This window comes from Calliopsis andreniformis, chromosome 1 (genome assembly GCF_051401765.1).
Source record: "Calliopsis andreniformis isolate RMS-2024a chromosome 1, iyCalAndr_principal, whole genome shotgun sequence".
NCBI classification, from domain to species: Eukaryota; Metazoa; Arthropoda; class Insecta; order Hymenoptera; family Andrenidae; genus Calliopsis; species Calliopsis andreniformis.
This window is the reverse complement of record NC_135062.1, coordinates 4246665-4307612: the sequence shown is the minus strand read 5'-3', so window position 1 is coordinate 4307612 and position 60948 is coordinate 4246665. Positions and strand designations below refer to the sequence as shown.

The 60948-nt window shown below is 33.0% G+C and overlaps 2 protein-coding genes across 3 annotated transcripts; one reads left to right on the top strand and one right to left on the bottom strand.

The window, feature by feature from the left end:
• Nucleotides 1-238: 238 nt before the first annotated feature.
• Ddc (aromatic-L-amino-acid decarboxylase) lies at nucleotides 239-26533 on the top strand. Of its 2 annotated transcripts, none has more exons than XM_076375131.1 (11): nucleotides 239-366; nucleotides 10125-10214; nucleotides 14802-14922; nucleotides 15264-15377; nucleotides 15693-15812; nucleotides 15949-16078; nucleotides 18917-19065; nucleotides 22083-22194; nucleotides 23184-23392; nucleotides 23671-23871; nucleotides 25126-26533. In XM_076375131.1, exons 2-11 carry the CDS (start codon nucleotides 10135-10137, stop codon nucleotides 25330-25332), a joined length of 1443 nt encoding a protein of 480 aa, XP_076231246.1. In that variant the 5' UTR covers nucleotides 239-366; nucleotides 10125-10134; the 3' UTR covers nucleotides 25333-26533. The 2 variants fall into 2 exon arrangements, with proteins under 2 accessions (XP_076231246.1, XP_076231239.1); XM_076375124.1 differs by lacking the exon at nucleotides 239-366 and adding an exon at nucleotides 5539-5629.
• An 8138-nt stretch (nucleotides 26534-34671) lies between these two features.
• On the bottom strand, nucleotides 34672-50845 carry LOC143182685 (spermine oxidase). The gene is made up of 6 exons (XM_076383878.1): nucleotides 50520-50845; nucleotides 44340-44690; nucleotides 41262-41453; nucleotides 36594-36919; nucleotides 35353-35631; nucleotides 34672-34844 (listed from the first exon to the last, which is right to left on the bottom strand). Exons 1-6 carry the CDS (start codon nucleotides 50753-50755, stop codon nucleotides 34672-34674), a joined length of 1557 nt encoding a protein of 518 aa, XP_076239993.1. The 5' UTR covers nucleotides 50756-50845.
• Between the last annotated feature and the right edge of the window lie 10103 nt (nucleotides 50846-60948).

Sequence of the window (60948 nt, the reverse complement as noted above, 5' to 3'; positions counted from 1 at the left end):
CCGGACATGAATAGGACTCAGGAGTGGCTTATCGATCTCCGACTTTACGTCAAGATAAATCGAAGCGGCGATTCAGTGACGAGGGGAGAGGATCTACCTGCGCAGGTCGTAATCACGATCAGTCGAAAGGGTCCACTCGGAGGAGCCGACAAGTGCCGACTATCGGCCAGGAGTGGGGCGGTACATAAAGCACGCGGATGTAGACAGGAGATGGCAAATTTGACGCGGACGTTCGCGGATCGCGGATCAACCAAGTACGCTCGCCGCTCGCCTTGTTGATCCATCACACCCGCCAACCGGATCCACGTGGATATTCACACCTGTCACTCTACCACGTCGTTTGCTGTCAAAACTCGTCGAAGCTAGGTACGTTACACTTTAGTTACGAACTGTTCATCGTGGTGTAACAATTTCGCAAAAATAATTGATATGTAATTGGTTTGGTCCGTGAACAGGTGTTTAGTAACTCGATTTAACTGTGGCTAATATGCATACGTAACTCCCAAGAAAGTGATCGATAAAAAACATGTCGGAAGTGAAACTTCAATTTAGGAGTCTAATTGAAAGGTGTAAATTTGATGTACTTTGAAAAATTCCATCTGATTCTGTTCACTTTGTTGATGGATTACCAGTTTCAGTGACTCCCAGGAAAAGTTTACTGATAATTCTCGATTAGGAATCAGTATAATTGCTCATCTATTATTAGAATGATATAACGTAACAATTAGTTTCAAAGAAATGAAACAGTATCTATAATAATAATTCAAAGACAGTAAATCGTTTAGTTGTGCCATTGTTATAAAAATATAAAAGTATTGCATGATTAATAATTGTGTATTTGCATCAATTTAAGAAATTGTCTAAACGCTGAAAATTATGTAATTTTATTAATAAAATGGTATTACATGTTTGTTTCATTTACGTAAGAAATTATGAATTTATAATTGAATTAGATTATCCATATGTTTAATTACCACTATTTAATGTTTTCTTAAAATAGAATAAGTGATTTATAGAACAGCATTTTACATTTGTGTGATTGTGTACAGTTTTACTCCAAAAACAAACCTAATATGATTAAATTACTTTTACTGTGGTTATTTCAATTGAATCACGAAAATCCAAGTACTCACATACATACAACCCATGTATTTGTATTACATAAAATTATATAGTAATAGTTATGTATGGTAGTTTGTATTGTATTTAGTTGATCAGCGATTTTAGATTGCAAATTCAAGGGCTGACTTTTCGTTATTAGGTATGTTATCATAAAGTTAAGAAAAATTGAAAGAATCCGTTAATTACAATTCTTATTAGACTGTGTCTTTGTCTAAGTAACAGTTTTTCTGCAAAAATATTTGTAATTCTGATTGTCTCACTCACACAGAGTAATTAATATTGAAGCACATTGCTTCATGCCTTCTCATTAAAAAATAGTGCACATTCCAATCTATGTGTAGTCATAATAATTAGTATCATGTAATTGATAGGAAGAATTTCTTTGTTTGGAATGATAAAGTATAGTTATAAATGATATATTCAGAAATATTTCAAACTCAAGGTGTTTCAGTAATTTACTAACAAAATTTAAGGCATACCAATAGCTCAAAGAATAATAGTAAAAATTAGTTTTGTTTACTATTGTATATACTCTAATTTTGACTAAAACCGTGTACACTACACAATCCACATCATTAAAACATAAATAATTATTACAAGGTCTGTCGCTATTCAATCAATGTATAGAATAAATATAGAAACATACAAGCATCATCAGCATTTACAATACTCCTACATTCACAGAAAACTTATACACAGAACTCATAAAAACGTGAACTTCGATATACATATGTATGTCGACAACATTACGATTAAACAGATACATTGCTGAAATAGACATCGTAGTATCTTATGCTCATGTTAATAGCAATGCGTTCTTTCACTTTTATTTTGCTACTGCACTAATTTTACCTTATATTATTCATAGTACTAGTATTGCACTAACTTTTCATTCTATTGTTAATTTTAATTCAGTCACAATTAGCTTAAGGTATGATGCAATATTTACGTATTTCAATTTACAAATAAAATACAATAGTTGTACGTCGTATAGTTAAATTTCAGCAAACTAAAACAAGCTAAAAAGGTACACTTCTTGTTAATTTTTTAATGACAATCCTATAATTTACAGAAGGATTCTAAGTAATATAAGATAGGATGCGTTAACAGAATTAGTAACATAGTTAGGTTTAATTAAAGATTTATCCTTTTATAGGTACACTCAATAGGTTTTTAATAACTACATTAGTAATAATATGTCCTAACAATAAACTAAGTAACCGTGATTAGAAAACTTCACGTGCGAGAAAAAGACTTTATATTGTGGTCAAAATCTAAAAATAATTACCAAATTCATTTACTTTTTCAAATCTAATAAGCTTGATGAAAAACGCAGTACAAACGATATAAAAATTCAGAGTAATTAGAAATTGAAAGGTGGAAGAGTTGAGTAATTCTTGTTGTGTAACTTCTGAAAAGAGAGGCAAGAACTTGATTCCTATACAAGAACATAATAACTGCGACCTTGTTGGATTAACAGATGTTAAAGAAACGATAACCGGTCATGATCGATGTAGACCAAATATTGCAAAGATATTGTGAAATGCTCCAGAATGCAGAAAGAAAATTCAGTTTGGAAATTTCTCTCTCATGCGTAAGAAACATAATTAGTTGCTTGAGTCCAATTTTTATAACTTTTAAATAAAACTGAATTATTCAATATTCAATAATACTAAAGAATGCGAAAGATAGGAATGCTCACATTCTGATAAGAAATGAGCGTTAATACCATTCAGTTATCTTTACTTATAAAACTGATAAAAAGAATGCTCAAATTGTGAATAATGAAAGAAATGTTTTGACTAAACAAGAGAAAAGTAGGTATATTTCAAATGTATAGTATATAAAATGAGGTAACTTACGCAAAACAAACAATACCTATCTAATTTTATATGCTGTTTTGATACAAGAAGGCAGAATATATTTATTGGACATTAATTTCTCTAGCAAATAACAAAAAATTTAAAAAAAGTAAAGAAAGAAAAAAGTATTTCTGATACAATATTTGAAAGTTTCAGATCTTTTAATTTAATCATGTACCATTATTTCAATGTAAACAATATTTATTTTATATCCATAAGTACACATTTGGTTCGCTCTCTCACTTCTATATAATAAATCTGTTTTCGAAATTGTTTGAATAATGAAGAAATCTCTTCGTGCGTTCTTACAAAGTGTGTCAAATAAAACGTTACAAGTTGTTTTCTCAGAATCTAGTAAAGGTATAGACTTCATTCTTTTTTTAAAAATAAATGGATAGAAGGAGTGATCTTTTAGTGTCTAACAAATTGTTTTTAGGTGGCTGTTGGGAGAAAAAAGGGAACTCCCAACATATTTTTAAATGGAACATGGTATTAGTTTTTTGCTATTTAGATAACTCTAATACAATTAAATAACGTTTACTTGAACCTTTTTTTATTATTGTGCATAGTTACAGAATTAAAGCAAAAAATTTGTCTCGGAGAAAAGCTTCGGAACTATGCAAAGAAGAGGAAAGAACAAAAAATATTAGAATACTGTTATTTTATTAAATATTCACAATCATGTTCTTGATCTTCCAAAAACATATTAAGTTTTTTACAAATACACTCCCGAACATTCGATAATATTAAAGTAGTAAGTGATGCACAAGTAGTACATATCCTTGGGTTCATATCTTTTTTAGTTTTTCATTAGTGTAATGACAATAGCCATTAAAAATTAAAAGGTTAAGAAATTTAAACTTTGCTTTAAATTGTTTGTACAAGCCTTAATAAGTACTTGGAAGTTCAGGGACATCATTTTGAATATTTAATAAAGTAACACTATCATAAGAGTTTTCATTCTTCCATTTCTTTTGCGTTTTCTCACAGTCTTTCTTTGGAACTAATTTTTCTTTATAATTCCGTAATTATGCACGGTTAAAAAGAAAATGGTAAATGTTATTCAGTTTAATTACAGTTATCTCAATAACAAAAAATTAATATCACCTTCCCTTTAAAAAAATGTTGGCGTCTCCCCTTTCCCTCTCAGTATAGCTTTGTTAAATTCTAAGAAAACAACTTATAACACTTTATTTCCCTATACATACATGTGTCATCGGTTGCAACATTTCACATCTTTTCTAAGAGCGGTGATAATTTCCAGTTATTTACGCAATTCTGGATTTTTCCGAAGATGTGTTTTTTTAAATCGAGTACAAATTATTTTCTCGTGAAAGTAACGTACGTTTACATCTTTGAAAGATTAATTTCAACCTTTCAGAGATTTAATGACCTCCAATGGTTAATGTACATACTTCGACAAGAAGTCCACTGATTGCATTTCTGGTTTGAAGAGTGTATGATATCATACATATGCTTAAGGAAAACTCCGATGGGGATTCCCTAATTCCTTTGAAGCTCAAAGATTTCAGTTAAATCCTTAATTATGTCCTTCCTTCGCATAATGTAGTTCAATTTAGCCGAAAAGAAAGTGTTACGTATTAACTACATATGTAGTTAATAATATATAGTTAATACATATGTACTTAATACGTAAACTTACTTACTGTAATCAGTAAGAAATATTTAGAAATTAAAACTGGTATTATGCAATTTTACTAGAAAATTAAATGGGTTAAATTGATTAATATTAGACATTTTGGAAAAATATAATATTTGGTAAAATATATTTCTGGTAAAATTGTATAATACTAGTTTTAATTTCTAAAATGTTTCTTACTGATTATATAAATTCTTATAACTTAAGCTTATCATATAGCTTATTATAAAATATTGATGTAATTAACAATATTACATGAACCTTCTGTAACTGATTATATTAGATGATTGCGTTTCTCAATCATTAATAAATACGCTATTTGACGAAGTTATGCAAGATGTTTTTCCATATGTTACAAACTTTTTCATAAAATCTGATAGAAATGTTGACGAAATGTTCTCCCTAATACGAACGTCTGTCTCTTCCTATATCAAGTTAAAAATTTGCAAGCGGTTAAATTAGTCAACGGTGTACTAATGTATCCAAAACTGAATAGCTTCTATTTTTTAAATCTTAGAATGTATCATAAATTGTACAATAATTTATTTAATTTTAAAATAGTTTTGTTCTGAGTGTCTGACAAAAAATGCACATGAAAAATGGAATTGAACGTCCACAGAACGATGGATAGTCTATGAACAACCGTGACAGAGAAAGGAGTTGAACGAAATCTGCTTCACAAAAATGAGTCATGGTCATTACTCCTTTGCGAGTCGACTTGTCTCCACTTGCGATGGAAACTGTAGATCATTATGTATAGATCAAATCTCATTCTCCTTCTCTTTCTTTCTGGCTACCCAACAAGGAGACACGTGTCACTATCTCCCTCCTCGAGTCTCAAGACCCACATTGAGAAGGTTGGTCTTGCCAATTGTTGCAGTGTTATACTACATGAAACGTTGCCAACAACTTCAACGTCGCACCTCTAGTCAAGATTTCGATCGATTTCGAAAAGTTTCAACGATATTTTATTGTTTTCATTGGTGTGAGTTGTTGCTATTATAGATACCTACAACGAATTGACTACATATTAAGTAGTGTAGTGACAATTCATACTATTTTATAAAAATAAGTGCTCTTTAACATAAAGATATGAATTTAGAAAAAGCTGTGGTAAAAGTTTCAACATTACTTAATAAGTATTCGTGTTTGTTTGAATTAATATAGTATATTTCTCAATTTTTTTATCAAAGTCCTTATTGAGTTGAAAAATCTTCTCAATAAAAAAACTTTGACAAAACGCACGACATGTGAATAAGTGCAGCGATAATTTGAAACTAATAAATTACAATATTGCAAAGAAGTAAGGATTTATAAATTAAAACACGTCTATCGGAATAATATTTTTAAAATCAACAATCAAAATTGTAACAAAAAAGAATCCAAAATTACAAAGGCTTCAATACTTACCACTGGTAAATTAATAAAAATTTACAAAAATTACAACTAAACAATTGACAAATTTGTATATATTTATTTAATATAATGTTTCTATAAAATTGTTTTCAAATTGGAAAAGCATGTAGAGAAGTGTTTTTATTACTGGTAAACAAAAATAAAATACTCATTCGCCTCTTAATACTATACAACTTTTGCTTGAAACATTTGTTTACATCTTTAATACTTAGAGAAATAATCGCGTGTAGACATTTAAATTGAACATACTGTATGTATATTATTTTAATGTTTACAATCGATATTGAGAAAATATTCTACATTTTTCAAAAATCTTTTCTTAACTACACTTTTCACACAATAAATTAGTAAAGTTCAGGAATTTATCTCTATCAAATTGAGAAATATCGTAGATGATTCAACTTGTTTTTTGTTTTTATAAACTATTTTTTGTTAAGTATCCTTTACACTGAAACTCTCTAATTCTACAGTTTTTTAGTTTATACTGTATAAAGCTAATAAGGTTGTATCTGAAAAAAATGTGGATTCATATGGTTACAATAGATAGGAGTGTTGGGCTTTTACTTTAAATAATATTCTGTAAGTGCGTGTCAAGCACGGTCAAAAACCACTATATTTATTGTGTAATTGTATTATAACAAAATTAAACAAAACATAAGAAACAATATATATGATACTATTCGACAGAGTTTGATTTTTCTACATCAAGCCAAAGTACGCGCACAACTCATACAGTGTGAAAACCCTCACTGACACACTGAAATCTCATACTCATACCAACGTAACGTAATATAATCTCATACTCATATCAACGTAACCTTTTCTGTTGCCAACTTATAAAATTATATTTCTAACAAGCAGTGCCTGATTTTACACGCACTTTCAGATATAACGTATTATTGGCCCAACTAATCATAACTACTAACTGAATCGATGTATTCTACTAATGCAATAATATACGTATGTACGTACTTCTAGGCAGAGAAATTAAATTAAATATATACATAAAAAGATTGAGCCGGATGAAAGAATTTCATTGTCCTTTTCAGTTATATCAGTTATGATATGATATAATCATACAGTCAAGCAATAGAAAGTCTAGTAGATGATTTAAAGAACGATATTCTGAAAGTTGGTTAAACTTTGCATTCGGAAGAAATAAGTTAATTATTTATTAATTAGTCATTATTAAATTAAGCTAGACGGCTGATGTATACAATTAGGTACAAATATCATTCAAGTGTATTCTACGCTTCTACCTATCAATGTAAAATTTTATTATTTATTTAAAATTATGCCGAATATATTACAAGCAGTCTGATAAATTGTAGTTACGCTTAAAATATATGCACTACAAGCTTATAGGAATACTTTTTAACAAATGCCTTAGTCTGTTACCTATTAGTACTATCAGTACGTTTTCTCTAATTACTATCAACCTTCGCTGCTTTGGTCATTGATAAATACATGATTCTTAAAAATACTTATAATTAAACTAACAAACTTGTAAGTATATGTTTACTTTGTTTACTAATTAATTTTTCTATATTATCTTTAAATAATGTTATCAGAAGACAGTTTCTTAATGCTTTCAATCTTGAACTTAAACGCTTAATAGATGATACCTACGGAACTATTCTAATCTTACTTGTCATTTAGATTCAGTGACTGAAAAATAGTCTTCGCGCAGGTTGAATTGGCTTATTAATCCTGCTATTGAATCCATACCACTTTAAGTGTCAAACCTATGTTCTTATTCCCTGTACAGTCGGTCACATAAGTATTCGTCCACTTTATTTAGCCAGCATATATACAGGAAAAAGAAAGAAACGGTACACGTAATATTTAAATAGAAAATACAGAAAATAAACTTTATCAGTACAAAATATAATGACATCTTTCGAAATTTATAATTCCAATATATAGTGAAAAATTAAATAAAATATTACAATACAGCGAAAAATTTGAGCGCAAAAGTATTCATCCACAAATGTTTATGTTACATAAAACATGAAACAACTTAATATGTCCAGTTCACCTGGTGTTTGTTGACTAACATAACAGTTGACATCAAACCCTTGAGAAGGAAGTATACAAAATGGCTCATAATAGATATGAAATATCGCTGTTTCAACGAGAAATTATTGTAAAATTTTGGAAAGAAGGGAAATTAGAAAGAGAAAATTAATGGACATACCACGCACTACAATACAATACAATGCATGATCCACATATCTTCGCAAAAGTTCTGTTCCCGTTAGAAAAAACAGTAAGTCTAGATACTATCCGACGTGTACTTCATAGAGCCAATTTAAAGAGTCGCAGTAGTCGTAAGAAGCCATTGATTAATGCAATCAATCGGAAGAAGAGATTACAGTTTGTACGTTTCGCAGTCAAAGGATTTTTGTGTTTTCGATATCCCTAAGACAAAAGTTTCGAGAAAACCAAATACGAAGTACCAAAAAGAAGATTTAATAACAACTGTGAAACATGGGGGAGCATCACTCATGGTATTAGGTCGTATGTCGGCGGCTGGGTTGGAGATTATCACATTATGGTTGGTATTATGGATCGTTGAATATATTTAAATATATTAAAGGAGCATTTATCACAAAGTGCTGAGAAACTAGGAATAAGAAGTAACTTCATGTTCCAACAGGATAATGATCCGAAGTATAAAGAATGGATCCTACATATTACGCCATGTTATTTAGAAATACCACCCCAGATGCTAGACGTAAACCCAATTGAACATTCATGGGCAGAAATTTAAAAAAATTGAAACGATTTATACAAAAATGGGAAGCCATACAGTCAGAGTTCACAACAAAATTAGTAAAATCAATGCCCAAACGTCTATAAGCCATAATTACATCTAAGGGATACTCTACTAGATATTAAACATAGTAATTTTAGCCTTATGTAACAACAATTTGATTAGTTTATATGTGAAAGAATAATATTGCGTTCTGATATTCGCTAAATAAGGATATTTTGTTTAATTTTTTCGCTATGTGCAGCAATTACGAATTTCAAAGAATGTTATCTTATTTTTTACTAATAAAGCTTATTTGCTGTATTTTTACTTAAATTTTACGTGCACCTTTTCCTTCTTTTTCCTATTATATAATATATATAATACTATAGTATTTAGTATCTAGTTATAGATCTTTTCTACATACTCGATAAGCTTTCGTGACATTATATATAAAAATTTTAATAAAGGTGGTAGTATTTTATTGAAAAAGTAATACGAATTTGATTAAAATTCATCTACATTGATACGTTATGATACGTAAAAATGCGTATTTTAAAAATACATTTCAATATTACATTATAAGGATAAGATATTTCTAAAAAAAAGTGAAATACTTTCTTATTATCGAGCAGAAATTTTACTCGCAAAGCTGTAAAATTCAAAATCCTATCTATCAAAAATATTCTAGAAATTATAAATTGTTAAATAGTAAATAGTTTTCAAACAGTTTTTTAAAAGTATGTTTTTTAATTTAAAATTACTCTATTTTAATAACTGAATACGTAGCGAAAACGTCAGGAACAATTTGCTCTAAACTCTAGACTCTACATACATTTTTACGTACATATGTTTAATCTTACATGTTTTAGTGTATCTGAGGATCACTAACATGTCCTGGATTTCATAACTATATGAGTAGGTTAAAATATTTAAATCCTATGTAAAATGGTAGCGCATAAAAAATTTCAAACCTTGGAATATTAAAATATCTCGAAATATTTAGCCTAACTTAATTTCAATCGCAAGGTACAGTGCGCAACGGTTAAAAGTACTAGAGTGTTTTTATAATTGGGAAACACAGTAGGTATACTTACATACATAGAAAGATAGCTGATTATATTGCAAAGGACTCATAAGAAAATTTCTTTCTATTTATAATCTCATTGGTTATCGATCGCAATTTATCAAGATAAAAGAAAAATCATGAGATTTTTGCTGAAATGATTGCAAAAAACGTTAACCGTACCATACTACATGGATATGTATGAATTTTGAATATTAACTAAGAGGTATTGAAATGTTGCAGAAAACGGAGAATGGATCCCGACACTTTCAAGGATTTTGCCAAGGAGATGGCGGAATACATTACCAATTATCTGGAGAATATCAGGGACAGGTACATATTTTTTTTACTTTCTATTGTGATAAGTATCATGTTTTATTGTCCTTCGCTACTTGTACCCTTCTTTTCTCATATATGTAGGTACTTCTACACCAAAGCTTTTAATTAATTAAGAGTATAAAACGTGTTGATACACAAGGTGTCGATTTTAGCTAAATACAGTGAAATATTTTTTAAGAAAATAATATCGTAAAAAAGAAATATTTGTACAAAAATATTTGGTATGGAGGAGGGTGTTTTATGGTATAAATATTTTTTTCTGAACATGAAGTAGTGGAGTAGATTTAAAGCACAAGTTCATTTTTTTAAATGTAATGCTACTTTTTTATACATAAAATAATAGTATTTGTACAGACGAATTCAAAAACCAGTACACTAAGTCATTTAATTTCCTGGAAGGTCATCAAATCAGCAAATCCCGGAGTCAGATCATTACATATCCCTCACCTTCGGCTTCAAAGCAGACTGGACTTTTAGAACAATTCTTTTCCTCTGAAGAAGTTCCTATCAAGACAGAGTTAGTAAGTAACGGGTGGGGTAACCTTAGCACATCGAAGGTGACGTGTGTGTGATAATTCGACTGTCAGTTTATTGCGATTTTACACCCTTCCATGAAACGAAATGATTTAATCAATTTAATGCATTAAGCTATTGCCTTAACACGTATTATCATATTATAAATAAAAAACAGCATTCCATTTAAAAAAAGTTAACTTAAACTTTAAATCTGTACTTCAAAGCCAGACTAATCCAAGCCCATGTTTCCAAAATTAAGTTTTGTACAGGCTCTTTCTTTCTTTTCATTTTATTAGAACAATAGGAAGTTAGTTAAGTTACATTATAAGTGAAGGCAATTTAATAGTATAAACTACTTGAAATAATACTGTTAAGCAATGGATAATGGCATTCGTTTTTCGACTCTTCTAAAAAATACAAAAAAACTTGGTTATTTTGGGTTACTTGGGTTACTCTGGCTCTGAAATACAACAATTTTCTTGCCTATTTCATGTACAGAAAAAATATTTATATTGTTATGAATATTTTTCATTGTAAGACCACTTTCTTAAAAAATACTTTACCGTCAGTTAAAATAGACATCTTGTAGATAGTATTTTATTTAAATGTGAAGAAATTTGTATACACAATTTTATAAGATTACAGAGTATGGGCATTTGATCAATCCATTAATGTAGTTATTTACAGACTGAACTACCAATATTCATTAATTATTATTAAATTATCCAGTTTTCTACCATTATAACTTATTTGAATTACTTTTAGACCCGTAGCAATTAGTAGAAGCGGATTTAGTTATAGGCTCAATAGGCTATAGTCTAGAGTCTAGAATCTAGAGCATCAGATTTTAGCAAAGTGCGATTTGTGGGAAAACTTTCGTACGGTTATTTTCGACTTCAAGGCGTATAAAAAATATATGTACACCCCAGCTTAAACGAATCTAGTCGCATCGATACTCTCTATCTCTATTTCACAAAAGAATCATTAAATAAGAGGGAGAGAGATAGAAAATGTCGATGTGACCAGAATCGTTTGAGTTGGCCGTACAAATAAAAGTTAAGAGTGATTAATTGCATTGGCATTATCAAATGTAAAATACGAAGTTTTAAAAAGATTTTAATTCTTTCATCAATAAATGTGCAAAATTTCAGCGTAGGTCTAACAAGATTTAAAATGATAAATAACAAATATACAGAAATTTAAAATAAGATGTAATGAATTTTTCAGAAGAAACATTCTCCTCCTATTTTATGATCCGCTTCTTCCCTACCCCTTTCTTTCGTTGTAGGTCGGTACAAATTTTAATCCGCTCCTGGCAATTAGAGACACATGTTTGACGTAACAGTTGTACAATGCAAAATTGTCATGATGTAGCCAGCACTACCTTACTAGACAAAATGATTTCGAAAATATAATTATCACGTCTACTTTTTCAAGTGAAATAATTGCTTCTTATAAGTCTTCTATGAAATGGTAAATTACATAAAAGAATGGTAATGAGATGCATCCATTTTGGAGACAATGATTTCCAATTTCCAATATTTAGACGTATAGTACAAATAATATTTAAAGTAATGCCTCGGCTGTTTCATTTGTTTTGCAACGATGTACTCAATCTAATATTAAGGAGATACGGTAGTCACGTGACTTGTTGAGATTGACAGGTCGGTATCTGCTATTACAGTTTTCGTTACAAAGATAGTACTACTTATAGATACACGGCTGTCTAACGATGGCAAGATGGAATCACTCTATGATTCCAAATTGGCAACACGACATACAAAATTTGCCCCTCCACTACACATAATAGTATACAAGCCATGTGCATATGAGCTCGGCGCTTCGAACAGCTGTGGAAAACCGTCAGAGAAGGCAGATATAGCTCTTACTCTCTCGCTCTTGAAACGCTGAGATTCAATTGTTCAAGTTATCAGCAAGCGACGCAAGCCACGCACAATCTTTTCAATTGCCCAAATATTTTATTTTTCGTTTGTGATTTTTGTTTATAAATACATACCTAATAAATATGTTTGAACTTTTCTTTACAGTAAATACATACATATTGCGTATTAACATATGCGTATGCATATGCATGTATTTATAGAGAATTAAAATAATATGAGAAAACAAATGCAGTAGATCACATACATACGAAAACTTTGTGCGTGTTATGACGTTGTATTTAATATTATATTATTTGAAAAATACTTTCTAATACAACATGTATCAATATTTATAAAATACTGTTACATGCAATTTAAATATTAAGAAAAAGTTCTCTCATACTGGAAATCGAACCTGGGACATATTATTTATAATAAAACTGTCATTCACAGTTACCCAACCACTTGTTTAGAGGATATTATAAACTTCTAAACATACCATAAGTTGTAGCAGGGCTTTATACAATACAATTTTAAAATACAATTCTTTTTATAAGGAATTTAGCTTTCGCGAAAATGGAATTTAGAGCTTCATCTATGTGTACCTGACCATCTCTAGGCTTCATATATGTAATATGTATATCGGTCTCAACGTCGTTATTTTCGGTTAATTTTTACATGTAAACTCACGCTTTTAACGGTTGTATCACGCGTGAAACAAACTATATATGACTCAAATTTACATCACTTTCAAAATCACCGGTACATATAGATTGATTTGAATTGTTAACGAGAAATGCACATTGACACAAGATATTCCACAAAATGTCATCATTTAACTTCTAGATTCATCGTACAAAATTTCATACAATCCTCCGAGGATCACACCACAGAGTCTCCTTCGAATTGTAAGTTGGAAAGTGAAAATATTTGAACTTTCGAAAAGATTCCGTACAGCTCTTATCCGCGACGTGAACATTTCAGTTTCAAGAACGAGAGAGTAAGGTTCACTTTACATTCACCTCCTTTTTTGACTTTCTGGAGCTGTTCGTAGTAGCCCGAAGCGCCAAGCTTATGTATACCCGACTCATGTGGCAGTATGTGTAGTGGAGGGGAGAAAGGGTTCATTTAAAAGAGAAAAGTTCAATGCAGTGCGGTCTGGACTTGATTTCGTTCAAAACAGTTTCTAAATTACATACAAATACTTAAATTTCGCAACTGTGAATGATCGATTTTTACTCTATTTTATAATGTTCGTGTTACTAAATATTCAGCTCAAAATCTTTACATGTAAGGACGAAAGGTTGATTCCCGTAATCTCATGTTTTTGCCTAATTTTGTGGGTAGTTGTCGCTGTTCTATGTCTGATCGTACCTCCTTAATTTCTTTTAAAGAAAGTAGAATCTATAATTCTTCTATATATTTAATTTGGTCTTGAAATCACCACTATGGATAAATGAAACGTTTGGGATACTACTCCAAAACTTAGATGTGGCGAATACCGTTAGTCTTGTCTGTGCCCTAATATATTTTTTTCTTAGAATTTTTCACTGTATTGTATATGTTACTATAAAAATTAACCGCTCTGCTTTAAAAGCTTAAAAATTTGTGAAAGAATCTCTTTTTTTTTACTATTTTTATTTTAGTTAAATTTCTTTATATTATTATTATTTATACAATGTGTCTGAAAATATTAGATCCAAACTTGTATTACATGTTAATGGGGTCGAGTAGGCAAATAAACTTATGTCTGGGAATGCTTTATTAAAAAGTTATACGCGTTCAAATATTTATGGGCAAAATCGTTCTTATAACTCGTTATTCAGTCTTGCGGATAAATATAAATAATTCAAAATGCATTAACTATTCGTAATACAAAGAGAATATTCGAAAGAGTTCGACTACCATTAATTCGACGAATAGAAGTTTGCATTCTTGTAAAAGGAAGAAATTTCGAACATTTATTATGACTACTGTAATTATTGATAAAAATCTTTGAACATATTTTGGACATAAGTTTATATGAACTTTTTTTTACCTACTTGACCTTATAAATACGTAGTATAAGTTTATCCCTGATCCTTCTGTACACCCTGTATGATGTGTTGATCCTTTTTGAAGAAAACACTCGATCTTAGGTGTATTAAAAAATGTTCAATGCTGACTGAATCAAAATTTATAGGCGAGTGTTGCCAACAGTGGAACCGGGTTACTTGAAACCACTTTTGCCATCTGAAGCTCCACAAACTCCAGAAAGTTGGAAAGATATTATGGCGGATATTGAACGAGTAATAATGCCAGGTGTAAGTATAAAACTCAAAATACTAAGCAGTACCTTTTGTTTTCAATGTTAACAAAAAATATAAATACTAGAGAAAATAATAGCGTTTTTCGAAATGAAATTAAACACAAAGCATCTTTATTTGGGACTTATTTTAATCAGCAGATACCATAGTCTTCATTGATTCAACAATTTTTGTTGAGAACTTCTATTATGATCTATAAAAACATTAATCTTTTGGATGACCATATGCACAATACCTTAAACATAAAATATTATGACAATATGAAAAGAAACAGTAGTTTTTATTATTTAATTTGTTTAGCAATTATATTATACTGCAATTCATAAATTTTTCTTTAGGTCACTCATTGGCACAGTCCAAAGTTTCACGCATATTTTCCTACAGCCCAGTCATATCCAGCAATCGTGGCCGATATGCTTAGTGGTGCTATTGCGTGCATTGGATTTACGTGGGTAAGAATAGATTATTAATTATAACGTAAATACATTAATATAAGTGTACAATATACAATTAAAACACACAATATCGAATAGTTCATAGTATCTATATTTTCTTCCTTTATACCGAAGAGTTCATAGTATCTTTACATTTTCTTCTTTAAGATATAATATCACAAATTCGGTAGCTAATTTATAGCTACGGTCGTATGTTATTCAATAGATTGAATCAATATAATTATAATTACAAATTAAACTGAATGACAATAAATTAAATATCTCCTATTACTGGATTAATATTCAAAACTATTGTACCGTTGTTGCATATAGATTGCAAGTCCTGCCTGCACTGAACTAGAAGTAGTAATGCTGGACTGGTTGGGTAAAATGATAGACCTGCCAAAAGAATTTTTAGCTTGCAGTGGTGGAAAAGGAGGTGGTGTGATTCAGGTGATTTTCTTCTACGTGTAAATAGAATAGAGATGTAACAATATCAATATAAAAATTGTTAAATTAATAGCTTCTTTTAATTAATAATTTGAAAGTAATTAGCTGTGAGTAAGCAACGTTTGATTTCATTGTATAGGGAACTGCGAGTGAAGCCACTTTAGTTGCGCTCCTAGGTGCCAAGGCTAAGAAAATAAGGCAAGTGAAAGAACAGCATCCTGAATGGACGGATAATGAAATTGTGGGAAAACTAGTCGCTTACAGCTCCTGTAAGTAAATTTGTATAAATGCAATTTCAAAAGTATCAAAGTATGATCTTAGATTTAGACAAACAATATAGGAACTTAGTTTATAATACAATTTGATTCACTCATTTCTCCATTTAGCATTAACGTTTATTTCATTATCCTTTTCGTTAACTTTTGCAACTCCTGAGTATATTCTACTCAATTACTTTTATTTTAACATTTTTAACCGTAAAACAAACTATATGTGAGGGTATATGAGGGTTCTGAAAAGACAAAGATTTCTTGGTTACTTGTTAGTCAAGAAAATTAATATTTTTCGAACTGTAGCGCATGAAAACTACAGAAATTATGATAAATAAGATTAACAAGTAGGGGAGACTGGTCAAAAGTAACATGCTAAATAATTCAAAATCTATTGTAACTTTTATTGCAAATTTTGGATATGTGACGCAATGTTACAATTAGAATAGACGTATCCACGTATGTCCTAATAATATACATACGCAATAAATTAGTATAGTGAATAAAATACTGACTGTCAGTTAGGACTTTTAAGTACGTGGTTAGTGAAAATTTATAATCTAAGTTCCAGAGCATGGTCAGGGACAATTGTAATATCAATACCTCAATACGTAAAAAGATCGCAAAATCAAACATGAATATAACGTATATAGTACAAGGATTAGGCACATGAGAAATGTACAAAACGCCACGTTTCGTACATTTGCCATAAGTGCGAAATAGAATAATTTACCTAATTAGATAAATATCATGCAGTTTTTAAAAAATTTGATTTATATTTCTCTTTTTTTTATATGAATATTTTACTTTTCTTTATTTATTATTACAATTTAGTTTAATAACTGCTTTCATTTTTAAAAACTAAATTTGTGTTACTATCGATATAAAGTCATATTATAACCGTCTCAGAGCAAAGGGTCAATTGTAACATTTTATCTGATTCCCATTTTTTCATTGATAACTTTGATATTACTTGTTATAAAGCAAAATCCCTTTGACTCAGTAATGTCACATAGCTATTTAGGAGTATGACATACACTTTTGCTGCAAGTGTAATAGTTTTTGCATAATCGTAGTCCAAGGTCAAATTGGTACTTTTGACTTCAGTTTCTTCTATCAAAATGGCTTATTTCACATATCTGAGATACTGGTAAATTTTACTAGCATTGTACTATACATAGTATGAGTAGAACAACCAAAAAGATAGGAAAGAAAAGAGTGATTCTTAATATTAAATACATTCATAATTAACAGACATAAGGTTAACTGCAACTTTGTTGTTTTTGATTTTCGTCTTGCTTTGATGTTCAAAATTGCCTGTATTTTGTCCATTTATAGCTGGACACTTTATATAAATACCGAAAAAGAGATTTCTATGCTACATTACAATATTATACAATTCAAAATATTTAATTTTTGTAATAAGTTTAAATCAAAACGAGCTCATAATAAGAAACACGTTTTTAAAATTAATTTTTCTCTTTTCAAGAACACAAACGAAAGGGCATAAAGCTAAAGTCATTCGGTCTAAATACAATTTGAACATAATACAATGTTTTCATATAAGACACAATATATCTACAAAATCTAAATATATTGAGATTACCTGCTTACGAAGGTATTACCAATACATAATAATGGACAAAGAAGTATACGATTAGACACTTAAACAAGATTAACGATAACGTAGGCAGGTACTCTTTAATATTTGACAAAGGTGTACGGGTCGGGGACGAAATGACAGGGCGAGTATGGGGTTGCAGCACTTCATCAACCAGCACTTTGTTACCATGGCAACGCGTAATAACCACTCGAGTTATTCCAACCCAACCACCTCCATGCTCCTGTTCTCAACTCTCACAGCTAGTTCATTCTCGTGTTACCATTTTTGTCTGCTGACCACGTTCAAATCACAAAATGCTCTACCGATACGCAAAAGGAATTCATAATTTTTTTTCAATGAAGCTAATCGTCCTTATATATCTATTAGAGAAATTAAAGGAAAAGGAGCTCACTCTCCTCGTGAGAGAATGATACTTTTTTATTGAGATTTCACATTCATTGATAATCATTCTCTTGGTGTGTTTGTCTGTAGCCGATAGCTATTGTTCTTTAGAAACACGGAATTAAAGTGAGGTGTACTTTCTTGAGATTAAAGTACCTAATGGATTAACGCTTGATATAACGCGGATCTTTTACATTTTCTATTGAATGTATATAGATATTTAAGAACAATGTTTCTCATAGTGGGCATTATCAGCTCGTCAGAAATGATTAAATTTTCTAAGAAAACGTGAAGTATTTAACAAGATAGAACTTAAATAAGATATTTTATATATGTATACTTGAAATGATTATTATTTGATTGTGCTTTATTTAATAATAAAAAGTACATTTCCAAAATATTTTTATAAAGAATTAATTATAAAAATTATTAGTCGAGTATGCATGCAACTAATAACTAATATTACGAGTTTCATTAGAGACTGCTAGTGTAACTGATTTGATAATACAATTCTACAATATTATAGTTTATTAGAATATTAAAGTTTATTTACTACTAGGATATTACTGCATATTGCCAACCCGCCTCGATCACAGCAGCGGTCTATAGTCAATTCATAACATCAATTATTAATTAGGTGCATGCTTATTCAACTAATTTTCAAATGTACTTTTCTTGAAAATGAAGCCTCCAATATAATTTCGATACTCCTGACTTTAGTCTTATTTTGAGTTATAGAACCTGCTCGACCATATTTGTACAATGAATTACGTGGCACCCTGTATTTATAATACTTATGACTTAATTCATTTTTTCATTTATATGTTGTTCAGGTCAAGCTCACAGTTCTGTTGAACGAGCTGGACTTCTTGGAGGTGTGAAATTCCGATTGCTGGAAGTAGATGCGAAATATAAGCTTCGTGGTGATACACTAGCAGAAGCTATCCGCAAAGATACGGAACAAGGGCTAATACCGTTTTACGTAAGTTTCAAATTCAAGTGATTTTCGTTATATCGTAATCTCCTCAATTAAGACAAGATTAACTAAGATATTCTGTTAATGATTATTACGGCTAGTATGCAGCATACCTTCTAAAATAACTACTATGTTTCTTTCGTGCAATAAATCTACTAAAAATGCAAAACAGAGTTTTTCACTAGAAATTTTGTTTTTAAAGAAAACGTACTGTATTTTGCTATTTCTCTACTACTATTTAAGGGCCTAAGATCAGATATGTCAAAGCGGCGACATTACCGACAAAATTAGACAAAAACATGATATTAGAAGATTTTCAGCTGAGAAAGAGCTCATTCGGTAGAGGAATCTTCAGTAATATGAGTGTTCAAAGTAAAACAAAAATCGACAATTCATAACCATGAAATCAAAGAAGCATTTTTAAGTAATTTAGAGATTGTTTTGTCCGTAATCATGATCAGAGCGCTCCTTCCTCTATCGAATGAGGACTTTCCCAGCTCATAATCTTCTAATATATTCTGTACTACTAGACACGGCATGTATATAGTGCGTGTATAGAAAATCCACGAACTTGGCTAAGCAAACAACTGCCCAAGTGTGACGTCACATTGAGCAAAAGATAATCACGACATTCAGACGCTTATGGTGCGTCTACATTACTCGTTTGCTCACGAGCAAAGCCGCTCGCAAGCCTGTCTGGGCCAGCTCTAGAGCGCGTATCTTCCTCTCACGTAAAATGATGAGGAAGAAAATGAAGGAAAACCAATAATGTGACGAATCGAGGGACTGTCCTAGCATCGCCTTCCTCATTTCGTATTCTGGGTCTATTCGCAAATTTCATAAGTGCCTGTGACTCCGAATTAAAATCACGAACGGGACTTGTGAGCAGGACGGTAGTATCTCAGCCGACGGGCGGTTTAGACCACTAAAAGTTAACTTTTTAAACACAAACATATTTACTTTTTGTACTCCTCTTACCCCTCTATCTCTCCGCCGACATTTTCTGAGCTTCCATTACTACAAATATGACCTTTTTCCCAAAGCAGTGATGATTTTCAGTTAATTATGGAACGCAAATCAATTATGCTAAATGTAAAAGGCTTGCATGTATGAACGGTTTAACTACTTAATGTAAAGACATTGTTTTACAGCCATACTTAATTCTGATGTGGGTTCAGCAAGTAGGTTGCTGTGCTACCTCCTAAAAGCAATAGGCACTGTAGGATAGGTCGGAACTGAGTCCGACTTAACTTAAAAGAATTAAGTTGAACAGAGCATTTTAGCTGTGCAGAGTTGTGTCATCTTAAGTATAGTTGAAAAGCACCGAATCTTACATTGTGTCTCAAATGTCATTTGAGACTTGGCAAACACCTTTATGTACTTTTTATTTACCTTTATGTACCTTTATGGTACTTTTTTTCATTCTCGACTTTTTCATATACTTGGCGTAATTTTTTATTTTTTTGAGACGGCGTCAGATAATTTCTCTGAAGCAAAGATAAAGCATCTACGTGACGTCACATATGAGCAAGATGCATAAGCTATGCTAGTACGATTGTATACTACCTATGCAGTTTCAAAAGAGCAATATACCAATGTTTCAAACATGTAATACTATTTTAATGTTCGACTTTACGACGTTGTTAATTTTTGTAAAAAATAGTATGTTTTTAGGTATATATTTTAGTCATTAATTTTCACTTTACTTTTACAGTTTTATATAGTGCTCATTATAATATATTTTGGAGATTATAATTTTGCAATATTAATTTGAATTCGGTATTGAGATAGTGATAATATTCTGTAAAAGGTGTCTAATTAATTATTTTCTTAAAACTTATTTTACCTTAAACAAGTAATAAAAATATGAATAATACACAAATTTTTGGAAGAAAATTATTTATTTATAATTGTAGACACTTTCCACGTTATGTTTGCCTCATTCGATTTCTGAAGTTCCTATACACGCACTATACACAGGCCGTGTCTATAATCATACATAGTCTAAGATCCTGTATACTCGGCTATGCAAAAGCCCATTTAATGTTCGTTCTATCCTGTATACTTGTCAGTGCATGTGACTACTCTAGCCCCTAGACCTAGCCCCTTAATTTACAGAGGAATTCCTCTGTATTCATACAGAAACATTACTTTTCAAAACTCTTTCATTGCAAGCTTAAAATATGTCAAAACTTTTAAAGTAAATCATTTGATCTACTCTTTGGCATGTTAATTTTATAGTTTCAGTTCAATTTTGCTATTATTTCGAGAATAGAAAACGTGAAATGAAATTTTAAGTTTTAATAGAATGTTGGTAACTCGGAATATTAAATATGAATATAATTTGAAATAGTTACTGCTGCTGTTTCTGCTTTTAATATTATTTCTTTACCAATCACAAAGAAGCGAACTACTAATAGAACTCGAAACACTGTAAAATCTTCAATAATTGTAAGTTTCTCTTACAGAGACAAGCTTGAAGTAGCTCTGTATAAAGTATACTAAGAAGAATAAAAAATAAATGAAAATCAAGCAAAATAAGCAAAAAAATGAAAAAATTTTAAAACCAGAAAAAGGGGAAGGAATAATATCTCAGATAGTGAATACTCAGATTCGAACACTGATTATGATACCTCCATTCCAACTTATGTGCACCTTAGGCAAAACGGAACTTTTGGTCATATTTAAGTTAAACTAAAATTTCAGACACTTTTTGTTTTTTAGCGCTATTGGAAGTTTAGAATATATATGTTTATTATTTTCACTATGATATTGTATAATCTTATTTGTTTTTATCCACTGCGTTCATTTCTTATTCGATTTAAATAAACTGATATTTCAAATATGCTGCACTTCCTCTAACTGAAAAAAATCATTTTACATTCTCTTTCATACAAAATTAAGATTCTTGTAAATGAAATTTAATGAAGTTAAATTGTAGTTATCTTGGTTTTAATGCAGACTATTTTTAGTAAAAATTTTACACGAGCTAAAAAATTTACAAATCTTTTTTATTTCATAAGGCTGTCGCGACTTTGGGAACCACCTGCTCCTGTGCATTCGATTGTCTCGATGAAATGGGTGTTGTTGCAAATCGTGAAAATGTTTGGTTGCATGTCGACGCAGCTTACGCTGGTGAGTTGACGAGATTATGTTAATCTTGTATACAGTGAATCACGAGAAATGGGACCCCTAAATAACTCCCTTACTTGTCACTGTATCAAAAAACTTCTCAGGACAAAGTTGTACTGTTCAAAGAGTTGCATATACGTATAGTGATGAGAATAACATTTTTTCAAAATCTTTCTTTAAGCTATTTCAAAGTCATCAGCGTTTTTAAAATAGTACTATGTATTTTTTATTCCATTACATTAAAGCTAATGTCAAGACCTAGTGTACTATGATCCTAAAGATGATCCTAAATTGATCTTGAACTGAGAAATTGAGGTTTAATCAATGGAACTGTCAATTTGGGAAATTATTGTATTTGAATTAAATTAAATGTTTAAAATTGTGATCATCAACGTTAATACTATGAATAATTTCTGATATAATATTCACACAAGATATAGTTATTTATGCTTTTATGTTCTCTGGGGTGATTGATTCATCGCGATAGACATCACTTTTCAATTTTTTCCACAGGAAGGAATCAAGTGAAATGAAATTTCATGAGCAACCTGACCATGGTATTGGCTTGTTACATTTAGTTCAACAATTTACACAAATATACATTGTGAAAAAATTCTGTTCCAGCATGGGAAAAATATGTAGAAAAGCTACATTTCTCATGTTAATACCCCTGATGATTTAATTTGAAGTCACTTCGAGGTCATAATTAACTTCAACTACAACGTAAAGTAATAAAAACTACATAGTGTCGTTAAAAAGAAAACATTGATGATCTTGAAATCCTATAAATAAATGACCTTCAAAAAATGTTGTTTTTATCACTGCATGAGATTTTTCAAATATAACTTTTAAATGTAACGATAATGTAACTTTTTTCTGAAACGTTTTTTGATACAGCGACAAATACCGAAGACATTTAGAGGTCTTGTTTCTCGTAACTCATCTCATATAAAATATTACTGATTCAACCATCGTTTACTGAATATTTTTAGGATCCTCTTTCATTTGCCCCGAATTTCGGTACTTAATGAAAGGTATTGAATTAGCGGATTCCTTCAACTTCAACCCTCACAAATGGATGTTGGTTAACTTCGACTGTTCAACGATGTGGTTGAAAGATCCAACCTACGTTATCAACGCTTTCAATGTTGATCCATTGTATTTGAAGCACGATATGCAAGGTTCTGCTCCAGATTATAGGGTAATATTTTACTTCATATAATAGACAAGTATACGTATAATATTATGAATAACATAAACACATGATCTCATTAATTACTTGTTCATTGTATCATCTAATTTTTATCAACAATTTACATACCTATGTTTAAATAAAACAAGAAAGAGTAGAAATACATTTCTATACATTCATTATTAATAGTAGACTTCCTTTTTCATGCAAATTTGAAATTTATTTATTCAACTAGTTAAAAAATACGCATATTGAAACTGAAATAAAACAAGTGTTCTTTGTTACAGCATTGGCAAATTCCACTTGGACGCAGATTTAGAGCACTAAAGCTCTGGTTCGTCTTGCGAACCTATGGTGTAGAAAATCTTCAAAAATTTATTAGAAATCACGTAGCCCAAGCCCATGAGTTTGAGTCCTTGTTGCTTTCGGACCCTCGCTTTGAAATCGTTGCCGAAGTAGTACTTGGACTTGTTTGTTTCCGTCTGAAGGTATGTCTACTTAACATTCCAATTTCGTACTGAATATAATTACTCGATACATTTTGTTATATATCAATCTTACAGAATAATACAACTTTTAAATCAAAGGTGATTTTAATATTATAGCGTGTTTCCGAATATGTAGAACATTTTTGTAGGATAAGTTTCACATATCCTGACAATGGAAAAAGTTCATGTGAACATATGTCCGAAAGTGCTTAGTATTTTAATTGTACGCTATTTTGTGTTATGGTAAACGTTGGCTCATTTCTTGCCTACACGGTGTGCTATTTTCTTTAAGGTCCTACTAGGTCCAGGGATATTTCGGTGCCTTGACTAAGTGGCACGAAACAATAGATCTTAAAGAAAGTATCACACCATATGGAATATAAAACTTCTTATAACTTAAAAACTAAGCGTTTCCGGACATACAGTGAGTAAATAAAGTCTGCGTATAAACACACTCAACTTCAGAAAGAACGTGAAAAATGTTTAAAAAAATGACAGGGCATTCAAACCGAATTTCATTTTTAATATTTCAGTATGAAATCTTTTCCACGTTATTTAAAAAGGTTCAAGCTATCCCTTTATGAGAAAGCAAAATTTTCGACTTTCTAAAAATGCCAAAGCAACCCCTTAATCGTAGATAAATATCAATAGTATTTTCAATTAGAATGTATGCTTTCCCATTCGATGAAATATCTCTCTACACGCATTGCAAGTCGCTAGAGGCTCACTTAGGCCCAGAAATGCCTAGATCTTTAAAAGCTCGAGGCCTCGTCGAAGCCCGGCCACTGACCTTAAAGGGGATGGGTCACTGTTATATCGACATTTTACGAAATATAAAACCGCGTAAAACTAATAAACTAAGCGTTTCCGAGAATATTGCATATGAAGTTTTCGGTTTATTTTCTTGTCTTCTACCTACATCTCCGACTTCTCCCACGAATTTAGAAACACACTGTATATACATATGAACTTTTTCCATTGTTTACGTATGTAGAATCTACCTTGCAAAAATATTCATTTTCTGATACGCCCTATATACATGTATCACGAGCAATATCTTACACAAAATTATTTATACTTTTTAATAATATTATAATGTTATCTAATTGCAAAATACAATACAAGAAAGCGTATACAGATGTATGTATAAATAGAATGTAAATCAAAGAAAACTGATACGTTTTAGCGTTACATTTTTCAATATAAATATAAATCTTTGAGACATAGATTAACGATATGTATACTTATCTACAGGGTTCAAACGACCTAAATGAAACACTATTGAAGAAAATCAACGGTGCTGGAAACATTCATCTAGTGCCATCAAAAATAAACGACGTATACTTCTTGCGATTCGCAATTTGCTCACGATTCAGTGAGAGCAAAGACATTCAGAGTTCCTGGAAAGAGATAAAGCTTAGAGCTGACGAAGTCCTCGAAGAGCAGTCAGTTTCTAAGTGATGGCGGGCTCAGATAGCCCGTGGTTGCAGATCTTTGGCTCCTGCAACCTGTAATCAATCCTAACTTCTAGTTGTTTCTTGTTCTATCTAATTAACCTAAAAAAAATCGTGAACGATTAAAAAATTGGGATCTACCTTATGTATTTCAGAAATTTAAATTGTGAAAATGGAACATTTCATTCTTTGAAGTCTCCGATAAGGTTATTTATGAAATGGAAACTAAAGATTAGTTCTTTCATATATGTACCTATGTTTCGGTTAAAAATGATATAATATATCATTATATCGTATAGTGAAATAATATAGTAATTCTTAATATATATATTAATAAATAATGAAAATATTATTTATGTCTATACATTTTTTATACGAAAATAGTGTAAATGATACGACTTCAACAGACTTATTTTATTATAGAAATCAAGGATTAAGTAATCAAAGGCTACTTATTTCAGTTGACGAAATGATATTAACAACCATTCCAAATAAAAAAGTTAACCAATCAGAGATGCTTGCAAAAGTATAATTATTCTGAGAATACAATGGTCGGATCCCAGACATATAATATGCCAAAGATCGTTGTTCGAGTTTGCTGTTTCACGCTGACCTGCGATTAATTCGTGTAATTACAGTATTAAGTATAACCTTGTACTACTTTTTCTCAACAGAAGAGCATGACAGAGACGGTTCAGTGAAACTTCACTAATGTTATATAGCTGTTGACAAACATGTGATTTATAGACATGCTAACTATCCGCAAAAATTCTGCCGATATTCAACAATTAACGAACATCTTTTTATTTTCCATTATTCTTGCTTAGTTACGCATTATTTTAACCTAGTACAAGCCAATGTTGCTTAGGCCTTATTTGCAAGTAAAATAGAGTTCTCCCCCTTTATAGTATATCAAATTAATAAAAATGGTGTTATGTATGCTTCACGTAAATGAAGTATAGCTTCTAGAGGTGTGCAAAACGACGTGAAGGATTTTCCACCCAAAATCAACATTGGTGTTATATTTATAATTACAGATTGGTAATGAATGTTCAACAGAATTTTTGCATTTACTCAATAACTGAGAAAAGTATACTGTACTATGCCACGACAATATTGTATAGATGTTATTGTGTAGTATTGTTGCATTTTAATATGCAGATATTGAAAATACAAATAAGGTGCAATAAATTGACCGATCAAGGTGACTCAGCAATTACAACAATTTGCTTGTTTTTCACACCACGTGCTAAGTTACACGTACTTACATGCTCTCCATGTTACTAAAGATTATGGGGGCTACAGACTACTAAAAGTAGGTAAATATAGCCTCGGATGGCTAGTTAAGTTTGTGACTATTATATTCAATGGAAAAAGAAGCGAGTTAATGCGAGAACGGTTCTTAACTTCGATCGTGCTTTAAGCAACGAATTTTAAGTAATTTGTGTGTCGTTAATTTGCGGGTGTCGTCCAGTTCATTAAAACCAATGTTAAATGTAATTTAGGAGAAGACATGACATGTTCTTTGAAACGTCTGTGAAGCACGAGTAGTCATAATATGGAGGTTGTTATTAGTCCTTTAATTACAAATGCTCCGTAATGTTCACGTGATGTATGATGAACATTTGTTTTATTTCGTAGGATAATTTATTGCATTAAACAGACTAACCTAATGTACATATCGTTTACATAATTCATATTTACATATAGCATGATAAAACGAATACTATCATATTCACAGATTGAATTTGAATCAGATTAAACAATTTAAATTTATTTTTATGTTTGTATTTATTTAGTGTCATTTTATGTTTATATTTCTTAAAACTGCATTTTATTAATATTATCAACGAACATGAGATTTTATGTAACATAAATAATATTTGCTTCCTTTTATGACTGTATTTGTTTATAAACAACCAGTGAAATATTGGTATAATCTAAGAAGTAGGCATAATTTGGTCTAAAAAAATAAGTCAAAAATACATAAAACGCAACATTTTCCAATTTGAACTCATTTTTTTTACAATCGAAATTAGATTATATATTCATTAAGTCCTATGCATGTGCAATCGGTTAAAGAATATCTTATGTCCTAGCCCTAGCCTAACACAAATGCATTACTAGAGTAACAATTTAATTCGTTGAATGAGTAATGCATTTGTGTTAGAAAGCAAAATATTTTTAGTTCATTGTACCTGATCAGCAACATACATACAATGCCCTAAGTGCTACCATACTTACGAATAGAGTGAATTTATATGTAAAAAAATTGCAATAGTAAAGTAATGCGTAAAGCTTTTAGTATTTTCAGTATACAATGAGTTTTGAAAATCCATTTTCTCTAAAACAACTTATTTTTTTCAAAGTTCATGATTTGAACTCTCTTTGGTGTTGCACAGTACCCATGATTTATTTTTATATACGATATTATGAGAACTTTTTTTATGCAAACCTAATTGAAACGAGTGTGATTGTATATTTTCCACTTATTTTTTAAAGACAAAATGTTTGTTTTTGACAAACATTTATTATATGTAAAATTTAATATGTTAACGAAAACAAAATTGATCTCGGAAATTAAACTCCAATTTCCTTTTGTTTCTCCTATCTTAGCTTAGTAGCTTTATATTAATATAATATAATAAATATACGTATTTACGTAAACGAGAAATTGAATTGATATCAGTAATTTTATTTCAGTTATTTTACTAACACTCTAAACTTTGAAAAAGTTTTGGAATTTTCTAAAACGAAGTACTTTTAAATGTTTACGAAGTTATGAAATTTGAATTGAAATGAAATGGTATAATTTGAATTAAAGAGTCATTGAAATGACGGTATATTATTGTAAAACATATAAAAGTTAAACGCTTTAATGTTCATATAACGGAAATATGAATTAAATTTTTTTGTTGAAGCATACTGGTAATGAATGTATGTGCGACATAAATAAGTTATACACATACAGTTCACTCAATCAAAGAAGATAGATAAAAAAGTCAGTAGGGACGGTTGAAATAACGACAAAGTTCATGGAGAAATATTTCGTATTTTATAAATATATCACATGTTATTTTATTTATTACTGTTAATCATTTATTACTGGCATGAATTAAAGTGCTTCTGAATTAACTATTTTACAAGTATAAAATGTTCAACAAAAAATACGAGAACATTTATGCTGTGATACTTCATGCCAAGATAAAATGAAACTAATATTAATAAATTTAGGGTGAAAAGATATCATTTGTTAACTATGATTGTTTAAAAATGCAGATGAAAAACATTTAAAGTTGGGCATTTATTTACTTGTTAAGATGCGTCTATTCTATACCGCAGTTTGCACAGTATCATCGCTCTGTATCACCCAGTGGTACAATATTTGCAAACAGATAGTCACAAACTTAAGGCCCAACGCACGTAAGCGATATTTTGACGCACGTTCTCATTGTGATCATGTGTCTGTCTGAAATTAGAAAAACAAAGAAAAATATATAATCGGGTCGAGATTGTGTGTTAAAATGTCGCTCGTGTGCATTGGTACCTTCCAAACAGAGAAAGCTTCACAAATCATGAAAAACATGAATATTTAAAATTATATCGTGAAAATTTATAAAAAATGACATTTGGTTTTCTGTAGACATAGCAGGATATTTACAAACAAAATTTTATAATCTAAAAATATTTATTATAATCTACATTGCCATTTTTTTAAATTTATGAAAGTTGTTCTTTCATGTTATACATATTGAATTTTACTTGACTTTTACATTCTACGCAAATGCATAGTCAAAGCAATCACAAACATGGAAGGAAATAATATATCAGACTCAATCATGAATTATATACCAGTTATTTTTTGACTATACGTACTCACTTGCTTATATATCAAACATTTCTCATCTGAATTTCTAAACGTTAGTAACTGTAAAACATATCATCGTTCACAACTTTCGGCTTATTTTATCATATAAAATTGTAAAAAGTTATTGTTTATTTCAGAAATAAGTTAAAACAGTTATTTACTTACACTTGTTACATTTAGTATTTAGTGAAAAAATTTGTATTTTAAAAGTTGGAGTTGCTAATTAAAAATCATTTACTAGTGTTAGTACAAAAAATGTTTTCTAATGTTAAAAGTTTAATGGCGAAGTATAATGTTGTTTAAAACAACCCATAGACCTCCGAGTATGCCTATGACATCATCAACGTAAGGTAGTACTGCAACTGTGACAATAAATATAGATTTAGAATTACTTTGCACGATTTAGTCTTGGATGCGACTAAACCTTCTTACTCAAATTTAAAATAAAAATTACTTTTCTCATGCACTCTGATAGACTAATTGGTTTATATAATTGAGAACGATATGCATATTGTATGTATTGAAAGCATAAAAAAATTTGAGATAACATAAGAAGTCTACTGAAAGATTCCAATACACACTAAAACTTGACTACACATCACCATGTCATATATTATTTATTATCACGAAAAAGGAACGTTTCCTCGGTAAAATAACACGAATTGCTGTTGATCGGGACCAATGAAAAGTAATAAGAAGGAAATATAGCTATATGTATGTACCTGCTGAATCGAAGTGCGTATAAAAATTTATTTGAATATTTTGTTAAACACGAATTATCATATCTTGCAATCCATGTGTATGTATGTTCATATATAATTATAAATATAATATTGTAAGCGCCTGTTATTACTGTCTGTCAAAGTCTCTCCGTTGTTATATCAATGTAAATGCAATAATAAATTATACGTTACATGTAATTTACTATTTCTTACATTATTTGATATCTTTAACACTCCAGCTTCCCTTAGCTTTCTTCTTTCCTCTTGATATCTCTTATGATCTTCTTTTTTTCTTTGATTTTTTTCCCTTTCAAGTTTTACTTCCGCTACGAGAATGAACTATCCTGTCCTTCGTATTTTGCCAGGCGGTTCACATGCCCAACTTTGTGCTTGCTCCTTGGGAAAGGTCGTATGCAGTAGATTACAGTAGAACCTCGATTATCGGAACTAATAGGGAGACAAATGTGTTCTGATAATAGAATTTTCGGATAATAGAACAATAGCTCTTTCGGTACTAAGTTTGATATACATTTTATTATTGATCTGTATTTTTATGCTACGATACAAACAATACACTTGGTTATACTTCTTGGTATAACCAAGAAGAAAAACCTTACATAAACTCTAAAGGATCCCATATTCTTTTGGCTGCTAAGTCACATATGTTTCTTAACGTTAGTAATTCTTTAAAGTTGCATTCCGTTTGTACTCCAAACCATCTGAGCCCTTTCTCGAGAACTTCGAATGCTTCGGAATGAGTAGGTATGCTTCGTCATCCTCGTTGTCAATGCACTTGTGGTCCTCTTTTTGACTCATAGTTTCGTCTAGAATGTTTTGAAAAATTTCTCATTAAGCTCTAGAGCTTTCTCACATATAAATGGCCCTGATATAGATATTTCTTTGACTCTGCATTGTCGAAACCATTGGTAAAGGGTATATCCAGATTATTATTTTTTACCAATTTTAGACTTTTCCGTGATGTACTAGTATTTGATGAAGCAACATTCTCTAAATAATTTTGTATTAAACGTTTGTTGTTTTTGGACTGTGGATCTAGCGGCGTGGTCCTGGTAATTCGGATACCTAGTAATTGCATCAACTCCCAAAACACAGCCGATTTAAAACTTTTTCCTTGGTCTGAGTTGCCTCCATGTATGCCTCCATGTCGATTGACTACATTTACTAGGAGGATCTTGGTAATTTGACGACTTGCTGGTTCGACACCGAAGTCGCTTTTATCCATTTCGTGAAGTAATCGGCCACTACTACCAGGCATTTGTTCCCGAAATCCGACGTCGAGAATGGACCTACGAATCAAATTCTATTGTCTTGAACGGACGTTTTTGACGTGGATCCTTCTTCACCGCATAAATTTCGCAACGCCGATACTCCTTTTCCACATTGACTCGATATATCGCCCAGTAAAACTGCTGCCGTGCTTTGGAGAGGGTCTCGTTGACACTGAAGTGTCCAGCTATTGGAAATCTATGGTATTCTTGCAAGACCTCCGGTACTTTCTTCCGAGTCACCGACAACAATTAAGTAAATGTTGCTCCATCTGCGGATTCCCACCTGCGGAAAAGTAGCCTTTTTGTGTCCTTCTGAAAATCTCACATCATCCAACACTATTTCGTCTGGGGCAAAAATTTTGCGACTTTGTTTGCGTTGAGTTTGGTACCTTCCAGCTTCAAACGGAGGATGTTCTCGATGTCTTCACCTTCGAACTGCGTTTGCTTCCACAGATTGCTACGGTTGTTGTAGCCTCGCATCGAATTCTACAGGTTTCGTTGTTGCAGCCTCGCATCGGCATTTCCGTGCGTTTTCCTATCTCGATGACGAACTTCGATGTCGTACTCCTGCAGCCGTTCGATCCACTGAGCTATTTGTCTTTTGGGAGTTATTGAAGGACATCAGCCACTGTAATGCTACATGATTCGTCCTCAGTTGAAATTTTTGCCCGTACGGGTAGTGGTGGCAATGTACTACTGCCTGTTCTATTGCGAGCATCTCTCTTTTAGTGACGCAGTAATTGTGCTCCACTTTTCCCAGCACCTTGGAGAAGTAGGTAATGACCTTTTCCTGTCCACCTGCATGCAGAATGAACTCTGCATCAGATATAGAATATGCCAGAATAGAAGACTATCAGTCGCTTCTCTAAATCCTTGAGGATTTCTTGTTTCTTCTGTCCATTTGTAGCACTGCTTCTCTTCCATAAGGCAATACAGAAACTTCGCAATGTGGGAGAAGTACTTCACGAATTTCCTGTAGTGGGTATAAAGACCCAGAAAGCTTCTTAGTTTCGAGACATCTTTCGAGATGGCCATATCCTGAATTACTCTGTTTCTCTCAGGATTCATCTTCAGTCCCATTTCAGACATAACATGTCTCAGCTCCCTGACTACCCCGCTGAAAAAGAGGCACCTGTTTGATAATTTTGCGTTCTTTCCTCCAAAATTCCTTCTGTGAATGATGACGTCGTCGTTGAGATACACCAGACAGATTTTTTAATTCAATTCGTGCAACACGTTTTCCATCAGTCGTTCGAGGGCTGCTGGTGCATTACAGAGTCCGAAGGGTATGACTATGAGTTGCAATAGCCCAGTGCCAACACAAAAGGCTATCTTCTTGCGACCTTTCTCATTTACTAGGATCTGCCAGTAGCTGCTCTATAAATCCAGCGCGGAGAACCCAGTTGAATTAACTAAGGCATCTAGAATGCTCTGTATTTGGGGCAGGGGATAGCTACCTTTCTTGGTAATATCGTTCGATCGACGGTAGTCCACGCAAAATCATATGAAGCCGTCCTTCTTCTTCAGGAAGATTTTCAGGGACGACCATGGATTTTACGACTCCATCTTCCTCAGTAATTAGTCCACTTCTTTCTGATGATTGAAGGACAATCTTTTCGACACTTGTTTGATCGGAGAATTTGTTTGACTTTCCCGCACCTGCCCACTTCGTTCGAGTTGATGACGAATACATCCTAATAATTGATCAGCAACTTGCGCAAACTATTGTTTTTGAATTTCCGTAAATTCTGCGGAACATCGCTCGAACAGACCTACCAGATGCTTTGGTACTACTTGTTTCTATTTCTCCGGTCTTTTTCTTCCTCGCTACTTTTCTTCCTTTCTTCTTCTTCTCAGCAGTACCGTAAGGTTTCTGGACACAAGTATCAAATTTCATAATAGATCGATCTAGCAGTGGTGTCTCCGTAGAAAAGCTATTCCCAGAATGCGTGGCTCGAGTATCTTGACAACGTAGAACTCTTCTTCGCTTTCAATACCCTGGTCTCGTAACTTCAGGATTTAGTTCTCGAAAACGTGCACCTTTTCTCCCATCCTGGAGCAAATCTTTAACGGAACTTTCTGAACCTGCCCCAATAAACACAAATTTTTTGTTCAGCAAAATTTACTGATGAACCCATATCCGGAATGACTTTGCATTGGATTGCTATTCGCTCGTATATGCTACGTTTTGTGATGCTTGACACATCTCCTGGATTCTCTTCATGTATCGAATAAACAGATCTTGATCCCACGTTGCTGGGGATATAGAGCCGAGGTTCAACGATCCTCCGTTGGTTGTCTTCAGCGAATTTTCTTTCTACTGGAGATGTTGAGACAATCCCTGCTGAAATGCCCGGTCTCCTCGTAGCTCCAGCACACCTTGGCACTCTGCATAGGCGGTAGTCTCCTCAGGAAGCGGATATTTCTTAAGTTAATGTTCATGGAAATCTGTCGCAATCACCCTTACTAAGACGCACGATAGCGTCTTCGCTTTCACAGCCTCCACCTTCTAAGATCCTGGTCACCCCAGACTCCAAAGTGGCGGAGCCGACAAGGCGCAATGTCTTCCTCATTTCGCCGCTACCCAGTGCACAGATGAACTGGAAGGTGGCCAGTTTGTTCCGCACTTCCTCCGAGCAATCAACAAACACGGCCCTGGCCAGCCTCTCGACATCGGTCGTCAACGACAAAGTCGACTCTCCGCTCCGCTGCTAACAATTTTGGAACGATACATAATTTAGGTTAGCTAAATTTTTAGCTCCAAAACGGGCCTCGATGGCTGAAACTAAGCCAGAATATTCTACCAACTGGGTGGCAGATGAAACTGTCAAAATGCCCATCCTCGTTCCGTCGAATAAGTAAGCGAGTAGACAACATTCGCGTTTATTACAACAGCATGATAGCTGTCAGTACGATCGATTGTTTGCAACCTTTGTCCGTTTTCTTTTTGCGAATACCAGTCGGCTATGGCTGTCTACGTGTACCCACAACAATATAATTATTGCAATAAGTGAGCGATACATAAAATAAGATTGTAATCATTACTATAACCCGTAATAGTATAATTTTATTCTTAATATCAGCATGAATTAAGAACATTCAAAATTACAGTAAGAATGAAATTAGAACTTCAATATTCAAGGGGAGAAATTAAAAATAATTGAAACACTATATTAAAGATTACATTTTTTATTGAAATTGTTTACGCCCGGTATAAATGAATATCAAAAACATTATTATCAAATGAGTTCAATTGAATAAAATGACTCAAATACCTTACACGATACATTAATATTTCTATTGGACCAAACTTCACCAACAAAATTTCATTCGATTTAGGACACAATAAAAACTTACAAGTGTTTGTCAAAGACAATTAGCGATGTTCTCGGACAGAAGATCTAAAGTATATACATTTTCTACGACGCCAACTAATTTTTCATGTTACTACAAAACCATTAGACCAATTACGTCTTGATGGGTTCCTTCTTTGGTGGTCCACCAAAGCGTTTAGTTAGCTGAATTATTCTTTCGGCTTCCCGAATGCCACTCAATCGTGCACCATGAACTGTGCTATAGTGTCCAGGTATCGTGGCTTCTCCAGCAAATAGAAGAATTGGTGGTATCGGCTCACATGTACCTAATCAAAGACGATTTCATCAGAAGGAAAAAGTATCGAAAAATAGTTAATCCTTTGCACTCGGAATGCGAACTGTATTAGCATAGTATAGTCTTATTTAACACACTCCCAAGTACAGAATTAAGGAAGAAGGTAGAACATTCGAGAAGAATTGTATCACTTCATAAAATATATTTGTTCACACATTAGAAATGAGAACCCATAGCGTAAGTGATAGAATTAAATGGAACCTTTTACACAATTGTATAATATTTACTGTATTAGGTCATATAATAATGAACTCATATTTAATGAGAAAATAAATTCTTTATAGCGGTCATATCGCGTTTTCATTTTCTTTTCACATGTTTTCTTTTAACCTATTTTTTCAGTATACTTGAAAAATGATATTTTAACTACTCTAAGTAGGAAATATGATCCGAAATATTGACATTAACGTAGATCTTCAAAAACTGTATTAGACATCATAGCCTATACAAAAACTAAGTTACGTTACATGCATGTTTACCTGGCAAAGGACTAGCTAGATCACACTGGTGACCAACAGTACTATCCATTCCCATATAGCTATATGCACCAGCAAAGTATTGATCCATAGACCATTTGCTTCTGAGAAGATTAGCTGGATAGGGAAGTGTAGGATCACCGGTGAATTGTCGAAGAACTCTTGTAATTGACTCTACGACCTCTTCGTCGGAACACAATTCCATATCAGCCGCCTCACGACCACAAATCCACGCACACAAAACATGCTGAGACGTCGACAGTTCTTCTATATTAGATATTCCTAGGAGACAATACTTTTGCTATATAAAATGGTATTTCTAATACCAAATGTAGGGTTTTGGACAAGTTTGTGATACTGATTACTTCGTGATAAACTATTTTGTGTTTCTAACACAAAATTGATACGCCCAGATTAATTAAAAAAGCTGATATATAGTAATAGTATTCTGGTTTATGTTACTATATAGTAACCATTATTATATAAAAAGAACCATTAGTTGAACCATTACTTTAACAAGATTCAATCTTAAAATTATACAAGAACACACAAGTAGGTACTATCCCAGTTTATAAAAGGTAATTAAATTCTTTTTTTACGCTTCAACCATTATTTCCTATTGTTCTGTCTAACTATCGTGAAAACCCTGAAACTGTTTAGCGAGTTTTTTTATCAGATTTTGTTGAGCTATAAAAAGGATTATCCAGAATAATCTCACAAAATAGCAAGACGGAAATCTCTCCCGTTTTCGAGAAATAAATGATTTAAAAAATACAATTCTAGTACTGCGCGAGTGTTCTGATCGATTTTTTTAAAAATCTGTCCTAAAATATTCTGTATTTTTAATAATTCATTTCTCGAAAACGTGAGAAATATGCGTCTTGTTACTTTGTGAGATTATTTCGAATGATCTGTTTACAGCTCAAGAATATCTGATCAAAAAATTGGCGAAACAGTATGTGAGTCTCTCTTGTAAGAAAGCTGAAGATGCAAATTATAGAGAAAGAAAATGGCGTAGAATGAACAGACTGTAGTATGTATTGAATTTAGTGCCATTGTTCATGTTTAAATACCAATAATAAAGCTGTAAGTTGTTTATAAAATAGCTTAATAATAGTATGTATAAGCAATTTGTCGTATCTATAATAAATTCAATTTTTAAAATTAGTCGCTTAAGAAAAACACAATTGTACTTTTATCGAATACAAAAATTAATCTAATAATATTGAAGAATATGATCTAACCTTTTACCCAATCACATCTGTCAGCAAGTTCATCAGCCGACCAAGCCAGTTTAATACCACCTTCTTTCCAAACCCAGAACGGTCTGGCGTATTCCAAAAATATTTTATTAACGTATCCGTATCCCAATTTACAAATAGCTTCAACTTTCTCTGCTGGCAATGCTGGACAGAAAAGCTTGTCGTGCTGATGTTTCAGAACTCCTAGGGACACGGTGATAACAACATAATCAGCGGGAAATTCTTCACCGTCACAGCATTTCACTACTGCTCGAGGGCAAGAATCGCTTATGGCTCCCCATCTTATACAACTAACTGGTTTGCAATACCTAATTCAACAAGTAACATACATTCTCCATTTAGTGCCTTTTGTTCACAAATTATTAACACGGATATTTGTCACACGTAACTTTAAGGTATATAGTCACGCTGAAAAATAATTATTGCATCTTGAAATGCACTTTACACATACATTTATTCTAAATATAACATGTTGATACCAAAATAATCAATTAAAATTTCTTATTACAGTTAAGAATGCAATTGATTTTATCGGTAAAAAATATGTAAGAAACGAAAAAGTTTAAGCGTTCTGCAAATTAAGATTTTATAACAGGATTCAAGATAGCAACCATATAATGGTAATTACGTTTGTAAAAATTGTTATGTTATGCGAACTAGAAATTAAAAAACTTAGAACTACTTTGATTTTAAGACTATCAGATATGTATATGTTAGTATAACGTGTTAATAATTGATCAAATGTATTACCCATGAAGTGAACCTTAGAGACTTCCAATAGAAAAATGCGTCGGTTTCTCGATTACACAACGTTTACAAGCTTAATATATTTCATAACGTAAATAAAATCTGCAGCCTGCAAGATATTACACGTAAGGTCTTCGTTTTGAAAATTTACCCATAAATAATTAAAGTCCTTCGCGTTGCGTGTGAACTATTACGATATGTTAATTGCCGTTATGGATGATCTAGCTGATGTAGGAAATAGTTCAAGTGAAAATTGAGTCCCTTTCTAGCTAGACCGAGTTCTTCCAGAAGATATAATGTACAGAGTGATTCTCTCGCCAGTAGACTTAAACTTGTACAGGATGTAACAAGTATAGCCATCGATATTTTAAGGGGTGGTAGCAGATTCAAATTGGAGCACAAAATGTCGTATGACGTAGTGTCCAATCTGCCTTCATTTCGCAATATCAATATTTTCAAATTAATGTCTATATGCTAAACTAACAATGAGGAGATTTTGTAATTTCACAAATACATTGAAGTACAGAAATGGAGCAAAGAAGTCTCAATACATTTTTAGTGTATCTCTCATAGTTTAACTTCTGTAAAACTTTAGACATCGGAAATGCTCGTGAAAAAGAGCGTAGGTAACGCACACAGATGAAGTGAAGATCAAAAACCTACCGGCAGTTAGCTGTTGAAGTATGACCAAGTGATCAACAGCGTAAAGACCGATTACAATAGAAGTCCCATTGAAGGACTTGTTTATAAGCGCTTAGACTTTGTTAAGAGTCTCCCGAACCAGCACAACCTTTTCAAGCGACCGAATTCTTTAGGCCAATGGTTTCTTTCAATGTATTTGTTTCACTGATATGCACGAGCTACTCTTTGTTTCAGAACATGGTGTTAGCTTAAAGGTTAAGGCATTATTACTGAAAAATGAAAGCAGATCGGACACTACATTATAGGACACTTAGTAATTCAATTTAAATCTCTTACCACCCCTTAATACATCGACGGCTATATTTATTATACCCTGTATACCGAAACACCGTGACGATAACACCACCTGTGCAGTGCAACGATCTAGCTCGTCGTACACAGAATATTCACAGATAAAGCGATTTACTCGTGAACAAGGAGTGAGATTTGTATTGTGCGCGATTAAGAATTAAATTTTAAAGACTACGATGTCTCTTATGTACATATAAGTATATTATTATTTATTAAAGTGAATGGAATACAATTAGTACTAGTACTTATTCTATACGCAATTAAATCTAATCCTACAATCAATACAGACTTCTTGGGTAATATAAAGATCTATAGTTCAATTGCCACTGCACTAAACTAGACTTGGTAGGTAACTATCCCTATTTACAATTTAAATTTATTTTTATGTTTGTATTTATTTAGTATCGGATTTAGGATTGATCAAGAAGCTGATTAAAGCTGCTTCGGCACGTAACTAAGGAGTTAGCTAAAGATATCTTGATATGGAGGAAACAAGGATGTGGTTAAAGCTACTTCGTCAAGGTTAGGACCAGTAAGATTGGTTAGGAAGTGGAGTTTTTCTTGATCTGGATTGTCGTCAAATTCTGAACTGCTTTGCTGCCGCTAGGGACGCTGTACTTATACTGGAAAATTGCCTTCTTCCATCGGACCTAGTGATCCTCTTCGTTAGAGGAGCAGTGTTGTGTTGCGCATGCGCGCCTAGGAGTTGCCACAGGATATTTGCTCCTGATAAGTCCCAAACGTCTGACGCATGCGTGTGGGAACGCTTGCGCAGGCATCTAGATAGTCTTGTCTCGTAATACTCCTGTCATGTCATCATCCAGTCATCAGCACACATATGTATAAGACTGTTTAGGTCACTGGAAGTGCTTGTTTCAGCCAAAATGGAAGAAGAGCGATGTATGGAATGTAATAGCTACATCTCTTTCATGTTCCTTGGAGCATAATGTGCATGCGTCAGAAACGTGACGAAAAGAGACAGAGATATATACCTATACTCTGATGTTGACTTCATTGGTCTCTCATTGGAAGTATATCCACATAGTCTTATGGTGCGTTTATGATTATTCGTCTGCTCACGAACAGAACCGCTCGCAAACCTGCCTGAGCCCGCTTTTGAACACTTGTCTTCCCATAAGCAAGTATAGAATCGAAGACCACGAGCACCACGAATGGGCTTCAAATGCCCATTCGTGCTATTCATGATACTTACAAGTATGAAGATTCTCTGGAGATACTCTGACTACAGGTGGCCCCGCCTTTGTCACTCATCACTTGGTGGGTTTTTCACAGATATTTTCTGTACTTTCATGGTATTGGTAATTCAAAAAAATCGTGTTTATTTACTTGGCGATACGACAAACGATACTATGCTTCGAGAACTTCGTTCCGACTTATCCTGCAATATCTATTGCTGTTAGGAGGCGGCACAGCAACCCACTTCTTGAACTCACTTCAGCCAATTAAACTCTTCCCAGAATTAGGTGTGACTGTAAAACAATGTCCTTACATTAAGTAGTTAAACCGTTCATACATGCAATCCTTTTACACTTAGCAAAATTGATTTGCGTTCCATAATTAATTGAAAATCATCACTGCTTTGAGAGAAGGGTCATACTTGTAGTAATAGAAGCTCAGAAAATGTCGGCGGAGAGGTAGAGGGGTAAGAGGAGTATAAAAAGTAAATATGTTTGTGTTTAAAAAGTTAACTTTTAGTGGTCTAAACCGCCCGTCGGCTGAGATACTACCGTCCTGCTCACAAGTCCCGTTCGTGCTTTTAACTCGGAGTCACAGGCACTTATGAAATATGCGAATAGACCCAGAATACGAAATGAGGAAGGCGATGCTAGGACAATCCCTCGATTCGTCACATTATTGGTTTTCTTTCATTTTCTTCCTCGTCATTTTACGTGAGAGGAAGATACGCGCTCTAGAGCTGGCCCAGACAGGCTTGCGAGCGGCTCTACTTGTAAATAGCCGAATAAAGTAGACACACCATTATACATACATGCAGCAGCATGTCCTGCGCGTGTGCAAAGAAGATCGCTCTAAACGCTGCCTGCTTGAGATCCTACCGATATACGCATTCATGCCTAGAAGAGTCCTGCCCTCTATGTGCACGTATGGAGCGTATCGTTGGCGCTTTATTATGTAACACGTTCAGAACTGGGCCTGAATTTACTTTTTTCGGTGTGGGGCGATTTTGTTTTTCGACAATTGTGTATGTACCATCGATGGCACAGTCCGTCCCTTGGGGCATATACGAATTTACGACTGGTGATACATCCCGTCCCGAATACGTTAAATAGTTTATTAAAGTTACGATGGGATTTTATGTTAAGATATACGTCAACTCCAAGTCCACGTTGTACTATATTATTATTAATATTATTAAAGGTAATTAATGCTGTGTGTCATTTTTAGAATGTTATGTCATCGAAAGATGACACTATGTTAAATCGGTTATGTTGGTTGTTACAGTAGTTAGGAACAAACTTTCATTTTCAGTTCACATATTATACATGTACGCATAGAGCTATTTCCAGAAGGACGAACTCGGCCACTTGTATACCGATGAAGACTTGTCAACAAATTACGTATGCAGGCGCGAAGTTATCGTTGCGATGGCTATACGTCGGGATTGTCTTTGAATCCACTGTTGAAAGGATCACTCTGTACAATCCGTAACAAATTGACTTTCTTAGAAACGGCACTGCCCTATGTCGACGCAATATAAATTAAATAATGAATTCTAATTTTTTCCTTCTTCAATACTGCAGCGTATTATTAAATCTTTTCAAGTTTTCCCTATTCATTACCCGTATGCAAAGAAGTTTGCCTCTATTATTAATACTATACATTATGATTACTGTTGTATACTGGAAGTGTTATAGTAACTTTTCAACTAACTTGAGAGAACAACTTGGCAGATCCCTTAGTAAGGGAGCAAGGACTCCAACATATCCAAGGGGCACTCTTACGTTACCTCCAGGAATCTCAATATAACTTCCAAACTGATCTGCTGAGACTAGCGACAGATCATCACCGCAACGACATCGCACGCAATTTGTCATTCCATACATCACCCTGGCCGCGTCATATCTGAAGACACAAAATCGCCAACGCTATCGAAAGAAGACAGTTTGCCATGTTGTATCATTAAAAATGCAGTGATGTAAGTAGTAGATCTCATGTACGATCAAACTGCCAGATATTTTTCCGTTTAGATACTCTACTCGCCAAAAAAATCGGTACACTCGGAAGTATGACCAAACACGTCAGTCAGTCTATGAAACTCGATAGTTGATCATTTACATTGATACGTAACAACGAGAAATTGTTTAAAAATTTGTAGCACTCTTCTACGTGTTTTGATTTTTTGACAAGTATTGTAATTACTTATTAAACAGGGAGAAAGATACACTACTCAAACTACTTTTTGTCTTCCAATTATATTATTAGCAGCGATAAAATGCTTAGCACTGACAAACATTGACTTAGCTGTTACTTAGGAATTTTATTCTCTAGTTACTTTGAGTAGCACAGTATATTGTGTAGTAGTATAGTAACTATAATAAATGGAATTGTTAAATAAGTAAATTCTTATTATTTCTGCATCAACAAATGGCGTATTAGCTGTGAAAAACTGTTTGTATAATTCATTCCAACTCTCGATAAATAATCCGAATATAAAGTATGACGCTTTTATCATAATTATTTCTACTACCTATACTATAATAGAAAATAGAATAAAAATTAATAAACACTACAGAAAAAGTAGGTTATAAAAATAACTGGCAATTAGTACACACGATCTCAATAATTAGGTAACATTCTTATTTTATTTTGTACTATATTTTTATTTTGTACTATATTTTTTATTTTGTTTTTTTATTTTATCCCTTTTATTTTGTACTATATTTTTAGAAAATAATACCATTTTTGTTTCTCTTACTCTATCTCAATTATTAATTCCTTTAATGAAATAGAAACAAAATCAAGTTTATTACTCACACTGAAATTTATTGCAGACATTTTCTCAGACGTAAATATTAGTTTAGCCTGATTTCAAACTGATGACTTCAACGAATAAATACGTTGTAGAAATAGTAACGAAAATATAATTCTGAACGTTTATAATGCATGATTAAATACAATAATGTCTTGAAGCTACAGTGCCACTTTCTAGAGTTGAGCCCTGGGCTTGCCAAGTAACTGGCACATGACCCGACAGGGACCCAACGCTAGGTATGTATTTCAAGCAACGTTGTCAGATTGTGTAACTAATCGAATCTCTTTTTTTATCCTTAGGAGCTAGTGTGTCTTTCTCAATGACCTGACAAAGCAGATTCCTTCATCTGAAAGACCCCATGCTAAATCGATTACGTTTTTTATATTCGTTTATCAATCTAAGATAAACGGATTCTGATACCGATTTAACATTACACCAGCCTGCAAGAAGTTACGAAGTAGTTTAAAACATTGTTTAACCTGTTTTGAGTTTGAATTCAATAAAAACGAGTTGTCCCCAATTTTTTCTGTACGATACGAGCCTCTCTAAATTGCCAATAGGATTTGACATCCTTGTCAACCACCATTAATATAGCGCTAGGTAGCCCTACTGAGAAGGAAAAACGACAGACACCGGACAAAGATAGGGAATAAGCAGGGACTTGTGAAGACTCGCGACTAAATATTCGTAGATAATTGATTAAGGCCCAATAAGTAGGGCGTGCGTTGTGTGGGAGAAGCACCGTTCATGAATTAGAGAAACGACAACATTGCAAGTTAGAGGACCCGGTCACCAGGATTCAACTCTAGAAAATCGGGCTGTAGTTTACAAATCGAAATCGACGATAAGTTCTAACAAGGTTTAAAAATTGATTCCTTTTATTTCAGATGGAGCTCTAAATCTTGGGTCCACATACAATTGTCGACATACAAAAAATATGAATATTTATATTTTTCATTAAATCTTTATATGAATATTACTAATACATTAAGGAAATTGCAAACATTTAAACTGTTTCGAATAAGGATGGTGTTCAAAATAATTTTTCGACACGTCATATTGGGTTTTTGAAATAGTTTACGCTGATCACAAGATACCAGCTATTAAAAATGAAAGAATAGCTACACTTCTTTCAGGATTTAATAAAATAACCATACAGTTAGCAAATTTAAAAATAACAATAGCGCTATCATATAGACTGTATACATTCAAAAATAACAGACGTTATTCTTTTATTACTTTATATACTTTACGTTTATTATTCTGATATACTTCATGCTTATATTAAAGATAGAATTAGCAGGAAAGAGCTGAAATTCCTTGAAATGGCTATCTACACAAAATGTTCTCAAATCGATACGAAAATAATAAAGTAAAAATTCATTAATTTCGTTTAGTGACGCGTATAGTGAAAATTGCATTGAATTATGTTTGAACACGGAGTTAAATTAAACATAGTTTGAGATCCAATAGTGCCGCATGTCCAGTTTTACTAGACCGTTGCATCTAGTTTTACTGACTTTGTGTAAAAGAAACAGCAGTTTATGGCATTTCGTAATAGAAAAATCAAATCACGTATGCAGACGGAGAATGGATATACATAACATGACATTGATAAAGAGATCTTAAAACACACAGACTTAGGCTTGTGCCTAATAAGAACTGTAAACAGATATCGACACTGAAAAAGAAGGTAGCCATTTTTTACGATTTTCAATTGGAAAGATGAATCTGAAAATTCCAAACAGTTTGCATTAAGCAAACGTTCAAGACATTGTTGTATTTCTCATAAATATAATATGAAAATTTATATTTTGCTACCAACTACATAAATATTCATTCTTTATACTGAATATATCAGCTTATAAAAATATTATATTAATCAGAGTATTTCATAAAAAACTGGACACCTAAAATTTAGCAACTACTTTTACATCACCGCTGATAAAATTTGCAGTTGACCTGGGCAACTGTACCGTTGCTCCTCCGGAAAATTTTGGAGCTCCTGTTGAATTCTGACGCCCATGAAGTTCAACAACGTACCGTGGGTGCGGCCACAACCTAGGGAGAAAAGGGTTGCCGCCTGTTGCTCGATTTGCCGAAAGGTGTGATAAGCCGTGATGCTGACAGGAAGATCAATAGCTCGGCCATCGCTCGTGCAAAAAAGCCCGCGACTTGGATCAGGCCTGAAGATAGGTGGCTTCAGAAGACCTTCTTGAGCGGCCAATGTGAACACGGGATTCGCTACACATCCTCCCTCGATCCAAGTAGCTCCCATTTCCGCTACCACATCGCCCAACCAACATGAATGAATTCGACCTCCTGGTCTGCAAAGGAGATTCGTTATCAATGCGTCGTTGAATTCTTTATTAAGCATGCATAATATAATTGTGAGAGGAGAAAGTTGTAAGTAAGTTAAAGTTTAAGAGGTTATTGGCTATGAGTTAAAATAATATGAAAATAAAAAAGATCCAAATTGTATTTAAATTTTCGTTTGTTAACTATAAATGTATAACGCTTCAATGTTGAGTTCTCTGAATTCTCTGTACGTCATGTGGACCTTCATTTTTAACCTACTATGACTGCCTTTATAAAAATTTGTCTTAATTTTTCAATAATTGCAAAATGTACATGAATTGTTTAACTCCTGAAACGCAAGCTGTTTTATTCCGTAATTTTAATTTCTCTTTGCACAGTGCTTCTACAAGTAAAAATGCTGTATTCTTGGAGAATTACAGAAAGCAATAACCATAAGAGCTACTGATATAAAAGGACACTCTTCTCATAGAGGTGTGATATTCACTAGTCTCCATAACCCAACCTCTGCTATGAATGTAAAGAATTTGTTGGTAGGGTCGGATTTTCTTGGACTTTGACTAGGTGTAGAATGTCTAAGGATACTTATGAAAAGTCGGCCTTAGTAAAGTTTGATTATTGTTATCAGGAGTTCGCTGACTCCGTAATTGTCGTGCCAACGTAGAACATCTCATCAACAATTGTACCTCGCTCAATTAATTGTCGCACGAGCTCTCTATATTAAGATTTCCTGCTTTATATAGCTATATCTACATTTATAATACCTTACAATAACGTTTTATAACGACTTTCGACTTGCTAAGTTAAGGTGAATTTTACCATTTCTTTACGCTTATAATTAACATACGAAAATTCAATCACAATTTCACTGTTCTTCATTTTCATCTCGTTTTGTTGTATAAAATCACTCTTTAAATTTTCCTCTGCGTATAACTGAACATAAATGCCGTGAAACAGCATAGAAATAAATGTCCCGAGGCATCGGGTCCCGAGGTATAAGGGTCCTGAGAGACATCGGCCGATTCTCGAGAGACGATAATATTCAGTCTTTAAACGACAGTCGAACAATATACATAGTGTCTTGTATTGCGTTGTCTTTTGTAAAATATATAGTTTATTTTTAGCTAACACGATTCCGAGTTTTTCTTTTCATTTTTCCTTACATATCCGAATCTAATAAGGGCGGCTCGGGCGGTATCGTACAGTTAAAAACTTTTCAACGACAATAAATCTGATGTTTCTTAATGATTTTTCAACTAAGTTCTCCATATTGTGAACGAGTTTTAACAAGTACTTGTTGGTTTGAAGCAACTCATGGCATCAATTTCGTAAATGAGTTTACTCATTTCCTTAAGGACCGCCAAACTGTCTCAGATGAGTTTATAAAGAAAGCTCTGGTAACGAGATAAAAACCAAGGAAGTTTGTCGGACTCGATAGAGGAAAGCATTGCGCACTTTGTCGCTCAATTTGCTAGCGAAAGGAGATCTAAAGACGAAACCGAAACTACGTTTTTGCATAAATTACTCCTACTTACGTCATTACGTCATTGTATTCTATATCTATTATAATGGAATATAAAATAAGGGGCATGAAACAGCTCATGATAGAAAATGTGAATGTTATTTTATTTTCAAATTGGAATGTAGAAAACACAATTATTCCACTTTTTCAGTTAATAATTTAGATCTTGGAGCTGTGACAATATTGCCAACGTCAGAAAATAATCTTTCGTTGCTTGCTTCGGTCGCAGGAATAGCGAGGTACTACCTTGCTATTGCTGCCAGCATTGGAAATCCTTTACAGTTTGATTTCTATGAATCTATAATATCAGTTTGTCAAGAACGGGGCCTTTCGGAGAAATAAATATGTATTTCTTTATCCAAACGGAAAGTAAAAGATAATTGTTCTTGTTCTGCCACAGTACCTAGTGTTTCATTAAGAAATTTCATTAATTTAGACGTTGATGGTCCTATAAAACAAATTTAAATAAAAAAAGTGTTTGTTAATGTTACATATTAACTAATTATATGCAAAAACGTAGTTTCTGTCTCGTCTTTAGACCTTTCGTTAGCAAATTCCGCGACAGAGTGCGCAATGCTTTCCTCTATCGGGTCCAACAAACCGATCTGCGCGAATTTGAACATTTATGTGGAAAACGCAGTTGAAAGATCATTAAGAAATATCACATTTATTGTCGTTAAAAAGTTTCTAACTGTACAATACCACCCGAGCCGACTTCACGGGTACCCGAACTTTACGAGCTTTCGGGGCCTGTGCCTGACCTGACTTGACCCGAGTACCCGTCATTTCGGGACCCGCATACCCCTGATATGTACATATACAGAACGTTTTAGAACCAGTGATATGTATGTAAAATGTACCTACATATTCTATCACCGTAATGTACGCGTTTGTAAATAAAAGCACTTTCTGGTCTTTGAAATATTTACATACCTTCATAATCAGTCACAGTTTTGTTACATCTAAGGAGTCGTCAATGAAATTTCGTTTCACATTGTATACATATACATACATACCGGGTATTTATTTGAAAACTTCACATCCAAATATTTCTAGACATCGTATTTTCAAGAAAAATGTTGAATACAAAAGTTTCACGGTTTTTAACTATCTTATTTACTGTTAACTTTTTGAACATTTTCAGGATTATTTGAAGGTCTATTTCCTTTTGTTCTAATAGAAATCTATATTTTCATTCGTAGGTTCTTATTCTACTTTTGTAGAGAACATTTTTTTCTATAGACTTCATGTGAAAAGAATATTTAATAAGATACAAATTGTTTCAGTTTCGCGACACTCAGAGTAAAAAAAGAAACTTTTTGAAAATCTTCATAATATGTTTTCAAAATGCTCCTCATATCGTTCTAAGCAATAGAACAATCTGTTTCTAAATTCGTTTGTCATTTTTCATAAAATTCCTTGTTTAATATTTTTTGGATTCTCTTAGTGTATATTCCATTTCTTACGTCCTCAATATTCATTAATTTTATCTTGAATACTACAGCAAGTCACTTACGTGACTGACAAAATCTTTATTGTGTTAAATATCCTTTTAAAATGAAGTTTCACAAAAAAATATTTTATACAAAAACTTCTTTCTTCCTGTAAAACAAGAAATTGCGCATTCGCATTCGTTCTTATTAAAACAGGTTTTCTGAAAAAATGAAGTGGATTTTCAAATATAATTTTCAATTTAACCTTGAAAACGCCCAATATGTTACCAATAGATAGGACAGTTATATTTCTGTCTTGAAACCATGAAACGTTTTGTAATTAACATTTTTCCTGAGAATGCATTGTTAACAATTTCAGATTCCAGACTAACGTAAAAAATTTTCAAAACAATCCAGTGAAAGCGACACTACGCAATAAACGAAGAGCCATAAGTACCTATTTACTTATTTGATAATTATAAATAATACTATTTGACATTTGTAAGACATTGAAGAATACACTGAATAAAATGAAAGTAAAAAAAGGCACTTAAATTATTATACACTTAGGCACTTAAATAATTATACACATACTATACACACATAATTATACATGTGTATAATACATAGTAATTATATGAAATATAATACATAGGTAATAGTTTCTAGTTCATGAATTAACAAAAGTTTGCTTATGTCAGACCTTGCAGTTTCTGTCTCTTGTAATAACTCCTGTTTTGTAATATTTTTACTTTAAAAAGAATGGAAAAGAAAATTGGAACTTACATTTATATACTTGCAGATAGATTAGACTTTTTAACTAACAATTACCTATGCAACAAATTCTAAAACAGTACTTATTCTTTTATGACTCACGATCAAATTACGCCGGACTTTAAAACTAAATAAAAACGTTATGAGATAATATTAAATGGTATCAAATGTATGTATGTTTATGTATTCTTGGATTTAAAAAATGTATTGCACCATTTTTTCCAATAAAATCCTATAATTCTGACTCCATTTTTGTTTTTCATATATTTAAGGAATTTTATTTTAATGAAACTTTGTACAAGTGTGAAACATAATGATAGCAATTATTTTAGCGATAAAGTACTTTCTAAAGATAAAGTCAGTTCTTATCTTTATTTTACCTATGACTTTCTTTGAATAAAAGATAAAGACAATCATATTGTATGTATAATGAAATGCATAATTTTCAATGATTTATTGAAGTGAACATGTATGATTTTTGAAAATTTATTTATTTGCAAGAAGTAATTCTGCAATTTTTTACGTATATTTCCATACTTACGGATAGTGTTTTATTTTAGTCATATTTTACATTTTACAAAAAGCTTCATTTTCGTAATATAAAGAAAATTGTCTTTATATAAATTGCCTTTTTTAACGAACTAAGGTTATGTTAATGTGTGATATATTATATTACAATTTCTAGCCCATTATGATTTAACTGCACCAAGATACAGTAGTCTGCTTATGTACGACTAGTATCAAATTAAATACGTATTTCGTAAACCAAATTATGAACTTTTCACATATCAATAAACCATTAAAAATATGTAAATAAATTGTAAATAATTGTTTTACTTCTTAAGCAAAAAGAAGGTACACTAGGTAAAATAACGAAGAAATTACTTTATTTATTAATAATGCATCACAAAAAAATTCTCTTTCAATAGTGTTTTGAAGTCTAGAAACCTAAATTATTCTAGTACATATTTGCAACTTTGTTCTATCTTGCATTTTAACAAAGTTATATTAAAAAATAAACAAAAGTATCCAAAAACTTTACGGGCTAATTCCAATTCTTCAAAATACTTTTTCACTGAAAAAATTACACCTAACACATGGTCAACGTTCACAAGAAATGTCATTAAATAAAAATATTCGAATCAAAAACGTTTTCTTATCAGGAACGACGGGAGATTGTCATAAGACACTTTGTCAGAAACGTTCTTGCATACTAAGCAAATGAATGCCTTACGTATACAGGGTGTCCCAGAACTGGTGATACAAGCGGAAAGGAGGTGATTCTACATAAAAAAGTTAATCGAAAATATAGAATAAAATTATTTTATATTATACTTAGTTTTCAAGAAAATTGAGTTTAAATTATGACCAGGTACATGTATAATGCCTCTCGGAAATATAGTAACTTAGGTGAAACCTACTAAAGTCCTGTGCTGTGCAATGCCCCTGTAAGTGCAAATCGCCAAATGAATTCTCTGTTCCATATTTACTTTATTAGCGCCCACAAGGCTCCTAAACTCTTGTTTGGACAGCGTTACTCTAAAGTTCCAAAAAGCCTGTATCGTACTGCAGCTCTTCCTGAGGTTCTGACTAGCTACCAAAACACATTGTCAGAAGCGTGAAAAACTTGAACCCCTGCTATTTTTATGAAATCACTATATTTCCGAGAAACACTCTATGAAAATATAGTTTTAAGTGCTTGAAGAGTATACAGGGTAATTAGAACACTTACGATCTGACCACTAAGTGTCTATACTGTAAGCTATTTAGAAGCATTCCACTTTGTCCGATTATCCCTCAAATGCTTAAAACTATACTTCCATATATTCATTTAAAATTTAAAGTCAGTTTTCTCGGAAACGAAATACATATTAACAAATTTTATTCTACATTTTCGACTTGCTTTATCGCGAAGAATTACCCGTTTTCTGCTTCTACCATCAGTTTTGAGATAACCTGTAGTATATATTTATACATAGAATATGTTTCTACTGCAATTATAATGAAAATTTCATCTAAATTTTAATTTACACTGCTGTAGTCCTCTTAATAATTAGAAATCATGTATAACGCAAAGTTTAATGTAATTCATGCTAAATAACAACATATACCTATCTGTTGCCTCTAATATTGTGAAATTCTGAAGACCACATTGTACCAATCGATGCGCCGCTGAAAGACCAGCCATTCCTGCACCAATGATCACTACTGTCGGTTCTGGCTTGCATGGATCTAACATGCAAGGGTCCAATTGACAGGATTCGAATTTGGCTAGTTTTGTACATGATGGTATTTCTTTCTTGTCTCCACCCACACCTCTATCCGATGAGAAAATTCTATTAAACATAAATTGTAAGCATTAATAGACTGTAGATTTTTCTTTGCTATGTTTGTACCACTTCGTATGCTTCCTTCTCTACGAAAATTGAAGCAAAATTTGTTTAAAACTGTTTTAAGTGCTTTTTCTCCTCTTTTTTTTTATTTGATTCCTCTTTTTCCTTTATTTTTATTTTGAAGTATTTATCTATGAACGTTTCATACATATGTATTTCCTTCATTGAGTAATAATAATGTTAGCAACTTCTGAGAAATAATTTCATTTTAAATTGTCTGATATGCAAACTAAAAGTCCTATTATGATATAATCCTAATTTGTAAGTTTCAACAAAAATATGTTACATCATATTATAGCGCAATATACATATGGACACTAAATAAAAATAATTGTTAATTGATTACACACAGTTATTTAAATTTTACAAAAAAAGTCAACGCAGAGCGAATTTTTATATTACACAAATATTGAAAAATTTTGTGAATTGAAATCATTAAATTAAAATAACGATAGTTTTACAAATACTTAAGTTTTGGTTGAATACCATTTTGTTTAATAATGTGTTTCAAATGTTTTGGTATGTTAGAAATTATTTATTTCTAAATAATCCACGTGAGTGTCATTCGTTTGTCAGACAATGTTTTTATTTTTCTTTGGCATTTAATGATATCCTTTTTGCGAATTCTACAGTACAATCATTTCATAGGACTGATCGCTTTGCAAGAAGTGCGTTATATTAATTTTGATACTTCAGTTTCTAAAGTATTCAAATATATATGTAATGTTGGAATCTGCACTTGGTCGATTTAAATTCTAACACCTAAACAATAATATGTAACAAGTCAACAAAACGTATTCAAAATATTAAGCTTAGAAATAAGAATTATACGAGCGTCTAAACACGAGAGTAGGTATATTCCTATGTAAATATTATAATTGTAAATTTTAACTCCAACAATAATCCAAAAATGTTCGAAATAAACACTAAAAATACAATAAGTACGAATTCAACATCTAATATGCGCAGTACAGTCTACTCCTTAATAGTTTACTTGTTAAAATTTTATCTTGTTATATTGATGACTTAAATTACGGAATTAATTCTAATGAAATATACGATAGTATAGTAAAGTAACCCATTAAAATGGCACAAATTTGAAGTATTTTAATATTTCATAATGTTTGTTTAATTACTATTCTGTATCCAGTTATTATTCTTTATACTATTATTATTTTTTATTTCGAGATAAATTGTCAGTTACATAAAATAATACTTTATTGAATGATTGTAAATAATACCTAGAGCAAGTTATACTAATTTTTAAAAAGAGTAGAAAATAACGATTCCGAAAATGGAAAACCTATTTTTCGTTTATAGTACATTTTACGAGACAGCTGTATAAGTGTAACGTATACTAATATATATTTTAGTGTCTGCGAGTTTGTAAAACTCGCCAAGTGGTATATAAAATACACTAATATATACTACCCCAAGGGGACATATATTCAATAATTTACAAGATATTAACAATTAAACTTACTCCATGTACCTTACCTTCTTTAAAGATTTGAAGATATCAGCATTTGAATGTATGAATACTTGAATATTTGAAAATATGAAAACTTGAATATTGGAATATTAAAAAATATAAAAATTCGAAAATTTAAACATTTAAAAAAATTATAAAAAATTGAATTTAATGATTGAAACTGTCTAACGTTGAATATTCGAAAATAATTTAATTTAGAAATTAAAATCTTAACACTTGCAGGTCTTCAAACCTTCTAAGGCACATGAAGTAACTTTAATTGTTATCTCATAAATTAATCTCAGAAGGGGGTACTATCGTAATTAACTTGATGAGTTCTAAAAACAGACAAAAATTGATTAAAAAGCAAGCATAATACTTTGAGAGCTCCACTTATTATTAAATATATACCATTTCTTCTGATATTTAAAATACCTTAAAAATTTTTGTGATAAAACAGTGTATAGATCAAAACGTGCAACAGCATCATACTTGTATCGTTACAAAATTATGCTTCTACTTAATTTACTATTAAAATACAATAACTGCAAATTTATAGATTACTAAGAATAATGGTTAATACCTCACCTAACAAAACATTACACACATAAAACTCGATAACAAATTTCAGAACACTAATATATCTTTTCAACAATTTAAATTCTCATTCTAAAAATCCATTGTCTAAATCTTTTCACAAAAGCAATATGTAAAGCAATACTAGTCAAGCGAGTCTGGCATAGACAGTGGATGGAGTTACCAAACGAGGATTCCAACCTCACAAACTTCTACACACGACAAGACGTATATGTACGACATTTTATAAACAAAATGGAATTTACCTATTTATGATACATATTATAAAGATCATATAACGTAAGAATGAAAGTCTAAAATCTGAGCGTGACAATGTGAACAATGTTTTTTATCTACCTTACTAAAACTCTTTGAATTCTCCGAACCGGTAGTCTAGTCCTCGAAAGTAGCATTTCATTGGACGTAAATCGACGAAACTGTTGAATTTGTTCATGAAGACGATGATGCCTACTCTTGGTGAAAATTTTGATATTAATTAGGAAAGGTTCCTTATTGGCGAACGTTGCTATGAGGGGAGCATGTCACACTCGCAAACAAACGATCATTGCCGTCATGATCGTTTATTGTCGTTGAAAGAACAACATTGTCATGGCCGACTACGAGCAATTTTTCTGTCGCTCATATTTCAAAATTTGTCAAATTGACCACCATTAATTATGCAATGTACAGGGTGCATACAAATTAATGATCGTGGTTTTCAGAGGTGCATCTACACCACTGGATCAGTGGACATTTGCAAGAAAACCCATCGCAAAATTGTTTATAACATTGAAAATTAATTATAATGTTAATTTTGTTTATTACGTAATCATATTCAGATCGTTTAGTAGAGAAAATGTTTGAAAGGAATCTTATGCCGAAAACAAACCGTTTAGTCAGAAAATATTGTTAAAGATCTGGCATCAGTTTGACTGTGTAAAGTCATACATGGGAGCATGGGCCTATTACTACATACTCTAGTACGCGGCAACGTCTACCCAGAACATGAAATTCAGCATAGTGGTGTGTGTAACCCAATATACAGCACAATATGACAGTTATTATTATTTAAAGCATTATTAAGGGTACTGCAGTGCTATTTGTTATTAGAGTTTCAGTGTTTCATCGTTAACGTTTGACTATGAGTGTTATTAAAAGCGGTTTCATTATTAGTGAATTTGTAACAATTACGACTAAATTAGTACTAAATGGAACGTGGGAACATATCTAGCAAAGTGATCGGACGCGAAATTCAATTTATAATATATCAATCGATACGTTTTGATGAGTACATTACGGAAATACAACACTTTTCCACTAAAAAAGTGTTATGTTTGTCGATCAGCCACTTACCTTTCGCTTACCATCGTACCCTAAAATATTAAAATTATCTGACCTACTGATTACGAGTTAATAACATTATTTAAGTTGCTACAGAGAAGATTGTTACAGTACAATAAAAACAGAAAGCTCTCTCACGGATGAATGTACACCCGGCGACAAAATCAGCTTCCCTCAGAAAATGGCAACGTCGGAAGCCGGGCTCCCTAATGTCTGATAATCCTTGGCGGGATCCGTAGCTTACACGAGATAGGTGCACAAGCTTTTATTTATTTAGCTGAAATAGAATTTTGCTGGACTAAACATTATACGTAAAAGCGATTTCGTTCACTGGGCAGCGATATAAAAATATGATGGACTCGATTCTTAATTTGGTTGTGATATAGCTAATATGTATCGTGGGTAGATGAACGCACGAATTCGCCATGAAAAAAGGCGAAGAAAGGAGTATCGCATTCGTTTCTGCGCTAGTTTCGCGCCAGTGACCGGTATAGTAATGATAGAGAGAATGCCGTGATTAGCACCATCCCTGTCTGCCGCATAGCAGTGATCACATGCTCTCTGTCATTCCTGTGCGTGGAACAGAGAGCATACGGCCACAGTGATGCGGTACACAGAGATGGCGCTGAACAAGGACAGGTCTTTATGCGCGAGTGAGAGGCTCTTATAGGGCGGCGGCGGCCTATGCAGGGGTCGGCGCGTGCAGAACGTCTTCCCTTGCCTTCCATTGCTGGGAAGCCGACATGGCGAATTCATGCGTCCACCTACCCACGATGCATATTAGCTATATCACAACCAAATTAAGAATCGAGTCCATCATATTTTTATATCGCTGCCCAGTGCACGAAATAGCTTTTACGTATAATGTTTAGTCCAGCAAAATTCTATTTCAGCCAAATAAATAAAAGTTTGTGCACCTATCTCGCGTAAACTACGGATTCCGCCAGTGATTCTCAGACATTAGGGAGCCCGACTTCCGACGTTGCCATTTTCTGAGGGAAAGCCGATTTTGTCGCTGGGTGTACATACAGAAGTCAGACGATAGCTGTCTGAACTCGGCCGAGCGGCGCGTCCGGAAATGTAACCATTATAAAAGAGTAAACATTATCTTGTTTCCCCCTCTTTTTTCTAAGAACGATAAAGCGTTAAGGGGGTAGAATAATAACGTGACTTTTCGAGATTGCCAAGCTGGTGCCTGCTGCTACAGTGTTCGTTACAGGAATAACATTACTTATAGATACGTAGCTATTTATTGAACGCCAGATGGAACTATTTAGATTACTGTTGCAGAGGATATGTTTTCTGACGAATGTGTCCGAAATATTTATCGTACGAGCCAGACAACTTGAAACATCTCCGTCAAAACTTCAGTTCATCAGATAACGCATTTGCTGTAACCGCAGTCTTACATAGAGGCGGTGGAGGCAGTCCACTCGGGCTTCCTAATTGTTAGTCATAAAAACATAGTTATCATTCCTATCTCCGAAACACACCAAACCGAAAAGTCATACATAAAAATACCCAACTACATCTACTAAGGTACTCCACACCCAAATGGTAAAAACTCACGGAGGTACGGGAATCTTCATTAAAAAGAACATTAAACATTTACAAACCAAATTATATAATACCGGTAAAATTAAATCAACCTCGATCAATATCAGTCCAAGCAATCATAACATTAATATTTCAGCAATCTACTATCCGCTGAGGTGTACAATAAACACCGCTGAGTATAATAATTTTGCACTTTTTCAAAACTTTTAGAGACAGATTCATAGCATTTAATGACTTTAATGCGAACCATACATTTTGGGGCTCACGAATAAATAACCCTAAAAACAACAAGCTTTTCCGTTATATAATTGTGGGTAAGGGAATGAGTAGAGATCTTATTCAACACACGTACCAATTTATTCGTTCGAGTGTGAACACTTACAAAATTTCTCGCAAAGCGAACGGTTGACAGGCAAGTCAGTTAATGGCCTAGTCGCCACTTTTCGCAGGCTATTTATTCGCCCTTAGTCTATGCACACAAAACTGCCTCCATGCACAGGAAACACACTTTTCAGGTAGCCAGCGGAAAAACACCTCGATGACTCCGTTCAAGTCTGGCTACCAGATGTGGGGTACGAAATATTGGGGAAACCCGCTTTACCTAACTAATAGCTACTGTAACGTCCCTAAAACGATGTTATCCATGGAAGAGCGGCTTTCCAACGGACAAAAAGGTGGCGGTTCGTGTGGCGTGCGGTTAAGGAGTTGAAATCCAAGGCTTATATCTCTCTTAACAATAATTTATACAATAAAACTTATTCTAATCCTAACGTTAATACAATATTGATATCTATTCTAATCTGGTTAAATATTAATAAAATCATAAGACAATATGAGGTTATATTATGTGTGATTATATAAATGTGAGGTTATACTGAACGTGATTATAATTATCTATCAGTTATCTCGATAACGCAAGGGTTATGCAAATACGTTACATATCGTTGAACGAGAGTTAGGTTATGTGATATTATTCGCGATAGAGGATCCTCTATACAAGGCGCAGTGTGTTGTGTATGTGTCTGCAATAGGTCCTGTCTCGTATACCCTGGTCGCTGCCAAAGTAATAGGTGGCTATAACATCAGAGCGGTCTCAAGATTCCATGAAACATATAATCTTTGCCTAATTGCCTAAGCATCCGTAAGCCCTTCGTTATCTTTTCTACATCAGTTGCTACCTTGGAGAAAAGACTCTTCAGGAGCGGTCTTAGAAATGTGTCCGATTAGGAATGGCTTCTAGCGCTTGTGGCAGGCAGTTCGTCTACTTCCGGTGAGCACTATTTGCTAGAACGGTCGCTACCTCTAAAGGAGCAGTCTCGATCTGTTAGTATATCAGCTTCCTCCAAGATGTCGCCCGTACTGCACTTAACAGGAATTGTCGTAGTGCACTTGTCATAAGGCTACTCCAGACTGAACCTGCAAAGGAGCATCAAATACTCGTGATCGCTGGAAAACGGTCGCTACCTCTAAAGGAGCGATCTCGATCTCACTGGACGAGTATATCAGCTGCCTTCAAGATCTTCGTCTATTCGGAACCTAAGGCCAGGATGAAGTGTGTCTCTTGCTGCTTTCGTAGCACCTTATATACCCGCTAGTCGGAGTTCGCGCATGCGTAATGGCTTATTTTCTAATGGCGGTCTTAATCTAATCGTAAATGAAAACGTACGATATACGTTGTGTTTATGTTAAAATATAATTAAAACCTATAATACGTGATATAAAAATAAGATACAAAAATATTAATTAGTATTAAGATAATAGAATACGCAGTAATATAATAATAAGGTATTAGAAGGATACAAATAGAGAGAGATGGTAATAGATAGAGAGAGGTAGTAATAGATAGAGTGAGATAGAAATGGATAGTGTGAGAGGGAAGTCCGTGGGTCGTTACACTACGCAAAATACTGCAGGGAGTAGCAACAGCAAAGCCGCTACATAATCAACAATCAATTAAACGTATGCCCGTCAGGAAAACCAACGTACAAGCAATCTGATACAAACAAAACACCAAATATTTTGGACTTTGCAATTACTAATGCTGACTATGTCATAAAAGTAACTGAATTACTCGAATTAACATCTGACCATATCCCCACAATATTCGAACTAGATGAGGCTGCAGTAAACAATAAAAACATAATGCCAACGAATAGTACGACAGAGTAGACAAAATACAAGGACTACATAAGTAACAATCTAAACTGTAACATACCATTAAAAAACGCACATGACATCGAAATGAAAACCGAGGCACTAATACACTACAATTAGCGGCGTATTTTTCAACAAAATACGAGGTTAAAGCATGTGTAGGTACAAAATATCCCTTGCAAATTATAAATCTAATAGATAAAAGGAAAAACATAAGAAAACTATGGCAACAAATGAGATGACTATAACATAAAACCAAGCTAAACAGGCTAACAAATAAAATAAGAAAATAAATTAGAAAAGTAAACAATGATAACTTTTCGAACTTTATCAAGAATCTAGACTATTCAGAATGGTCAAATTACTCACTATGGAAAACTACAAAACGTACCAAAACACCTATCATTCCTATGCCATTCCTACAGAAAGAGGACGTAAGTTGGACTAAATTCGTAGAAAAGCAAGCAGAAACTATGGCACAGTAACTAAAATAAATATTTGTCAATGAACCACATACCCCTCCTATCAGTATCAACAACAACCTACCACTATGTTAGCGTCAACGTATTTTAAGAGAGAGTTTGGGACGGTTAGCCAAACGAAGACGTGTCGTTGAGGGATTTATGATAGGGTCTTAGTTTACGAATGGCTGATTGAGGGTGCATGAGACTAAACAGTCCCGCCGGCGACCGATGGCTGATGGCTACGTTGGGCCTCCCAGCTATCGGGTATTGTGTGACTGTTTAGAAGAAGAGTGAGTGTTTGGAAAAAGGCAAGCGGCCCGACACCGTATTGCTAAAGAATGGGAATATTGTTCCTAAAGGATCTGGCCACGGAGTGGGGAAGGCTATGCCTTTTGGTAAGAGGACTGTGATGAACCCCACGGCACTTACCCCAGAACCGTCTACGGGACATTTTCTGATTCTTCGCGGGTTTTTCCTGACAACTATATTATAACAGCAACAGAGTTAAAAAAGATGAAATTGTCACAACTATTAAGAAATTAAAAAACAATGAGTCACCCGGATATAATCTCATAACATCAAACATGCTAAAGGAACTGCCTGATAAAGCAATGAGGTTTATAACAATTTTAACAAATGCCATTATAAGAACCGGATACTTGCGTCAAATTTGGAAATGTGCAGAGATCATACTTTTACAAAAACCTGGAAAAAATCCGAGCCAACCATCCTCTTACAGACCAATTTCCCCTCATCCTATTATCTCCAAAATAATAGAAAAAGTCATTCATACATAGTAGACTAGTAGAGGAAATAAATGCCGTATAAATAATTCCAGATCATCAATTCGGGTTCAGGAAAAGCCACAACAGAATTGAAGGAACTCATAGAATGATACAAAAGATAATCTGTTCTGTACAGGGTGTAACAAAAATGTCGCAGTTCCTTAAAAGGTGTGATTCAGGGGGTGATTTGAAACAACTTTTTCCTTAGCGAAAATGTAAGATGAGGCTTCGTTAACGAGTTATTAATGAAAAACACCGGCCAATGAGAGCGCGAGTTTGCCGTTCGAGCGACTGCGGTAGCGTTGGGTACGCGCTGGGCGCTACGGTTGTACTCCGAACAAGAAAGTCGACATGCGTCGAAGGAAAAGCATTAGTGTGAAAATATTTGCATAACGTATAAACGAAAAAGCAATGCAACAAAAGAAATGAACGGAGAATTGGAGAATTAACGTTGAAGATAGAAACGTTGAAAGTAGTCTGCGTTAGATTTAAAAAATAATAATCATTAATGAATTAAATGCAATTCATCTGTAGTTTGCAAATCTGTGTCACTGGGTCACTGTACCGATACTGGTCATCGACCTCTGGAATGGTTTATGGCAGGGTAGAATTTTTCCAAAGAAGCTCCTTGTACCCCCCACGTAGTTTAAGCACCTCAGACCTTCTTTGTTCGGACACTCCGAGATCATGTCTCCTTCGAAACCAAAGCAATAAAGCCATAAATTACCTAAACGCGTGCCCTAGCATAAACCATTTCGACGGTCGATGACCAGGATCGGTACAGTGACCCAGTGACACAGGTTTACAAACTACAGGTGAAGTTTGTTCTCTTCTTCCTTTATTTTTCGTTCTATTACTTTTTCGTTTATACGTTATGCGAATAAGAGATTTACATATTCGTATTTTTACGTTGCACGTAGTTTTCCTCGATTTTAAGTAATTATTCACTTCATGTGATAAACAAAAGAAGGACTCGGTGTTATTTATTATGTCGCTTTCAGTTTTCATACTAATGCTATTTTCTTCGATGTATGACGACTTTCTTGTTCGGAGTACAACTGTAGCATCTAGCGCGCGTACCCAACGCTACCGCGGTCGCTCGGGTGGCAAACTCGCGCTCTCATTGGCCGGTGTTTTTCGTTAATAACTCGTTAACGAAGCCTCATCTTACATTTTCGCTAAGGAAAAAGTTGTTTCAAATCACCCCCTAAATCACCCCTTTTAAGGAACTGCGACATTTTTGTTACACCCTGTAGAGGAAGGCAAATACTGCACCGTAGTTTTCTTAGACGTCGAAAAAACCTTTTAAAAGCTCCTTTTTGGGACTTTTAAAAAAAGTTAAAATCATTATATCAAAAAATCTATACCAAGTTCTTATCTCATATTTAACAGATATTTTTACATTAGTATCAAGAATGCTGCATCGTCCTTAAAACAAATCCACACAGGCGTACCCCAAGGAAGCGTACTAGGACCTATATTATATTCTTTATTTACAACAGATATACCCATCACATCTCAAGCAAAACTTTTTACTTTTGCGGACAATATAGCCATACTGTCAACTAATAAAGATATTGAAATTGCAACGCTAATCCTACAAAACCATATACGCGAGATAGAAAACTGAACACAAATATTATTATTCAACTATTATTGAAATTATTCGGTTATTTCGACTGTCTTGTCCCCCGTCATGTTCGGATAAACGTGATACTTCTGTATTTCATAATTTATATACTACTTTCTTATGGATTTAATAGAAACGTATTAAATAAAAATAAAATTCGTCTGTTATT

Coding starts and splice junctions, on each gene's coding strand:
- Ddc (XM_076375131.1), top strand. CDS start 10,135: ATGGATCCCGACACTTTCAAGGATTTTGCCAAGGAGATGGCGGAATAC. Junction 15,813..15,948: donor AAGGAGGTGGTGTGATTCAG/GTGATTTTCTTC, acceptor TTCATTGTATAG/GGAACTGCGAGTGAAGCCAC. Junction 23,393..23,670: donor GTTCTGCTCCAGATTATAGG/GTAATATTTTAC, acceptor TCTTTGTTACAG/CATTGGCAAATTCCACTTGG.
- LOC143182685 (XM_076383878.1), bottom strand. CDS start 50,755: ATGTTTAATAGAATTTTCTCATCGGATAGAGGTGTGGGTGGAGACAAG. Junction 35,632..36,593: donor CAGATGTGATTGGGTAAAAG/GTTAGATCATAT, acceptor ATTGTCTCCTAG/GAATATCTAATATAGAAGAA. Junction 34,845..35,352: donor TCTAGCTAGTCCTTTGCCAG/GTAAACATGCAT, acceptor GTCTTTGATTAG/GTACATGTGAGCCGATACCA.